Source organism: Amphiura filiformis, chromosome 2 (assembly GCF_039555335.1).
Source record: "Amphiura filiformis chromosome 2, Afil_fr2py, whole genome shotgun sequence".
NCBI classification, from domain to species: Eukaryota; Metazoa; Echinodermata; class Ophiuroidea; order Amphilepidida; family Amphiuridae; genus Amphiura; species Amphiura filiformis.
In genome coordinates, this window is record NC_092629.1 from 6,999,880 (window position 1) to 7,071,968 (window position 72,089).

The window sequence follows — 72,089 nt, forward strand, 5'->3', positions numbered from 1 at the left end:
TGATCACACCACATATGGTCTACATGCATCAGCTAGTCCAAAGGTAGGCTAGTGGTAAATGTCACCAATCCAAAATGTCACAAGTGCGTATACCCTAACCCTAATCCCGACTTTTGGACTAGCGACCCTTTTTATTTTTTGACTATTTTTTACGGACTAGCAAATATTAGGATTAGTGGCAAGTCCCCACATATATTACATAGTATTCTAGTATTTTATTTGGTCAAAACACAATGAACAAGTAAATGAAATGTGAGTAACTAAAAACCATGAAGCTACCCAAACTGTGTAAAACATTACACTAATAAACAAAGAGCCTTTAAAGACCATGAGACTGTTCCATTGCATATAGGCGATATCTGTCGCCCATTGAGAGGAGAATAGTTTTTATTTTTGTTTGCCTGTGGCCTTGACAATTTTACTTTCCCAAGCCTGCTAAAATATAATCGATAAGCCAAAAAATTAAGGTACCAGTTATGTTCACCCCCGTATATCCTCAACAAAGACAGATATTGTCATAATTGGAACCAGCAGCCAATAGCTGCATCTTTTAGCTTGAATGTAAGACCTCATTTGTTGACATTGTTCTAGAAATAAAAACATGAAGATCCAAAAACCCAAGGAAGATACAAATTTAAAAGTTGAATTTGGTCTCCCTTCCATGCCCCAATGATTTGTACACAAAGCATTCACAAGCTAGAGAACTAGTGCCGTGCTTTCATTGATTAGCATGTTTAAACTAGCGTTGTGATTTCACTAGGTTTTAGATCACAGTTTCTTTAATTCTCAACCAACTTCAAAGAATAAGGTCTTAAATCAGAGCTAAAGAGTACAGGTAGTGGCTGCATGTTTTAATTATGACATAATTGTCTTTATTTAGGATATACAGGGGTAAACACAACTGTTACCTTAATTCTTTGGCTTACATGTAATGTAGTGCAGAATTTTCTGTACAAATCTTGAAAGCCATGATTTGCATATTTGCCATGATTCTGACAAGATGTCACAAGAAAGTTTTAAAATAAAATATTTTGATATTAATCCGCGATGTTATAAGGCCTGCCGATTACGAGCTTATTTCATGTACTGGCAATCATCAGGTCATGTGGTATTGCATCATCCTCCTGATAGTTGTCAGTACATAAAATAAGTACACTGTATGAGTGCATGGCTCTTAACATTATGTCACTTAAAGCCATATTATAACATTTGATGAGGAGTACGCCCTCACCAGGCCTTGCCGTCTAGATTTTAAAGGCGAGTGGTCCATCGCTCGCTAGCATGATGCTAGGCGAGTAGTCGAATCACTCAAGTATATGTAGTGGTCGAATCACTCTCTCTAAGACTGAAAGATCATTCATACCGATATGAAATACTTACGGGTGTTTTATAACCTCTTTCGTTTTCAGTAATTAAGGCTAATTTATTAAAATACCGTATAGGCTACCGAATGAATAAATTGAAGTGCTGAAACTTGAATGTAAAATGGTGATTTGCAGCGAGCGATATTTAGTGTCTATGGCGAGTGTAAAATCGCTCGCTAGAAATTGAGTTTGGGCGAGCGGTGGCGAGCGAGAGCGATCGCTCGCCTCAAACGGCAAGGCCTGCCTCACTGATTTTTTAAAATTCATTTTTTACACGACTATATTGTACTTTATTAAACCAATAGGCCTATACCCTGCAAAAATCAAGACTCTAGGTGCTGTAGTTTTGTCAAAATCCGAGATTTTGAATAAAACACAGGAACCGGCGTTTTATTATTATGATGGAATTATTAGTCGAACGCATACACGATGTTCATAACACACAGTACGTACACGGCGTGCGGGACGGTGATCTACACAACAAAGGGTCGTACCATAACGTGACCGAAAGAGAGGTACGTATTGGCGACATGTGCGCTGGTAGTAAATTCCAATTTTCTTTGCTTTGCCGTAGTTGTTCAGCTCAAAAATAAAAGGGGATATATCTGACAGTAAAAACTAACATTTTATGGCAAAGAAATGCTAATCTATTTTGTATGAAAATGTTATAATATGGCTTTAAGTCAGTAAGATACACTCAATGCTGACTTCATATTAATTCATGGCATTATTACCTTCGTTGAAGTCTTACAAAGTGTCACAAAATATGGACCAGTGTAACATTAACATTTTACAATTACATGACAATTGATGAGGACCTGTAGATTTCAAACCCAAAGGTCCGGATTTGCCATTATATTGGCCATGTATCTGTATGTTGTCATGATTAGGCCATCTTAATTTACTAGTTCGTCTCAAAGCCCTCAGGCACATTAGTAAAATCGCCCTCATTTTGCGTGTTATTCATTTTTTTCCGCCGTTTTTTTGCACATCCAACATACACAAATCTCACGTCTGACATCACCTGACGTGAAAAAAAACTTGACCTAAATTGTAAATCGCAATAAAATTCTTCATCTTGACCACAGTGAAACCTCCTTGAGAGATGAAAAGGTGGTCTATTCTTGTCAAAAAGCTCGTCCTAGATAAAAAAAGAGTAAAAAAAACCTCTAAAAAATCGCATTCCGCATTAGGCTTTTAACTTGGGAAAGGCTTTGGGACAAACTTATTATAAATTAAGATGGCCTTATCAGCCAATGAGCTTGATTGTTTATCATTTCTGCATTCACAATTGTATACATGCTCCACGCACACCCCAAAACTCTGAAACAATTAGAAAATGTAGGTGGGTCAAAACATGGCAGTTATTGTGTACAAAAATGACCTTCCAGATTTTTTAACCATGTATAGCTGCTTTTGTGCTTTTAAAAAGTGATCCCTCATCCATTTATCTCAGATGTAAAATAGTGATTTTATGTGACAAGAACAGTAAAACTTCTTAAATTTTTTCAGAGATATTTTCAGTATTATCTTTAATAATAAAGGCCTCTAACAAATGCCATGTTTTTATGTGATGGGTCACATGCAAAGATATCAGACCCAAAGAGTACCAAATCACAATTACCATGTGTATAATGTTTTGGTACATCCACCATTTTGGTTTGTCGCTAATGGAGGGCAAATAGTGTACCTCCAGTATTAATCAGCTGAAGCCTGAAATGGAATGATAATTGGCGTCTGTGAATGTTACAAAGGGTTGCACATGCAGCACTTAGCACACATTTTTGACACAACCCATTTGATGCAGAATGCAAACAACACTCTTTGAATCAAAGTTTGCTAGGTACATAGGAAAATAATCTGATGGTACATTAGTTTGCCCTCCATGAGCGACACACAAACATGGCAGAGTCTGGACTCTTTTATCCAGTAAAACAAAACGTTTTAAAGAAAATTTTTGAAAACCAGATGCAAAACATTTTAACATAATGTTATTAAAGAGTTTATAAATTATTTTGTAATAACATTTTGACAACATTTTTAAATTGTGTTGTGTTTTTTTCATGTATAACATTTTTTAAAGTGTTTTGATATACCCCGAATATTTAATGTCATTGAAAATTTTTTGAACAAAACCAAATTATAACATTTTAAGAACGTTTTTGTGTTTGCTGGGTAGTCTACCTCATTGTCAAATATAGAAAACAAACAACTACAGTATTTGGTAGAGAAGAACAGCAGTTGTTTACATTTTGAGAGCGTGAAGAGCATAAATATGGAAGTGGGGTTCTGATTAGCTGAAACAATCATAGCAACAGACCGATGATCTGATTGGCCGAATATGCGTCAAAACGATGGTCAGCAGTGCAGCACAGATCGGCACCCTTGAAGGAAACACAAAGCTCCGCGTATGTCGCTCATCAACAGTGCACTCGCGTCAATCTGAGCAAGGGACTGCTATTCGTCTCTGAAACCAAGTTTAGTTCAAGTCTACCGTAACCTGTCAATCAAACTCAAAATCAAACTCTGAGATGGTTTGTTTACGATTTGATGTTTGAAATTTCAGAATGCTGTGAAAAATAGTATGCTCTATGGTTAGTTTTGCACCTTTAGACGCAGTCTCAAAAGACAAGTCTTATTAGATAGGAAACTTTCTTTCCCAAAGTACAATGTCAACAATGCCTAGAAAAGTTGCTTCAAAACATCGTAAGATCAACATTTTCTGCAATTTCTATTCTATGATAAAGGCATCACTGCTGGACCAGATGAATAGGTTTGTGTGGTTTAAATTTGAATTTTTACAGTTTTTAAAATGCAATATTTCTATGTAAATATCAGTCGATAAACAAAATGAATCTGATCCATAGATAGTGCAAAGTATCCCCTAAAAGGTTGTCCTGTCGACTGACTAGGTACCACACTGGGGCAGTTGCAAAAATAAATCTTTTCAATTCGTCCATTGCACGGTTTTGCCATATGTGAGGAGAGCCTTGATCTGGCAGTTTACATGAATTGGAATTGAACCAGTCGTATAATATTGTATGAAGTTACATAATTCTTGCTTTTATATCTATTGTCAGTTTGAGACTCTCCTTGCATATGGTGGAACTGTGCAAATATAATTCAATGGGATTTGTAAGCTCAAGTAGCAGTTGACACCCTGGTGATAACATTCTTGCAATGGATTCTGGGAAGGTCTTAAATCCTCCTTTGTAGTTGACTGCACAAATCCTTCAATAAGCTGTGGCACACATAATAGTCCCAAGTTTCTTCATGTGATGTGTTGCTATCACAGGTATAAACTGGCTGCAAACACAATGTCTCTTTTGATCTTTGTGATCCCTGTGAAAATAACAAGAACAAAAAATATCAGAATAAGTTCAAATTGCAACTAGAACATACACATTCAGAGTAAACTTGGTATAATTTTCCTAGTGCTATGATTTTATCAAATGCACCACATAAATCCCACACTTTCAAATTCAAAGTCCATGCCTTTTCAATTGCCTAATTACTAGACAAATAGATGTCAGAATACTTAAGCCATATTGTAGTATTTCCATAAGAAATAGATTAATTATATTTCTTTCACAAAAATGATATATGAGCTATAAAACATGTGTTACTCTGTAACGGAGGTCATTTATGACCATCACATACACCATATGTGACACGATCAAGGGAAATGAGTCGGATGTCGCTAATATTGATTTTGAGATATTGGCAAAGAAAGTGTTAAAATTCCTTTGTTTTATACTGTTTTCTGCAATTGATAAATTGATGTAACTTCGCAAAAACAAGTTGTATCAACATGGGGTTTTCAGTTTCTGAAAGCTCTAAATGAGCTCTTTAAAAGTTATTTTCAACCAGGGTCAACATGTGACTCATTCTCCTTGATCATGTCACATATGCACACAGCATTATGAACATTGTGTATACATTAACTAATATTTTGATTGTATGAATTAAACGTCCTATCAAAACATTTTATTAAAAACCTGAAATTTGCAAATTTTGACAATTATTCAGGTCATCCTCCTCATTGCTGTAAAATCACAATCTTTTATTGAGCCACCTGTTATGTCATAAGGAGAAATTCACTCCCTAGTTTACAGAATAACAATAGTAAATAAAAAATAATAATTTGGATTTATATAGTGGCTTTTTCCAGATCTCTGAGAACTCAAGAGTGCTGTAATTTCGCTGCCATGGTGAAACGTCACAATTAGCAACCAGGCTGTTTGCAGCTGAACCCGGCGCAAACCTAAACTCACATAGATTTTAATATCCACCAATTAACTGTGCAACTTCCGAAATTCCATTGAGTGAAGAGAGCTTTTGAAACCAAACAATTAATTACAGATTTTTGAAAACAGGAGGAAACCGAAGATCCTGGAGAAAACCTGTGAGAGTGAGCATGGATCAGGATAAACCAAGTGCGCATACAGTCATTGGGCATGGCTGGGATTTGAACACAGGAACATCAGTGGAGCAAGACAAGGGAACAAGCAATTTTTTGACAGCTTTACTCTGGGACTTGTATTACATCATTGCACCAATGTTTGGCTCTGACCACCACTTGTTGAGCTGGCCTTGCTTTGAATTTTGTTCTCTCTCTGTGTCTGTCTATCTGTCTCTCTCACTCTATCTTTCACACACATTTTACAGTGTTTGAAGTGTCACTTTTTTTGGAAAAAATTTTCATGATTTTTCGCATGACTTATGCCAATTATTTGTGGAATATCCCTGGCCATAATAAAAATTCCATTATCTGCAATTTTCAATGACTTTCGCATGAATTTTGGTGACTCTATAATACCTTATAATTTCTAACTCTGTATATTTGCCAATAGCCCATGCAGCATGACTCTTTAATACCTACCGTCAGCATATTTATTTTCCAACTCTGTATTGCCAATAGCCCGTGCAGCGTGACACATTTCTCTCATCAGCTCCTCTAGTCTTCTAAATGTCCGAATGATGCTCCCTATGCAACGCAAAAATATCATCAAATGTTTAAATAAATGTTTGTCATTTAATATGCACTTCACCTGCAGCAAGGTAACAATTTTTTCCAGTGCTGAGATACATCAGCATTTGGCATTTAGATCATAATTATCTGCGTACAGATCCCTATTACAACTGGGTGGGGTGAGGCAAGTGAGGTGACGCCAAAAAAAAGTTTGTTTGTCCATAGAGGCTTATGAAACAGTTGGGTCGGTAGGTCGGATTTTTTTTTTTTTTTTTTACATGGGGGGGGTAAACAAGTTTTTCAATCAAGATTCATGCAAATGTAATTGTTTTCAATGAGTTACAAGTATTTCCTGGTGTTCCTCTTTAAAATCCGTATTTGGTAAAATATTAACTCGTTACATATTACCCAACAAAATAAATGGGGGTGAATCAAGCAAGTTTGCAAAAAGTCCAGCTTCATCTTACCTTCAAATATATCAGTCATCTTAATTATCTGTGAGAAGGATGCCCCTTTAGCCCAAGCAAACACAACATCCATCAGTTCTGGTTTAAATGAGCCTACATAATCTTCTTCATCAAGCTCCATCTTGGCTTCGGTACTCACTTTGGCTATTCTCCTGGCAGAATCCTACAACAAAATGCACCAATATGAGATGAAATTTACATGACCAGGGGTCCATTTCACTAAACTTTTAACCCTTCATAATTTAAGTAACCGTTTGTAAACTTACGAATACCCAATACTAGACATAACTTTACGAAGGGTCCTTGTAGTAAATCCCTATTACTTATGAAAGGTACCATTCGTAAGAATGTTTAGTGAATTGGAACTTAGAACTCATCATAAATTACGAATGATTTCAAGACTTACGAAGCTTCGTAATGTTAAGTGAAATGAACCCTGGGTGATAATATTAAATGATGAAGGGAGCAAAGTATTTACAAAGCCATCTTCACTGATCCCCTCTACTGTTGCTTCCAGGGTTGTATCGTAATATGGATATGGTACTCGGCCACACAACTGCACCTTTTCATGGCCCTGATATCTGATCAGCTGCCAAATTGGGATCACTGTCCTTCATATGAATGAACGAGTAGAGCACTGAACTCAGAGGTTATTGGTTCAAATCCCGCTTCAGCCAATGAGTATTTGTATTGGCAACACTGACCAAAGGTGACAAGATAACAACTCTATGAGATTGGCATTTAAAATTCTTTGTCACCGAGTAAGTAAAGAAAAAGTTGAACAAGGAAAAAAAAGAGGGTTGTCTCAGGAGATATGCATTTATTTTCTTTCTTTTTGATGTATTAGAGGTGGTTTTTCCTAGTTATCAAAACAAAAAATGGCTGGCCCACAAATACAATAAAAAAGAAATTGCACAAATTGCCAGCAACTAACCTGCATTTGTCTGAGTGGTCCAGCTAATTCTTCCCTTAATCTTGGCTGTGTTTTAGTCTTTTCCTCAAACACAAAACAACTAAGAAGGGCTACACACTGTTCAGCATTCAGACTGTTGAAGACTCCATTGAACATCATCTCTGTTAGCAGCAGCTCATCCGCACTAAAAATAAAATCAAAAAAAAAAAAAAGATAGTAATTACATGCAGTTTACCATTTTTATAACCAACCATTTAATTAAAGTAACACAAAAAAGTGAAAATTAGAGCAAAATTTCGGCACATACTCAAGATTGTGAATGCTATCACTAATCTGTGATCTTTGTGACTCGATTGTCAGAAAACATACCGAAAATGCACGTTTTTGGCTCTTTTTCAAGAAATTAGTAATGATTAGGATTGAGCTATGTTTCATATAGCAGAACTTGATATTTTTTTATTCCCAAAAATTACTGCTGTATTTTTCTGGAATGGGGAGTAGTTCTCTAGTCTCTGTGGTTTCTTGATCCCTTCTGCTTGTGACATCCTCATCTCCTGCATTCTTTGCATGGCAATAATAGCAGTTCATATATACCTTGTTTATTTTAAGAAACTGTTAAAAACCTTTTCAGAAATTCTGAAATAAAAAAAAAATTCTGGATTTTCCAAACTAGGGTCGGTATTCTTTTGGGATTAGGGTCTGTTGGGAAAGGACAAGCAAACAATATAGTTTTTGCCTTATTAAGTACAACTTCCCCATGAAATCACCCCTTTACCCCATAGCATTGTCTGTGGGTATTGTACCTTGCAAATTGTACCTGCCCTCAGGCATAATACTGAATAATACTGGTATTGGGACTTTCCACCCTTGATCATGATTATTGAAGCTAAACCAGGCATGACACTTGTACACCGTAACCTGTCTTGTTGAACCAAGCTACTTGCCTGCTGTAGTAAGTGCATATGATTGACCAGTGGTGTAGCCAAGGGAAGCTGCAGGATCACCCCCCAACCTATAAAATTTGTTGAGGGATAAAATGGGGACGGCAAAGTGTAAAGTGTCATTAAAATGACTAAAAGTGGGCCAAAAAATGGGACAACAATTTGGATTTGCCCCTCCACAGTAAAAGACTGGCTGCGCCCCAGTGGTCGACACTGAAACTTTAGCAAGGTAACTAACTCTCTTGCATACACGTTTGGACAATTATTCTCAGACACTTTGCTTATGATCAGGATTGTAATTACTTATTTGGGTATTATCCAGTTGACTACACACACTATAGACACAAATGCAATATTATTAACAGCTAAATCATTGTGAAATTTGAAAACTTGAAACTGGAATTCCCCTTGAAAACACTGCTTTGCAATTCACTATTATCGGTGATCAGTGAACCTCGCAAATTGTATCTGGTGCGTGCAAGGGCCAGATATTGAGACTTTCCACCACCGCCAGTGATTATATTAAAGCTACAGGCAACTCATAAACAATCTATCTTCTACTGTATCAGGAACTGCATGCTTGAATAACACCATTTATTTTTCACCATCAATTCTAAACTGGTATTACAAGAGTATAGACCATTATAGAAGTGGTGACTGCATTGGATCAGTGCTAAGAAGATAAAAAAACACACCTTTTGAAGGTCAAAGTTTCTACACAAACTGGAATTGGAGTTGAAAGGCTGGCAAGACTAAGAAGGACATTGCTGTTGTATGCTACAATAAGCCACTACATTTGAGGAGGAAGTGCTATTTTGCAGACTATTATCATAAATTATACTCCACTAAATTTGAGGAGGAAATACTATTTTGCACACTTTACGGTGGAACTAGCTGTTATTGTGAAATTTCTGCTACTATACTATACTTAATTTGAGGAGGAAGTATGATTTTGTATACGGTGGAACTGTTATTGTGGAATTCAGTTGAATGTTTTGAGAGAAAAGATCATCAATTAACAAGAAGGAGATCTTGTTTTTCATTGACCTCATAATTTGAGAGGTGATGAACTAGCAGCCAGTTTGAGGGGATTTCATAGTTTGTTTATTCAATTTGTTTTTACTGAAATTGTGGATATTTACTTTGAATTTTTGCTGCAACATACAATCGCATTGGAGTGAACAGACCACCTTAGGAAAAAGGCATTGCATGAATGTTAAGATAGAACTTTAAGCACAAATAAAACTTTGCAATGGTAGGAAAGGAAAATAGGCTCTGATTAACACTACTACATTGAACTCAACACAAATTTTGAAACAGTCCAAATTCATCTTGTTTGTGATTCTGACAGAATTAATTCATGATGGCACACAGATTGTTCTCATATCTTCTCCTGTTCTCTATTGTGCTGCTGGGTATCAATTTAGAAGTGACTGAGGCCGATTATGCTGTAAGATGTCAAAATCAACATTTCATTCTTTCGCGGAATGATACACTCGCATTTCAGTTGTATCAGAATGAAACATGCAATTTTGTGGTGTCTTCCTCTTATAACCATGGAATTACGGTGAATGTTCTTTCATTGTCCTCTTTTTCCATTTTTGACTACTTTATCCTGGAAGAATCGGGAGCAGAATGCTTGAATCAATCTTTTGGTTGGATTGGATCTACAATAGCAGAACCATGCGCCATACTTTTTAATTGCAGTACAGTTCATATCAACATGAGAGTGTCGACTATTTTGGAAATACAGGAGAGCAGTAACATTGTATCATCAAACAACTTTGAATATACCAAATGGATTGGTACATTCAACCATCGTACATTTGAGAACATCACTCAGTTGCAACAGTGTAAAAATTTTCATATTGTTGATGAGATTTATCAAATGCTATATTATGAAATTCCCTATATCAGTCTACAAGATTTACACCCATCTCTCAAGATAACATTAGAAGGTGATCCATACTTCAAACCTGATGAGCTTCCTGGATTTGATCTTGACCTTCCAAATGATGTACTTTTAGCTGAATTCCCTGCATGTCCTGTTGACTGCTTCTGTACCCTACGCTTCCAGACATTTTTTATTGACTGTCCAGATACGTATGTTAGCAAGAACATTCTTTTATTAGTAAGCGGAACTCTGGCTTCGATTCTCGCAAACTCAACTGCAATAGACCTCTCTGACAGACAACTCTCGCACATTGAACATCAATCCTTCCTCAATCTATCAGATGTTATCATTTTATTGTTGAGCCAGAACAGGATGGTTACAATCGGACATGGCATTTTTGAAGGTTTAGAAAACATTCATACACTGGACATGTCTTTCAACCAAATCTCAAGAATAGAAGCTGGTTCGTTTTCACATTTGTACTCATTAAAACGGTTACTGTTAAATGTAAATCAGCTAAAGTATATTTCACATAGTTGGTTAGATGGTTTAGTCAATGTACAGGTACTGTATTTAGGTGGAAATACTATTAAGGAAGTAGAACCAGATATATTTTCACAGATGCAAATGTTAAAGATCTTGTCTTTTCCTGATTGCTATTTATCTCAATTGCGAAACCTTCCAAATGAACTGTTGTTGTTGGATATTGCATCAAATATTTTCCCAAACTTTCCCACAAATCTGCCAAAGAATTTAACCCATTTATCCTTAGATAACAACTATCTCTCCTTTCAGAACCAAATAATACTGTATGATAAATCTACACTGATATCACTAGTTCTATCACACAATAATTTATCCGTCATTCCAAATGACTTATTCAGTCGTATTTATACTTTAAAACGTCTTTACTTGAATTCTAATACTTTGGAGAAATTACAAACAGACCTTTTTTATATGTTAACGAAGTTAGAGATATTAGCTCTATTTAGCAACAGTATCGACTCACTACAATCAGGTATATTCAGAGATCTTCATCAATTGCAAGTGCTTTACCTGTATAACAACAAGCTCAATGTGATACAAAGTGACCTTTTCAATAATTTGACAAAGCTAGAGAAATTAAATCTGCATGAAAATAGCATTGAATCATTACCATCAGGTGTATTCAGAAATCTTCATCAATTGAGAGAGCTTTACCTGTATGACAACAAACTCAATGTGATACAAAGTGACCTTTTCAATAGTTTGACAAAGTTAGAGATATTAGGTCTAAATGAAAATAGCATTGCATCATTACCATCAGGTGTATTCAGAGATCTTCATGAATTACGAGAGCTTTACCTGTATGTGAACAAACTCAATGTGATACAAAGTGACCTTTTTAATAGTTTGACAAAGCTAGGGAAATTAAGTCTGCATGAAAATAACATTGAATCATTACCATCAGGTGTATTCAGAGACATTCGTCAACTGCAAAACCTTGGGCTGAATGACAACAAACTCAATGTGATACCAAGTGACCTTTTCAGTAGTTTGACAAATCTAGAGAAATTAAGTCTGCATGGAAATGACATTGAATCATTACCATCAGGTGTATTCAAAGATCTTCAATTGCTAAAGCTTTACCTGTATAGAAACAAACTCAATGTGATACAAAGTGACCTTTTTAATAGTTTGACAAAGCTAGAGATATTAGGGCTGAATGAAAATAAAATTGAATCATTACCATCAGGCATATATGACAACAAACTCAATGTGATACAAAGTGACCTTTTCAATAGTTTGACAAAGTTAGAGATATTAAGTCTGAATACCAATGAAATTGAATCATTGCCTTCTGCTCTTTTCCAAGACCTCAAAAGATTAAAAGGACTCCATCTCTATGATAACAGGTTGACTGAAATACCAAAAGATGTTTTCAATGGAATGCCTTTGCAGATATTAACTATCCAGTCAAACAAACTGGTTCGACTTTTTCCATATCAGTTTGCAAATTTGACAGACTTGAGAGTTCTGGACGTTTCAAACAATGAATTGGATCAAATTCACAATAAAGCACTGTCTGGTTTGAGTAACTTGAAATATCTACACCTTGAACACAATAATCTAACTCAAATATCAAAAAACTCTTTTATGGGATTGAGCCTGCAAAACAATTGTTATATCAGAGTAGACAACCCAGCCACATGCTGTTTTCTTGAAATGGTAAGTCAGTCTCAATGTGTTCCAAGAAATGAGAAATCTCCTTATTTAACATGTAAGCAGCTCCTCCCATCTACAGCAGTTAAATACTGTACATGGATTTTTGGCTTTGGCGCTTTGTTTGCTAACATTCGGGTCTTCATTTGGGGATGTGAAAAAATAAAGTCTGAAAAACAAGTGAAACAAGTTGTTTTCATTACCAATTTAGCTCTGGCAGACTTACTTATGGGTGTGTATTTGTTAGTTATTGCATCTGTTGATCAATACTATAGTGAGTATTTTCCTTCATTCGCTAAACATTGGAGAAAGAGCGTATTTTGCAAATTTGCAGGGTTTCTATCAGTCTTATCAAGTGAAGCATCCCTTCTCTTTCTAACCCTTATAGCTGTAGATAGACTTGAGGGATTTCGAAAAAGCATTATAAAACCAAAGCTATTTGGGAAAAAGACACAAGTACTTCTGACAACATTTGCATGGGTTACTGCTCTTGCTTTAAGCATTGTGACTATTTTCTTACAAGATGATAAATTGTATCAATTTTCAGATGTGTGTATAGGGTTACCACTGGCTAAAACTAAAATATATAAAGGAAAATATGAAAACATTAAAATATCATACAACTTTGACAGGTCAGATGATTATCTTCCCTTACAAATATTTACCAAAATTGGCACAAAACAAGAAAACTATTTCTCAATTGGACTTTTCCTTGGGCTTAACTTTCTGCTGTCTTTGTTAATTGCAATATGTTACGTACTCCTATTTGTGTACATTTGTAAATCACGATTTGCCTTGCTACAAACTGATTTGAAAATGTCTATTAAAATGGGTGCTATCGCATTGACTGACCTCATGTGCTGGCTTCCTATTGTCATCTTGGGTATTCTAGCACAGACTGGAGTAAAGGAACTTCCCCCTGAATGGTTTCCATGGATCACAGCATTTACTTTACCAATTAATTCTGTACTAAATCCATTTCTGTATGCTACTGTAGATCGTGTATCAAATCATTTTGTAGATCGGTTACGACCAAATTGTTACAACGAAATGGAGACAATGCTGTAGTCCATTTCATTATTGTAGAAATGGAAATTTTTGTGCCACATTTATTTGTGTGGTTTTCGCATTCCAAGAAACTACAATAAGAATATGCAAAAATGTTCTTTGATGTATTATGGTATATGTCAGTAAGATTTGTCAAAATCACACAAAAATGACCACTTTTACAGTATTTCATATTCTTTTATCAGTAAACTTTTCCAAAACATTACAGGTTATATATTCTATAAATATATCCTGCTATATATTCTATAAATGGTAAGAACGGAAAATAAGATTTGTAACACAGCTATATATATACCGTAAAGATTTACCTAATGGCGCTATGGGCTCATTTAACATAAGTGGAATTTTAGATACAACCTAAAAGTGCCCTCCCGTAAAATTCCCACCAGCAAATAAGGGCATGGAACCTTATTATTCTTGTTGGGATTCTTGAAGAGGGAACACTCTATTTGCACATAAAATTTACCCCAATGCAAAGGAGCCCAAGTGCGCCATTAGGCAAATCTTTACGGTATACATATAAAGATAAATCAAGTGGTACACAAATTATAAGACAAGATGAAATCTTGGAGAATTAGGTGATTTATGTAATTTTTAAAGGATTCTTTGTCTTCAGCTTGGTTTTTACCATTAAAAGACAGAAACTTGTATAAAAAAATAATGTGTTAAAATGTATTCAAAAATTGTTTTAAGGGGGTACTACACCCATTGCATTTTTTTGTTGCATTTTTTTGCATTTTGTGAAGAAATGAGAAAAAGAAATTGGACAAAGTGGTATGCAAAATGAAGGGGCAAATCTTCTCGCTCAATTGGTGGCATCAGTATCAATGACGCCAGCGTACATGCTTCTAATGGTATAAGCCAAAAAGTGGTACATCATTGATGTTTTAAATTCACTTCATTTTGGAAAGCTTACTATCAACGGATTTCGTTAAGGTTAAATACAATTGGTTTTCAAGGCTTGATTCCAGAGGGGCGTAAGTTAATAATGGAAACAGCCATGCAGAAAAGAATGAACTCACGCGTTCAATAGTATATCAATCTGAACGGACAAACCGCGGCTCGTGAGTCATCCTATATGTTGCAGGGATAGGGAAGGGCGACCATGATAGGACCATATGGGCTGATGGGGGTGATTGTGGGCAGCCGCTTTTCGGCAATTTTCCTTTGGATTTTCTAAATTTTCAATTTTAAAATTATCCTGGATGATATCTGTCGTGAAATAAATCAATGCTTCTATAGGCTATAATAGGCCTAGTATGCCTATTTATACCCTGATTATGCAATATATAGGCCTACAACAATAGTAACCGAACCAACAACCAATATTTTGTTAATCTAATTTGTAAAATATATTCATAGGCCGCTACTATTAGACTAGTACCGTATAGCCTAAAAATTCCTGAATTATATAATGAAAAAAAAGCGGGTAAAAACAATCAATCGCTGCAGTCAGAAAGAAAGAAACGAACAAGAAAAAAGAAAAAAAGTGAGAGAAAAATAAAATAAAAACTGAGATGGAATGGACCACATAGGGACTCGAACACGTACCAAAGTTTTCCAGCTCAAAACTATAGTATTATAAAGTCGGACGTGAGTTTGGCGCGCTAACCGACTGAGCTACTGAGTGACCTCTGAAATCGATTGATCTCAAACTGACTATTATGGAATAGTGCATACCAGGCTCTTATGATAAACAATCTCATCACCGCTGTAAATGTCGGAGGTATCGATGGCGAAAAACCTCGATTTTTGCAAAAGTAGCTTAAATTTGGAGTGAAATTCAAATGGTAAAGGAATCAACATACTTTTGAGAAATAATGTAGGCAGTTAGAAATCAAAATTAACGTTGCACAATCCAGAGATCGATAATGTAACATAACAGTGTTTTGTGGTACAAGATTCTCAAAATTGTTCCCAAAACGGGCTAATAAAATTTAATCGGTACTGTATTTGGTTCTTCCCCATGGCAACATTATTTCTTTGGTCGATTTGTAGTACAATGCAAAAAGGAGAAAACAATCACTCGGGCGTGGTTTTATACGGAGCGAATATTTGAAAAAAACTGCATGGAACGTGTTTTTGATCTTGTGAACATGGAGCGTAAAAATGATTTAAACGAAGGATTTTCAAACGGATTCTAAAATTTGTATAAACACACAAAAATAATGTTAACATACATCCATGCACCAACATTTGACTCACTGCGATATTTGATTGCTGAGAAAACGCGTTTTAGAGAACAACTTTATACGCCTTTTATATCGCTTTTTTATACGCTTTCTTCGTGTAACCTTAAAATTTTGGATATGTGTTGCTAACACATTAGGGAAATAATGTTGATATGTAAAATGGGAATAAGTGGTCCCTGATTTCTTTTATGACTTCATGAACTTGGTGCTCCACAACTATCAAAAAACGAACCAGTTAAAATGCTTCTATTTTTTCAATGTTGAGCTATATTTTGTATTTTGAACTTGCGACACTATGTCACTGAAACTTAATTAAGCCATAGGTAACAGGTTACCACAACCACACTACAGCAATGTTGAAAAAAGATTGTATTTTTGTCACCTATACCACCATATTAGGTAGTTTTCCGTAAGCTTCATTTTTGTGATTTTGGTAACTATTTTATATTTTATTTGCCCAATCCATCTCAACTAGGCAATCTAAATTGTACTCACCATTTACATCCCAAGGTATTTTAGTATATCCACCTCACACATTTCCATTATATATCCAGTAACAGACAAAATATCAAAATTGATGCCTCATTATGACATGTATGATATCACAGACTATCACATGTATTCAAAATTGATGCCTGAATTTGACCTGAACCAATTGACCTATAACCTGACCTTTGATGACCTTATAGCCTTTTTTAATCTCTTTTCCTAACAGCACATTATAGAAGATACATACATGGTGTAGTATTAAATTGTCTATGTGGAAGAGATTAGGCCAAAGAAATTTATTCAGTGTTATAATCAGTGAGTACATTTCTATAGATAGTATAACAAAGGATTTTAATGTATTCTATTCATGTATTCTACTTGGACATGTTCAATAGAATAAATTATGGTTTGTTATGAAACACACATCTCAGTTACCAGGATACAGTAAACAAAAAAATATATAGGGCTAAAATGATTTTCTAAAATGGTTTAAAACCACTTTGTATGTAGAGATATTGTATAAGTTCAGGACATGAGATGATGAACATATTTATATACTTTATAAATTTGCAACAAAAAAAAGAAGATGGGTACTGATGAAAATCAGGGTATTATATCGCCTTAAGCATGATGCATACAAAATTCATGTTGATGATTATGATTATATATAATGACATGAATTTAATATACAGATAAGGAAAAACAAATAAATTATAGAAAACAAAAATTAATAGACGAATGGGAAATAGTTATTTTTTCTGATATCTGATACAACTGTAATATTTTGTTGCTTAACATTTACTCAAAACCTGCCAAGAAATTGGTAAATTTTCAGTGATGCAAAATCCTGCATTATAACAAAATTTCAACCAAACTTGTGGGCTTGGGCCAAAATTTAGAAGTTGCATCATAATAGTCTACTTTTTTATGCAAATATGAACATGATTTTAACCAGGTTTGGTACTATGCCCAGATTAATATGCTAATAATGTCATAACATAATTTATACACCAGTATTTAAATATATATTTCTTTTGAAACAAAAAATTAATTGTGATGCAGCATATCAAAACAGGGGACTTTGTGTCAAAGTGCTCTTCACGCTATAGAATAAAATAGACAGAAAAAATAAAGAAAATAATAAGAATTTGGAATGATTTTTCACATATAAAATGTGAATGCCTTGATGTAAATTTCTGCATTTTGATGTGCTGCATTACAATTAAACACAATCTCTGGCCATAATTAATAGGTGAATTTTGGACTTCAAATGGCTAAATTACAGCAAATTTTTGGTCAATTATGTCCTTTGCGTCATGAGCGCCTTACATGTGCAGGCACTGTAATGCACTTAGCAGAAACACGCTCAGTACATGATCATTTCTCGGATGTGAATCTGTGTGCGGTGTAGACACTCTCTATTATGGAAGCGCATCTCGTGAGATCACATTGATGCGGATTCGTCTCTCGAGTGACTAAAAGGCAACATTATAGCTAATGACAGCAACTGCTTATGTAGCGCGAGTCCACACTTAGATAGTAAAAACTTAAACAGATCAATGGCATGTATGGTGACAAAAATCAAACCTATGTATCCACAGTGGGATAGTAAAAACTTGGATTTGTCGATGATTATGCCCACACAACGTCATCATCCCTATATCTTCGTGTATGCGTCTTATTGTTAAATTACCTGCTGATTTCACACGCCACCCTTCCTTTGATCTCTATGACATCAGCTGCTGTTGCATATCCCAGTCTCCTGATCACTCGTTTTCGACATTTGAGTTCCTCCATCTGTATCACAGTCCTGGCTTTCTTTAGCTCTCGCTTCGCCTCCTTCACTTCTTTGGCTATCTGCACAACACAAAGTAAAAAATTCAATGTAAATTTCTTTTTTTTAGAAAGCCACAGTTTTATACAGAGCGATTACATACAAACATTGCGCTTACAGAATGTTACTGACCAAATTGGCCCAAGACATACATTAAGCACCATTCAGTGACGCAGCTCTACACAGGTGGAGAACCTTAGTCAGCCTGCATATAGAATAACCATTGCAGCCATGGATCAGTTCACCAAGTTTCATCTGGGTAGACAATTTAGCAGTAAGTTCCTTTCAAGCTGCAATCAGCGAAAAATATAGTTGGCACACTTGCTCAAAACAATTCAAATGCATGTCATACCAATAGTATGAAGGCGAGTGATTCAGGTCTGTCATGAATTTCAAGTAGAGACTCTGTCCTGTATCCCACCCTTCCCCACTCCCCATCTTTCAATGTTAGAGGATCCCATGGACATGTTAACAACATGCCTTTTTCAAACATTGAATTGGGGGAGCGGGGCACAGATTCACCAAAAGACATTCAAAGTGTGCCAACATTTTCCATGATTGTAGCTTAATTTTAACATGAGAACAGAAATATGACAGTGCAGGGGCTCTACACAACATGTAGCAGCACCTTACTGATAGAGCTAACTGGACTGACATTATATTATCCACAATTAGAATGTACAACTAAAGTTTGTTTGGCTTATAAGGCGGAAACAATAAGACTCATAACGATGTGTATTGATATAGAATGGCATGCATGCAGTTGGGCGTGCATGCCATTGCACACCCATTGGCTTGAGTGACCACACTTATAAAATTGTATATCATGCAGATTGGCTGTTTACCTGTGCTTTTTTCTCATATAGACTGTACAATGTGTCCAACTCCTTGTCCTTATACAGAGGATGTGAAAACATACGCTCTTCAAAAGCTTCTACTTAGTCATAGCCCTATTTGCATAGTGCTAGTCTTACCTGTGCCTTTTTCTCATACAAGCTGTATAATGTGTCCAACTCCTTGTCCTTATGTAGAGGATGTGAAAACATACGCTCTTCAAAAGCTTCTACTTTCTGAAAACAAATCAGTAAGTAACATAATCAATATGCTGTCATTGTACAACATGTATTAGTAAAGTGTATGTGATACAAATTATCCCATAACTGTAAAGTTGCATACTAATGGGATGTTTTTACTGAAAATGATAATGTAGGGCAGAGGATTGCCAAACTGCATTGAACGACATAATCATGGCAAACTCAATAAAAAGGTATAGTTTGTACTATCTGCAACCTGTGGTTATTGTGATTAGAGCTGAGAATGTCAGAGGTAGAGTAACAATCCTCAAAGGCCCAATTTCAAAATACTCGCATTTTTTGTCAAAATGGACTCACATCATTCATCTTGTCGTAAGAATTAAAAACAGGGGACCAAGATTTAATTATAATGATCCAAATATATACTTTGATCAGCTCGTAATCGGCGGGAATTGTTTAGCTTTTACCACTACGCCGAAAAGTAGGCCCATGTTTAAAGTGATATAGTTGACTTGTCTGGTCTATATTGTGCATGTTAAATAAAGTAGACAACGTAGAGGGCTTGAATTAATAATTTGTGATACTTGTGGCTAAATGTCAGAAGACAATTCTTGAAATAAAATATATTGATATTAATCCGCGATGTTATAAGGCCCGCCGATTACGAGCTGATCAAATTATGGGTCAAATTTGCAAAAAACTGAAATGGCTCATTGAGTGTATGAATCATTTACGACATGTCAACCTGCTGCCCTAGGCTGCCTAGGGCCACATGTGACTAAAAAGGTAATTTTTGTGTGGCCTGTGACACAATCTAGAAATGAAAAATGTTTTAATGATATTTATTTTGTCTATTGTAAGTTTTTTGAACAATTATACCCCAGCTTTTAGCCTGTTATTGTAGAATGTACCCATTGTATAAAACCACAATTTTTCCCCGCCCATTTTATAACAGACTGTGTCGTAATCAGATGCTTTCGCCTATATCTAAACCATATGCTGCCCACATTTTGATAAAGAATATTTTTTGGCTCGATGGGAAGAAAAGGTTGCTCATCCCTGATTTATAGAATGTTCAGAACACATTAAGCCAATTGACCTCAGTAATGATCAACTGTCTGATACACACATTCGGAATACAGGCGCTGGAATCAGATAGTTATTTTCTTTTAGCTCAAAATTAAAAGGACACATACGTATCTCTCTGAAAATATATAGCAAAATTAACATTTTGGGGGAAAAAGGAAAAAAAAACAACTTTTTTTTTCAGAAATATTACAATATTCTGCTCCTAATTTGACCACCAACTTACCTCCACCAGTTTTTTGAGATCATGATCCTTAATACCCATATCTTCTATGGGATCTAGTAATGGTATGCCATCAGGAAATCTCCTCAGCACCTCCTATAAGCAACAAATAATATATCACAAATTACTCAAGTGTGTACAGGTATAACACATATGAGGGTCATTCAACAAGGTTAAATTGAGATCATGATCCTTAATACCCATATCTTCTATGGGATCTAGTAATGGTATACCATCAGGAAATCTCCTTAGCACCTCCAGTAGGGTGTGGCGAAAAGCAATTTTTTTTTTTCGGATCGACTTGAAACTCTCTGAGAATTTTACTGGGGTACATAATACTATTGTGCTGAAATATCAATAAGATCGGAGCATGTTTCGCCCAGGCAGTAGATTTTCACAAAATCCCTACTGATTTGCTATTTCTTACAAAAGTTGATGTGTTTTCACAACAGAAATTTCCTGTATGTTGATACAGCAAACATAATATTTCTCTGTACTATAGTAGAAATTTCAATTGAATGAACACAGCTGCCAACAGCATGACGGTTGTCTACGTGCACTGTGTGATGAATGCCCATGTGTGCATAACTGAAGTGAATCCAAAAATGCCAAATTATTCATGATTGGTTGGTATTTTCATTATTGTATCCATGGATTTGCGTAGTATTCTGAAATATGTGACATACGATCGCTGTCACATCGCATACAGCTGTAGGCAACTGTGTTCATTCCAATTAACTTTTTATATTATATAGACTAAGTTACCTTGATAGATTTTCCAACACTTTGCCTGTTATCTTGAGGGCGTAGATCCTTTGGCATATATAACCTGACACTGCTCATATGAGTAATGAGATGTAACATAACCGGCACCACCTATAACAATTACAGGGAAAAAACCTCGCATTATAATTTATAGAAATTTCATGGTTCCTCAGAGGGATAGCATGTCCCCTGAGCAATGTGACTTGGGTCAGACATCAAAAATGCTGCAAGTTGCTCCCACACGTTTTGTGTGAAAAATTCAATTAACTTCAATGTTGCATAACAAAAATCCTTAACCATAAGACTCAGGGATGATTTGAAGTCACCTCCACTTGAGATTGAGTCTGGTATTTATTCCTAGCTAATTAAGTAAAAAGAGACGCATGTAGCAGCCGACAAGTGCATCATTTTGATATTGATGTACACATTTTCTGTGGCAGGCCTAGCAGCCTCCATCACAGCATTCTTAATGGTCTCTTGTGAACAGTCAAGCAACAACAAATTCCAACTGCAATAGCTGCCAGCCCTTATGAAAATGGCAAGCATTTTTGCAAGCTTGCAAAGTAGTTGCGCATGCTTGCATATACAAGGTTGCACAAACAAGGTGTCATATTTTAGAAGTATACATAATAGAATGCAGAAATTGTCATCTGTCTACAAGGCAGCTATTGCAGATAGTACCTTCTTGCCTAAACCCTTGACATTTACAACAGGCTATCCCTGGCTCTCAAGGTAACTCACCACTATTTCTCCTTTCTCGTTTTCAGTTGCAGGCCTAGCAGCCTCTGTTACAGCATTCTTAATGCTCTCTTGTGAACAGTTAAGTAGCACCTCTGCAATGTAGAGCGGTGAGTCGTCTTTGGGTGTCCTCATCTCCTGGTTAGCTTTCTTGCGGAAGTTGACTACTGCACCCCACCCAAAATCGTCATCGCCATTTTTAACCTATTTCAAGATGGAAACAATTATCATAATTACGTTATGTATTTTTAAATACACTTCTTTGCTGCTCACAGCGTCAACAACAAAAATCCGCCTCCCTGCTCATGGCTCAAGCCCATGGCAACCTCTTGGATATGCCAGTGAGAGGAAAACAATTACTACCAATTACTACAATTACTTTATAAACCTTTCAAATGATTAATCCTAAAAAGTTTTTAAACTTGTCACCTTTACTGCACATCCAAGATGGCTGCTCATGCCATGACGGCCATCATGGATGCACTGGAAAGGGAATATTCAGAACCAATTCAAAATTGCAAAGTGCACAGCCCTGTAATAAATCTGCCATTGGATTGTTACACCAAAATATTATAGCTCTTGTATCTAACCCTAAGCCCAATATCGAACAATAATTTGTGTCTTTGAACTTAAGCATTACATTATCGGCACAATGCACTACATTCTGCCAACAAGGGCTTAGGAAAACTGCAACTGCTGCATCTGTCACAACACAAAAAAACACATGCCAGCACATCATTTTCATGATCACTGCAATAGAGCTTTGACAAAGTGTGCCCAGTGTTTCTAGAACTTATTTCCAAGATTGTGTCTTTGTATTCAGTCAATATGACAATAAAAGAGCTCTACAGATAAATGACACTGTTCACCATTTATGAACAAAGTCAATATTTGACTGTTTTTTACCCGGGGTGGGGCACTGAACTTAAATTTCAGTAGGGGTGTGCGGTACCAAGCGTTGAACTTTGGGAACTGAAAACCGATTTTCAGGCAACATAGCGGCTTCTGAATTGAAATTTCAACATATTTTTGGGGTCTTATGAACTAAAATTGAGCCAAATTATAGGCTGTGGTACTAAGAAATTCCAAATGTTTCCAAATGTGAGCTAAAGAGCAACAATCGTGGGCATTTCATTTTCTCAAATTAAGGTTTAATAACTTGAGCATAATCCCCAAACATAGGTCTTCAGAACTGCAGGAGAACCTGAACAGGGGTTCTTTGACCACTGCACAGACCCATACCACCTTTACATATGAGTGCCTGAAAAAGGGTCTTTGACCACTGCACAGACCCATACCACCTTTACATATGAGTGTCCCTTCCAGTATTTTTATGTTTTGATTTCTTACCTTTACTAGCCTACCAGGCTGCATGAATGGTAGACAGTACTTGGGTTTCACCATAAAAGCCTGGATTTCTTTAGCCAATTTGTTGAGCTGTTGTCGTATCTTGTAGTACGCTTCCACTCTGTCCTCTTGGGGGATCTCCATCTTATTGTAATCTTCTTCACATTGTTTGAGCTCTACAAAATCAATCAATTACACAAAGTCAATCAATTACACAATGAATCAAAATCTACTATTTCTACTCTTCATACAAAACCTTTTTACATAACAATATGCCTAAATTGAAAAGTGCCTACTTGACTAGAGGGTCAAAACCACTAAAAACGAGCAATTCAGACTTCCAAAAATGGGAAAAATAAAATGTTATTCTAGTCATGTTTACATATATAAAATCAGAGATAACATTTCGAATTCTGACCCAGACAAATATGAACATGTAATATTGTGAACTTTTTTAATTATGGCACTTACAAGTAACCTAGCAAAATTTACTGCTGCAACGTACGTTACTATGGTTTTTAAGACTCAGCAATGTTTTTGTCAGTGAGGGAAGCGCATTACTAATGATCAGTTTTCACTATTTGAAATGGATGTTTAAACAGTGCTTCCTTCAACCCAAAAGACTTATTTTACCCTTACCATTGGTATCCTATGACATTTACAAGTAAACTAGCGAAATTTACTGCTGTAACATACGTTACAACTGGTTTGTTAAATTCAGCAGTGTTTTTGTCAGGGAGGAAAGCGCATTACTAATGATCGGTTTTCACTATTTGAAATGGATGTTTGAACTTGCTTCTTGACGCTGTACCTAAAAGACTTATTTCACCCTTACCATTGGCATCCTGGAATGAGTGTGAATTTGAATACAGGAGATGTGGAATATGTAATCTAATATCCATCTTACATAATTTAGATTATTATCTGGTACTTTAGAGAATATTATGGAACTATTGGATCAAAAAGTTTCTTGTTTAATGTGTTTGACATATACCAACAAATAATTTCCATAACGGTTCCTCATATTGCATTGTGTCACTGTTAAGAATGGTAACGTATGTTACGTAACGTATGTTACAAATCGTTTACATACTCATAGAACTCAAAAAATTAAAATGTTATACATTGCTAACCGTGCGAGGGGGGCGCTAGATGAACTAAAGATGACATGCAGACGGTGTCTGATGTGATTTTCTTATATTTCATTATGATCGTATAAATACTGGTAACGGATGTTTCAGTAACGGATGTTTCATTTAAACTTCTAAAATTTCCACATGTTCTGTTAATGATAGCAGTGCAACAAAATTATTTCACTTTTATCAGGGTATCACGTGCTAATGTTTACTACCTACCAGGTGTATATTCTACCGTTTGATTTTCAGATAAATGGTAATGTAGGTTATACGGTCATAGATTATGGTACTTTGTATTGCTTTTCACTAAAACCGATACCCACATTACATTTTTAGTCATAAATTTAATTTCCACGCTATTAATTTGACATTATAAAGGCAAAACATGATACCTAAATTGATAAAAACGTTATTAAGGGTTAGATAACATGTCAATGTAACGTAGGTTACACGGAGTATTGCGACAAATTTCAATTGTAACTAAATCATCTTTTACAATTTAGGGATGGTTGTTTCCTTTTTTCCTTGTACGAATACACTATAAATTACATTTTAATACTATTTCAGGGCATATTCATTGCGTTCCTTTTAAACACATTACACAAATATGTGAAGTTCGTGATTTGCGAGTTTTGACCGCTCAGCCAACTTCCATGATCATTACTTTATATTACGATCCACATTGGTACAATATATTAAGTTGAATGGTTGCGACAGGATTTTTGCCGAATTGCTCGTTTTTAGTGGTTTTGACCCTAGAGTTCTCATTGGGTTTTTGGACATTTTGGCTAAAAGTAGAGACAAAAGAACATTTTGAAACAAGCAAACTAAATGACTACTCCAAGTACTTGTGTATTTCTTATTTTCTTAACCTTGAAAATCTGCTTTTATTGTGGAATTGGACTTCATGTCTTTTAGTGCAAAACTTCTCATGATCCATGTATAGCCCCTTTTCAAATATTTGACACTACCTTAATCTATGGTTAATTTGCATACTCATACCAATCAATGTCATTTGGGCTATTCCAATTGAAATCCATACACCCCTACGGAAGACATGACCTTAATCTCCCACACAGGGGGTGTAAATTTCAAATGGGGTTACCTGAAAAGGTGACTCCATTTGAAATCTACACTACTGTGTGGGAGATTAATGTCTTCCATACAGAGTGCATGGATTTCAACTGAAATAGTCCAATTTTGAAGTATTATATATAAGACTTCCTTACTTTCAAACAGTTTTGGAATGGCAGCATAATTTTGGAACTGATAGAATGACTTCTCCAACATGTACTCTGGGTTGATTCCTTCTACACGTAGCAGATTGAGCACCATGTTATACGTCAGATGAAAGGCACTATTCAACGCATCTGGTTGACCCTACAAATAGACAGAATATAATACAATTAATCTGATGAGTACTATCAGCTGATTGGCTACAAGAAGACTATCATGATTTATTGAGCCAATCAGCAACATGGTAAGAATGGTGGTAGGGCTGAAGAGGATTGAGCTTAAGAGACCTTGTGTATAAAAATCAAAGATGTGGTGGCAGACTTCAAAAAATCGATTTTCTTTATACATTGCACATGGTTAGACATTGAGTCAACATGTATAATTTTGGTTAAAATTTTAACTCTTCATCTATGGTTACCATGGTAACGGCCAAAATATGAATTGACCCAATTTTCACTATTTTTACCCCTTTCACAACTGGAAAAATGCTTAAATATTAGGTCATATTTCTGTATGAAGAACTTGAATTAAAATAATCTTCTCCCATACAATGAAGTATCCATCCTTGTCCTTTCCAAAAATGAAGTAAACATAACAATTAATTATTTCAATATGGTAGATACCATTTTGTAAAATAGGGGTGTTTTTTATTAATTTAATTATGAAAAAAATGATCTTTTTAAAAATGACGTAACCTCCAAAGTGGTGCTTTTTTTAAATTATTTTTTTGCAGGGTAGGTAGATAAGGTATTGGTCTACCTATATATAGAAAAAAAAAAGTTCTGGTAATTGTTTTACTGGAGAGCAGTGGTGCCAGAAACTTTGAACTTTTTAGGATTGTTGACATTATAAGGTAGTGTGGAAAAATAGGGATTTTCAGCATTTACTTTCACTGAAAATCCTGATTAGGGTTGATAATGTACCAAAATAAATTGGCATCAATACACCGTAAAGTGAGACACAATTTGATTATATTTTAATGACGGTGTTGCCAGAAAAAAACGTCTCTCAGTGAAGCTGTTGCTCATCTTGTTATTACCTATCATACAGCTATGCTGAAAAACGGCCAAATAGATCAGGTTTAAAATGAGCTAGGTCCCACACATGAAAGGAGAAACTGAGGAACAAGAATGTATAAGGTAAAAATCTTGTATCCCGAAAACTTTCCTGTGAGGGCGCTTTTTTTCAAAATGGCTGCCAAAATCCAATGAAAAGCAATTGCTCTTAAAATAGGCGGATAAAAGATAGAATTTGTTAGATCATGGATTTGTTTTTATGAAAGTAATGTATAAATAAGTCGCTATATCAATAAGAAGGTACCAGGAGGTCACAGTTGGGGACGCTTTTCAAAATGGCCGCCAAAATTCAAAGAAAAGCATTATACGGTTACCATAGTCAATTATGAGGTATAATTGACCAGATTTTGGTTTAAGTATTGATGGCAGTAATGTAACGCTAAATTAAGATTTCAATAGGTAGCTACCAGGAGGTCACAGTTGAGGGCGCTTTTCAAAATGGCTGCCAAATCCAATGAAAAGCTTATATATATGGTACACCTAAAAGAGGCATAATTGATCTGAATTTGGATTAATATTGATCTAAGTACAGTATAATCAGCCACAAAGCCTCAGATAATGTTATTGAAAAAAATATTTGAAACATTGAAATAGTTTATACGAGTGGATATTCATACGTAGTGGTAGATAAAATGATTAAAGAGTTTAACTTCAACACTACACTATTTTTCGCTCACCTGGAACGTTTTCACTAGTTCGACTAGCGTCTTCAGCAGATGGTGATGCTGTGATGGTATCTTGTCTACGATCTGATGTCTACAACCTTGTCTACAACCTACTGATGCCCAGGGGGGGCGCCGCTACATCGTAACACCCTATGACGTCATTCTGTCAATCATATGACGTCATCAGTGAAGGTTATCCCGATCGTAGACAAGATACCATCACAGCATCACCATCTGCTGAAGACGCTTAGTCGAACTAGTGAAAACGCTCCAGGTGAGCGAAAAATAGTGTAGTGTTGAAGTTAAACTCTTTAATCATTGAAATAGTTGTCTTTGATGTAATCGTAGTCTTCAATCATTGCCACCTCTAAGTTATCGTTTTGAGGGTGCAAAAGAACGAGTCACCAAGTCAAGATGACCACTAAAATGTCCACAGGAATAATTTATGTTCATGAAGGGCAACATATTAACTAAATATACTGCGCCAAGAAAGTATCCTGACCCCAGGGGGCCACTCAACTTTGGAAGCGACGGTATGTGCCTGTCAACCCTCTAATACCCGATGACCCCTTTTTTTTAAAGTCATACCCGATGACCCCCCCTTTTTTAAAAGCCATACCCGATGACCCCCTTTTTTAGTTATGGCTACCCAATGACCCCCCTTTTGGTTGTGGCTACCCAATGCCCCCCCTTTTTTTCTAGGAGAACATCATCACAATTATTTCAAAACTTAACCATATTGGGGTAAATTGTTTTTTGTAATAGATGCACTATCTAATCCTGCACATTATGACACCACATTGAATCCAATGTGACCTCAAGAAGAAAAGTAACAAGCAATTGAATAGAATTGAATTGTCCAGTTTTAAAAGTGACAAATTGGCCTAACGATGTGCAAAAAGATTCCAACAAGCGCAACAAAGAGACTACACAGTTTCTTCAATTCAGCTTTATTTTAAAGCAATATTTATTTCAGTTTTTACTTCTCTGTACTTTTCATAACTTGTATTTTTGTCAGCTCTTTTGTTTCAGTTTTCTTTTAAATCAAAGGCACACACAAATTAGCCATTTACCACTCTCAAACCAGATGTCTAGTCCGTGTTGTTTTGAATAGGCCAGTGTGTCACTTTTTAACTTTGCTTCTTGAAGTTACAGCAGAGGCAACTGGCATTATTGCATGTGCCGTTGACCCGATGGCTTTAGTCAGGACATTTACACCTACCAGTCATGTATGAGGATTTCGCTTTTGCTAGTAGGCCTATATGTAAGACAATTGATCATTGTTGCATTTTCCTTGACATAAAGCATCAAGTATGTTGAGAGAAAAACAAGAGGTATGACAATAATGACATCCAAAGTTATCGCCAGGTATTATCACAGTTGTCTTGTGATTTTAACAGTTTCTTTACCAACATCGAGAACAAAGCAGTCTATTGGTGTCAAAGAAGGAAAAGGTTTTAGCAGACTCAAAGTGCAGCTATCTTCTTTTCAGAGAATGCAACGTTTTCACAAAAGAAGATATATATGACCTATATGCCGCTTTGATTTCAGATAGGCTAGATAATTTAGAATAATTTTCTTAATGTAGTGATATCGATGTGAGTGATCTCGAAGATAAACACACAATAAAAGAATTCAGTGAAACCAAGAAGAGTATGAAGTAAATATCCTGCCCTTTGTCAATACATAGGGACAATTCTCTGGTGGTCATTTTGGAGATTTGGTGATCTAATTAGCCATCTTGACTCGCTATATAGCACTTTGTAGCTCGCTATATAGCACTCTGATACACTTGCTTAGAGGTGACAATGATCAAAGACAACTATTGAATGATTCATCAAAGACAACTATTACATTCTCTTATCAAAGACAACTTTCTTTCTTAACACTTTTATCTGCCGCTCTTTTTGGTGGCCATTTTGAAAGGCAGCCTCAACTGTGATCCCCGGTATCTTCCTATTATTACTTTGACTTAATTTTACTGTACTGGGATCAATATTGATTCAAGATCTGGTCAATTATACCTCTTTTTAAGTGACTATTTGAAGTTTAACGGTGTACTATGTTGGTCCGACATTTTGAAAAGTGCCCTCAGCTGTGACCTCCTCGCACCTTCCTATTAATATCTTGACGTATATTTACATTACTGCTATCAATGCTTAACCAAAATCTGGTCAATCATACAGTGACGTAGCACCAGTTATCATATGGGAGGGGACACCAACAAATATGGGCGGCAGTCCGTTTTTTGGGATTCTAAAAATTCAGATCGATTGGGGGCCATGTAACCCCGTGCCCCTATGACGTTACGCCACTGCAATCATACCTCATAAGTGACTATTTTAACCATAAGGCCTATATATGCTTTTCATTGTATTTTGGCGGCCATTTTGAAAAGCGTTCCCAACTGTGACATGTTGGTACCATTCTTTATATTAATACCTTGACATAGTTATACATTACTTTCATCAATACAAATCCGAAATCTAGTCACTTTTATCTTTTATGCGACCTTTTTAAACATATAGTAGCTTTACATTGGATTTTGGCAGCCATTTTGAATAAAGCGCCCTCACAGGAAGTTCTCATGATACATGGTTTTTATTTTTACCTCATAAATTCTTGTTGCTCATGAAAAACTGGTCCAGAAAAACTATGTGAGAATGTTTCCTTTCATGTGTGGTAACATTTTTAACCTGGTCTAACTCTTATTTTATGGAAAAATACCTATCTTTATGGCAACACTGTTTGTCTATATTAAAATTACCAAAACTTTTTTTTATTTATTTGGGTAGAGTACTATCTAGTCCAGCCACACTGAAAAATATAACATATAAAAAACACCACTTTGGGGGTTACAGCTCATTGAATATTGCTATATTTCAGAAAGTCAAAAATTACGAAAAACACCCCTATGTGAAACAATGGAATATCCCAAGTAGGACATACTGTTTGTTAAAACAACTGTATTTTTAGAAAGCTTAGATGTTGCCAATTATGTCGTGGAACTCTCAAGGTTTACCTCTTTTTTTCCTTTATATGGTGAATCCTGAAACTTGTTATTTTTTTAGCCTTGTAAAAGTGCCGAAATAGTCTAAAACCGGTGTTTTGGCCGTTGCTATGGTAACGAAGGTGCAGTGATGAAATAATTTTGATTTTTGTAGACTTTGACCAAAGTTGCATCCTGATATAAAGTAAGAAGAAATTCCATTTTTTGAAGTCTGCCAACTATTTTTGATTTTCTTTGATTGGTACGCAATACTACTCTTAAATGTCTGTAAGCTGTATCTTAATTGGTTACTCAAATGAATATATCATATAATAAACTAATCACAAATGCTGTAAGAAATGCAATAACATAGAACGACTTCTCCAGCAGCACAAATGTATGGTGCTTTCTTGGATCACTCATTTTTTTACAAAGAAGGTAGGGGTCAAGAAATCAAAAGATGTCTGGCCATGGCAAGACCATTCTGCTATTGCTATTTTGATTGGTTACTCAGACGATTATATCATGTTATTAACCAATCAGGGGCACTGTAAGAACACCTTACCTGTAATATATTCTTGCCTACACCAGGACTCATCTTCTCATCAATCATGAGGATAACAATACCTCTGTCATCCAGACCACGCCTACCAGCACGTCCACTCATCTGAATATACTCACCAGAGGTAATCTGTTGCATCAACAAAGATGAAAAAAATAAAAGATGAGCAAAATTTACAAATTTCCCAAAACAGCTTTTACTATTTTGCTTTACATAAGGTGGTTAACAAACCCTTTTCTGCTTTATATACAAACTACAGTAGCACAGGCTACAACACTAACACTTACACTACTGAATTTAGCCCCAATTTGTGGTATAAGAGTTTCCCAATTCAAATCACTGCTATTAAGAGGACTTGTCCAGGAAAATAGACTTATTTTTCAAATGTGTGGCAAAACGCAAAATGACCAATTTTCTTCATATTGTGTCAATCAATGATACTTTAGGGTGATGTATCAAAAATAACATTTATAGTGACACCAGCTTCTTGTTGCCATGGAAACGGCTAATTGTTCTTTTCCCCTTAAATTGAGTGATTTTGGCAAAATTATGTGTAAAATTTTCTGTCAATTTGATATCATTCTGGAAAAAAGTTAGAGCGGGTTCATTAAAGTTGGTGAGGGTAGAATTTAGGTCAAGGTCTTGTCTGTGTTTCAGGACCTAAATGGGAACTGAGGGCCTTTTGATTTGGGAGATACCACTTTTTCTAAGAGGGGTGTTTTTTATTATTCTGAAAAGTACATAAAACCTGTATGGTTGAAACGGTTGTAAGTATCATGCCAACGCTTCTAATTCATCAAACTTTTGTTTCCTGTAAGATTAAAGTATGCTTTAAGAATTTATAGAAAAAATGGTTTGGGGAAATCATCTGTATGCTCATAGTATTTCTAGAAATTTCCCTATTTTTACAATCTCTTATTTGTCTATTTTGCCTTCATTTGTAATATTAGCATTGGGAAAATTAAAATTATTGGATATTGTAAGCCTAATGTATTGCAAATATAAATACGAGATTACAGAAATATCAAAATGCTGAAAATACAGTGTTTCTATAGTATTTTGGTTTTAATCATTCATTTTTAGTTCAAGAAAAATTAGTTCAGGGATAATCTTACTAGTAGAGAACAATTTTGCATAACAAAGTATTTTGGTAGCATTTGACAATTTATAAAATATTAATGAATAACAATTTCTCCAAAAAAGCAGTGTTTCTATTTTAAAAAATTGGAAAATTGCATTTTAAGTGTTTTATATTATTATTATTATTATTATTATTATTATTGTTATTGTTGTTGTTGTTGTTGTTGTTGTTGTTGTTGTTGTTGTTCTTGTTCTTGTTGTTAGTGTTATTATTATTATTATTATTATTATTATTATTATTATTATTATTAATTCATTAAATGAATTCGGGAGAAAAAAATCATTTTAATTTACCAAAAGAAATAATGTAATCCCCTAATTTTTGATACCATTATATTTGGTACCAATGTATAGCTATGGGTCTCCTCTACCCAGTAATACCAAAATAAGTACAAATATTGCTATGATGTCATAATGTGAGGGTAGGAAAAATTGATTTTGGGCTAGAAATTCTGCACAAATTTCATTTTCAGTGAATATGCTCCTCATTATAAAAGGAAAAGACACACTATTCGCGAAATGAAAATCATTGATTTTACTGTACAAACCAATGGGTGCCTCACCAATCCCCTCTATAGTCATCTTTGATGATCGATTCTACCCGGTTCTACCGGGTAAGAACATTTTATCACTAAAATGAGCGCAAAGGATGGATCTACTACTAGCTTAGGTCGTTTGGGCGCAGGCACATGTGTTTTTTATGACGGATAAAAATGTTAGGAGAGGGGTTGTTTTTCGTAGTTCTAGCTATAGGGTTAAAGCGGTTTTTAGTCGATAAACGGTCACAAACTAAAGGTAGATAATTGGTATTTAATGCAAATCTAAATAGATGGTCAAAATATTGAAAATGTGCACATTTTCAGAATTCACCATATAAATTTAATAGGGCTAATGTCACAGAGCACTCAAACCTTGAGTGTTTTACTCAAAACATTTTATATTTCAAGAACATCATACTAACAAAAGTTTTATGAACATTCGGTAGCCTACCCTTGAAGGGAGCACACCATTAAATCAATTTGTGTAACCCTAATGAGTTCCGGTAAAATACAAAAACTTTTTGAGGTATTTGGGCTGCCCTTTAGACAAATAATCAGAGAGAGTAGCAAATTATATCTCAAATAAAGTGTAAAGCCTATGCATGAATTTGAGTCGCCAAAAAAGTCGCATTTTTATAATTATCGAGAAAATAGGTCCGCGAAATAGTCTTGAGAGCATATCAAAAACAGTGAGGGCACTGTTTAGTGCCTCGTACCTGGAAAACGAGGTGGAACTTCAGGCTACCCATACATTGAATCATATGTTAAACTTTCATCGATTTGCAATCGACTGGTTGTCATAAAATATCTCAAAAGGTGCCCAAAAGGCCTCAAAACCAGCAAAGAAGATCGGAATTTTTACACATATTTCAAGGGGGGATTAAGCCTATGAGAAACTGATATAGAACTTTTAACTGTAGATATTGTAAATACAATCCAAATATTATTATAATAATGTCAATTTTAGTTGTATGCAGCTATTCATGACAAGTCAATATCAAAGTACGGTTTATTATTAGTTCATCATGAACACCATCAGTGTTGCAAGCATGCGTTTAACTTTTTACAGATGTAGTAAATTTTTGGCCAAAATGGCAACACTTACATGCGGAATGGCAACTCTGCTATTTAAAAAAAAATATAAATACATTATACAAAGTACACTAAACTATTGTACACGATAATAGTTCAATTTTATACAAGTATTATATGCGAGAATCAGATTTATGATGCACCTAAATCCATTTACAAAATTGAAAGTATGCAACATTTTCTGGCAACACCCGTTTACCACATGATTTTCCCCAAACTTATTTCTTCCTTTTTCAATGTAACAATGTCCCATCAAGTCAACCCTAAAATGACAAATCAAATGAAGCGTTACCATACGGGGTATGAAGCCCAGAAGTTAGGTCTAAATGGGAATATTCGAAATTATCAAAAACACCCCTATTTAAAATAATTGGTATAGCCCAATTCTGAACCCATTCTAATTTGTTATGCAATATATTTGCTACTAAGCCTTCCATCTATATTGGAAAAATTATAAGAACATATTGAGAAATTTTATGTGTGAGGTACAGTTACTCTAATAAAAGGGTATTTTACTGCTCGAAAGTGTGACAATTGGTTAAATTGGCTAATAATGGAAAAATGTCCGTTACTATGGCAACAAGATATAAATTGTCAAAATAAAACCACCAGTGTTTATATGAGACAAAGGCCTCTTACCACTCAACTTATAAGGAAAATCTATTTTTGGCCGTTGCCACCGAAAAGTCGAATTTCCTGGACAAGTCCTCTTAATAGCTCATTTGCTCCCAACATTTTGCAAGTACATGTCTTACAAACAAACTTACAATCACATACTACTACAGACAAGCCTGTGCTGTACGATGTGAATTCGCACATTTTCATATATGCGATAGAGCGTTGGGTGTCTTCGTGTTTTTATCGCGTAAGAGTGAATTACTGTAAAAATATGAGGTATCTGCATCACCTGTCGCTCTACATGAGCTAATGAGTCAAGATGGAAAAGAGCACTGATGTTATTATCTATAGGCCTTCAGTTCAATACCCACCCTCTATCCTCTTCTCATCCATCATTAGCTCAGTTAGTAGAGCATCAGTCCTGTGATCCGAAGGTCCCAGGTTTAAATCCTGGATGGTTAGTGAATTTTTTTCACTGGCTGTCATTTATGTATGCAGATACTTGTGTTAAAAACCGTTCTCATTTAATTTTTACTTTATTTCTCCAAACAGTAATCATGTTATCTTTTTTTCTTAAAATTTTTTTACAACATACCCATCTGAAGTCTTTGCCATCAAACTTCCTAGCATTTGTGAATACCACTGTCCTGGCCGGCATATTGAGCCCCATAGCAAATGTCTCTGTAGCAAAGAGTGCCTTCAATAAGCCTTCTGAGAACAAGATCTCTATTGTCTCCTTCAAGATTGGTAGTAGACCTGAGTGATGGATGCCAATACCACGCTTGAGGAGAGGAAGAACATCTTCCACCTGTAAAGTGAAACATGTCATACAAAAATGCAATCGTTATTGGGACCCTGATGCTATACAAGGGATATACTTTTGCATTAACCTAAATCCATAGTGACCGTGACGGATGTTAAGCTCTCAAAATAATTGCGCAAGATATAGTGACGCATAACTTTGGCAATCTATTACATATGTGAGATGTACGATTTTACTAAATTTTAACATTTTGAAAATATCTTTCAAGGATCTACTTTTAATAGACATATGAATTGCTGAACATTAATGGCAAATTTATAATACATGCCCAATACAATTTATATACTCAACATTTTGTGATAAACGTCCGTCACTATGTAATGCACTCTGGTTTTGACATCCGTCACTATGTAATGCACCCGACAAAATGACAGTTTTCTGTAGTTTTTGGTCATCAATATCAACTGAAAGGTAATTAGGAAGCATGGAACGTACCTGGTGATATCAGCATCACTTCTGCTGCACAAAAAATTGTTCTTTGCTCAAAAAGTTCAAAATTTACTAAGAAATGAAGGGATTTGTTACAAAATAACTTTCATTGCAATATCTTCATAATAAGATTGTGAAGTGCATGGCATGAGCAAAAATTATTAAACATGCTACAAAGCACATGAAAAGCTAGCATAAATTGCTGCTTATGCGAACAAGCGCAAATGCCCACCCATAACTACACTACAAGATACCTATAGGGGGCCGCCTGCACATGTACACTATCGCTAAGGTACTTGGCTGGTACTGTGCAGTACTAGGGGAGTACCAGTGTAGTACCAGTGCAGTACCACTGCTGGTTGGTCCTGTGCAGTAGCAGCATTGGAACTGTAGAGACACTCTGCATGTACCAGTCAGGTACCATGGTGATGGTGTACCTGTGCAGGTGGCCCCAATAGGAATCTTGTAATGTACACTCACATACCTGTGGTAACTGCTTGTCTTCATCACACAGACAATCTATAGCGTTATTAAACACCTCTGCCACTAGATTCTTTTCTTCATTAGTGTTAAAGTCTAGCTTTGACAGATTCATGGCGTAGGCCTCGCATTCCTTCTTACTGAAGCTGAAGATGATGACTGGTTGAAAGTTGCGCTCCATGATCATTTTGACGATCTTGAAAATGTTGGACTGACCTGAAAATGGAGCATATTTAAAATTTGTGTCACAAATGAAAATAGCTCTATCTGCAATAGCTGCTCTATAGACATTTGACAATTCATGCATTCTATATTGTACATATCTAAAATATGACACCTGGCAGCTAGTGCAGATAGTGCTTATTTATGAAGACTATGTCATGTGCCTGAGCACAATGAGCGTGCCCGATAGGGCTTTTGTCAACAATATGAACCAATTGTCGACAAAACACTTGTCATTAAAATTGTTAGAGATAAGCTTAACATCACCATTAATATTTCCCATGAAATAACTGCATCAGTTTTCTATTTTCATTCGCAAGTGGTGCAGATTATCTTTCCATTACTTTCACAATATTCCGTTGCTGTGTATGAGCTACCATTACGCTTAATTTGTAAAAGGAATTCTGCATTAAAAATATATATACCGTGCTTACTCTAATCAGGGTGTGAGTCAGCACATAATTTTCTTAGTCACTAACCAAGAAAGTCGCCCCTATGAGGGCGCTAGTTTATACCCTACCTTTTGTTCCTCCTCTTCTTCCTTTCTGGTCTCCTTTGGCTGCATCGCCTGCATCTCTTAACACTGACATGGCAGCGTTGAAATTATCCTGACGGAAGTCACTCTGTCCAGGGAAATAATAAGAATAGGAAAGTGTGTTAATTTCATTCAAACAATACATTCTAGATCTGAGAGTAGATACAGGCTGTATCAAAATGATTGGTACCCATCAATGTTGATGTTTATTGAAAAGCCTGCCTCTTAACAGGGGCAAAGGGGAGGGAATAATTTTGCCATTTGCATCATTTGGGATTAAATTGTGTTTTAAAAAAGAATAAATAGGAGGGGAAAAGGAATTTTCAAGTGGAAATCAAAACCAAAAAAATCTGAACTCTTACACCCCTGTTAAATAATACAGTGCCTAGAGGTGTTTGAGAGTCTGAGTCTGTTCCCTTTGAACCATTAGTCCTTAAATGCAATGGTTCAGTGTTCAGACTGAACAATCTAGGAAAGAGTTTGATGTTTGTAGGGAAGACATAATATAACTTTGTTACTCTAAAGTAACAGTTTACATCTGTTTACCCGAAAGACCTTAAAAATACACAGTATGTGCATAGCAGTTTCATCTGTCGCACTTCATGAAACGATCGGCCCTCATTATTGGGTGATGCTGAGACTAGTCTGTAGTAGTATGTGATTGTATGGCTTTCAAATGAAATAACCTACTGTGAGTGCAGTCTTTATAGTATCCTTACATTTTCATCAACTACCAGGTGAAGTCCATCGCCACCGGCTGGAAATATGTAATGTTGCAAGGGGACTGGTCTGTAGTCTGTGTATACAACATGGCAGGGCTGCAAAAGAAACACATCAAAAACCTATTACCATATTCATTCATACCATAACTAACCCAAACGATAACAGACCATATAAAACCATATTGCACAAAGCAACTGTAAGTCCAAGCATCCCACTTGATTTGATTGCATAATCATCTGAGTCAATAGTCAGTCCAAGTCAACCCTCATAGGTTGCTATCCCTGGTCTTGTCGACAGCACTTGAGGGGTCAGCTTCTTAAACAAATGACAAGCATCTTTTCTCTTCACCTTCATTCTATCTTCCTTCTTTCTTTCCTTTCCCCAAAAATAGAAAGGGAATTAGGGTTAAGTGCCTAAGTAGGTCAATTTGGTGGGTGCTTATTTTTTTCCTTCCATCATGAACCTTCACTACACCATTAGGGCTTGTCATTAGGGTGCTACCAAATGATAGGAATATTTCATTATCATTTTCATGGAAAATGGTATGAAGAAATACAATATAGAGGTCAAAATTGCTACACAACTCGTTTCTTGACATGAAAATGTATGAATCTTTTTAAGATAGATCCATTATTAGGCATATGTAGTGGAGAGTTTTTGTATCCTGAATGACCATAACTTTACATGGAAGTAATAAGCTTAAGGGTAGACGAGGTGTTGTTGGTCGAAGCAACCAAAAAAAATCGATTTTCATTCTCTAGATCAATAAATTATTGACAAATAACACCTTGATGTTTTGCAAAAGTTCATTCTACAAATTATATAATTTGAAAACTTGCTTAATTTATTGTTGTTAATGAGTTATGTACATTTTACAAAAGTGTTGTTGTTTCAGCCCTCTTTACAACATAACTCAAGAACCACAGGACCTACAAAATTATTTCTGTTATATTTGAATTCTTCTACACGCTCGCAAGGAAATGAGCAATGCAATTTTTGCCAAAGCTCATTACCATTCGCAAGATGTTGTGAACTACCAAATCGCAACACTTTAAAATAGTGTATTACCTTAATGAAATTAATTAGTGAAAATTATAGTGAATTTGTTATAGTTTCATTATAGTTTTGTCACGCAAGTCCAAGGTCCATTTACACAAATCATTGTAAATTCCATATTTTTTATTTATTTTATCCCATGAAGTCAAGAACTTACAAAGGCAACTAGGCACCTGTCACAAGTCTTAGGCCAATTCACACAAGTTATTGTGAATTCCATATTGGTTTGATGTAGTCTTGTCACAAGTCTTACCTGTTTGTGTAGATGACATATCCATTCAGCAAACTGTTTAGCATTAGGAATAGTAGCTGATAGGAACACATAATGTACATTATCTGGTAGCAGGATGATGGTCTCTTCCCAGACCACACCTCGACCTGGAACAAGACACACAAACATTGTAAAATGTAACAAGGTTTGGGTGCAAGCCAATGAAATGGTGGTGCAGCGGTACGGACTCTGAATTGCAATCGGTGGGTTGCGGGTTCGAGCCCTGGTGGTGCCATCATGTTGTGCACTTGGGCAAGGTGCTTTACCTTACTTGCCTCTATATATTGTCCATTGAGCACCGCCCAAAGGTATGAGCATGCCTTGGGCATTGTATGGCAGCTGACATATTCTAACGACAGCTGAATAAATGTTAAGTGCTGTATAAATACCTTTTTAATTTTTAATTTTAAGCCAAAAATTATCACGTCAATATCCCAAACATTTGTCAAATAAAGTACATGTTTTACAACGTTTAAGAATTAACTGAATAAGGGCCTTGCAACCTCATTATAATATGGAGAAATAATTTGCCTGAAAACCAACCTCCTGCATGCATGTCTTTTTTAAGAATTATTCTTGTTTCATGTGATGTGGTATAATGTCCCAGGCATAATGTAGCAAATTGTCACAGACTGTAGACCGTGCAGTGCCCACAATTGAATGCTTAAATGGACACTGAAAGATATGGCAATCTAAAACTCCACTATTCCCCACACAGGTCAGTCTTTTTTGCTTGTTTAGAATATTTACCTGTGTATAATATTTTCATATTACCCTTTTTGATGAGAGTGTATTTTAAGTGTGCATCGCATATTTTCTGCGTCTAAAGGCACTCGTCTCCGATTGGCTGCTGAGGCGATCTGCTGTTATTGAGTGGAAATTTATGAATGAACTTTGCGCCATATGCGTTTTTAGTTCCGACTTTGCAAAATCACAGTAGTATACGCTCGTCAAATGTTTACAGCAAAATATTATAGTAACTAGTCCCTACAATTAATAAACTAAACACTGCATTGCCATGTCAAGAGGGATAAATCGTAATTCTTTATGCTTGTGTATAAAAAATTCCATGCAAATCCAAAAGGGATGCAAACTGACATAATCTTTCAGTTGCTTTCACATTTCAGAAAAAGCAAATAAATTTAATGTTTTTAGTATTTTTTTTAGATTTATCAACTATTTTTACTAACTTACATTTGTCTCGCATGTAGTGAATCTCATCAAATACGACCCAGGCTACCTCTCGCATGATCTCAGATCCCCGATACAGCATACTACGTAAAATCTGAAAGTAAAAAGATGCAAAATCAATAACTTGACTTGATTTTTTATCATGTTAAACAATTTGTTGCTCAGCACAAGTAAAATGAGGCACATTGAGGGAAACATTAAAATTTGAGATGGTCATAATTATTATTGCAATGATTAATGGCTATTTTGATGCCAAAATCAACATCATGCGACATTCCTATTAAAAATGAATTTTTGATTGAAAATTATTTGTTCTGATCACACTGAATACACATTATCAAGTACGGGGCATTTAAAGTTCCTTAATTGTCAAGTAATAAATGGAAAGATCCCATCACATCATATTCTCTTTGACACTAATTCTTGTACTTGTTCGTATGTGTTGCTAGACCTAAAATTGTGGAACAAAACTTATCATCTAAGAAAAAATGAAAGACTTCAGGATGCGCGTAGGACTGCATTTGGTGGGAAATAGTTCAACTTTATTTTCTCTATAGCTTTTAAAGTGACACAAACAAGCATACGAAATATACATTTTTAGAAATGAAATCATAAAGGAATTCATCTGTATGCTAGAAAATTGGGGAAAAATACAAAACATGATTTTTCAACCCAAAATTTTAGTTGACCATAACTAGCTAATTTCCAAATAATACATATTAAATATTATCCAAAACAAAAAGTCTGAAGCTAAAAATTGCTAAGAGATATAAAATTATTTCGATTGGTTACTCGGATGATTATATCATGTAATTAAACCAATCAGTGACTATGTAAGAAATATAGTATGCCCATTGGGTAAAATTACCTCTGTTGTCATAACCAAGCAACTAGCAGACGGGTTGATGGTCACATCTCCTGTCATCAGACCAACATCTTGGAATTCCTCATATAATTGTCTGTATTTCTGGTTGCTGAGGGCTTTGATTGGTGTGTAGTGTAGATGACTCGTTGTTTGTCTCAGAATGACATGGCAATGGCATATCTATACAAAAAGATAATAATGCATATCATGGAATGCAAGATAGGCCTATCTGCAAGAGCTGTCAGTTGTCATATGTGTACAATATAGAATGCATAAATGGGCGACCGTTGAAGATTTTCCCTGCCTATGTCTATAGGGCAGCTATTGCAGATAGGCCTTTCTTGCACCATATATCAAATTAATTAAATAGTGATATAATTGGATTAAAACTTCTCACCATACAACATGAATGATAGCCAGAGAAAAATAATTACACTTTTTACCCCTCCAGGATTTGACCCTGGGACCTTTGGCTTGCCAGTCCAGTGCTCTACCACCTGAGCTAATGGAATAGTGGAAAATATGAGGTAACAATATGGCATGAAACAATATCATAACTATGTCGCACACCAAATTACTCAAATTTATATTTTGCAGGGACGTGCCACCAAAAGTCTGGAAATGGACACATCTTTACACCAATTTCCTGCCGAAAATAGAACTACAGTCCAACCTCTCTTATCCGGCCATGATGGGACCAAGCATGGGCCGGATAAGTGAAAAATCAGGATAGGTGAATTACATGTAATTCTGCATTGAATGTCTCAAGTGCTAACATTGAGACAGCAAAAGGTTACTCAAAATGGGGTAATAACACTGAAATATGGTATTTGAGTTATATACATGTATGCCACATAGTTATGTCCTTCTAAATGCTTCAGTGCATGAAATCAAGTTCTCAAAACATGAAAAACATGTTTTTCTATGAAGATCACATATCCGGATAACAGAGATCCATATAAAAGAGGTCTGGATAAAAGAGGTTGGACTGTAATTTCTTTATAACCAAAAACTTGTAATAACCTGTATCACTTACTCGGCACATACAGTTTTGCCAGCAGATGTGTGGGCAGACACCAAAACAGACTGGTTATTTTCTAAACACTTGAGGGCCTCCTTCTGGAAAGGATCCAAGATAAATGGGTATTCCTGAAAATCAAAGAGAAATAAATGCAACATTAGAGCGGTCACATCAATAGACTAACAAAATAATTCAGAGTAACATTTTGAATTATCTGAGACTATCTGAGAGGTATTTTCTCAGATACATTGGCAGAGTCATAATAATTGATGGCAATGGTCAAGCCTAGAAATCTGTGGCAGTGCTGGCAAATCCATTTGGATTCTCGCAAGAGAATTTTGTGAAAATCTTTGATTCGCGCAAATCTACATCCCGCTCCCGCTGCACAATGATTGAAAAAGATACTGCCCTAATACAGTGTGATTTGGGCATCCAAGATGGCGACTCTGGCGAGCAAAAGATTGGCACGCAACCGATGGCTGTTTTTGCTTTTAAAATGCCCTCTCAAATCAGTATTATTGTACAAATTATTAATGATAATTAAGTAAATTATACCATAATTCACTATTTTGGGGGTTCAGTTGCTTAAAAATGAAGTATAAATAGTCAGTCAAACCGAGTCAAACTGGGTTCATATTTTTTTCTTTCTGTAAACTGCCAATGCACTACGCGAATCCATATGGATTCGCCCGGTTGATGTTTTACGAGAATCTGAGCCTGATGGTCCAATGAAATAATTCAAGACAAAGCATTATTTCTGAATAATTGATGAAGTTTCACCGTGCTGATGTTTGCAATTGGAAAATGACATAAAATCATGAAGAGCAAGATGCCAAGTTGTCAACATGCCTGAAGCATAAACAAATGTAAGGTTTTATTCATTGCATCATACCAGCAAATTATGATCAGCTTCATGATCAACAACTTTAGAGTCCTCCCAATTGATAGAGGATTTGTAGAAGCCACATGATCGGTGATGGCAGATTTGTGAATGTCTGTGACTCAAAGAAGTCATTTGGATCCGCAGAAAAGGACATGACACTCTAAACAAGGAGACGGGCATACGCACTCAACAATATCTTTAACCAACTCATCACGCCCTCTATGGTGGTTAACTATGTTGCCTACAAAAAGGAAACAGTCAGATGTGATGTGAAGTGTAGTGGTGAAATGTCACTAAAATGTGAGTTAAACATCTATTTTTTTCTTTGGAATTGTTCATGAACAAGTTCCAACATTCCATTTAATGAATTGTTCAAAGATGAAAGAAGTTAGTGGTGATAGACTGACATACCTTGGCCGGTTTGTTTCCTGTGGGCTGTAATGGTTGATACTCATTCTCCTGTGGGATAGCTACCTCATGTACACAACCTTCTATACATTCTACATCAACGGTCTTCACCTGGGGTAAGATGTCTGATAAACTGCAACAAAGAAATAAGATGATCAATGTTAACAAAAATCAGGGTAGAAAACATGGGGAGCTATATAGCAAAGCTAATACCCTATAGATAGTTTTCAGGGCTACAATTAACAATTCACAGTATCATGGTATTATGCATCCCAAAGAAACAAAATTGTGGTGTCATGCATCCCAAAGAAAATAATTTGAGAGTCGCGGAAAAAAATCAAGATGGTGAAAATTATCTTACGATCTTACCATTTTACTGAAAATTTTCTAGGAACACCATCACTCTTAAAATATAGGACTGTCAAAAATACACAAATACTGGAGCTAAAAATGCAACAGTGCCTTGGCCAAGTCAGCATGCTAATTTTTTGCCCATGAAAAAGCATCACTGCATCAAACCCAGGAGCTTCCAGGGGTGCTGCCCTTTGGACCCCAGGGACCCACCACCCCACCTGTTAAGGCTTGTGCTCTGCCCTCACAGAAAATATTCCAAATAGAAGTTCCCAGAAAGGAAATTATTTTCTGCTGCCCTGATTGCCACTAGAGTATGATAGTGTGTGTACATACCATGATCACATTTTTTCAAAACACTCTCAAAATAAATTCATTGTTTCCAGCAAAAACCGCCCCTAAAACAAGACATATTTATACTAACTTTTATCCCCTAAGCATGTTTTGGTCATAGAAATATATCTTTTTTTTCAAAATTTATGAAAAAAAAATAACCTAAATTAGTTAATCAAGTTTCAGCAAGAATCCACAGATTGATTTGATCCAACCGCAATCATATTTTGCGTATTTCAAACTATATACAACTTGAACGCGCATGACCTTGGATACAATACTAACCATTGGATTCACTTCCGCATTACCCATGCACAGTCGCACACGCTGGCGTACATCACACAGAAAAAATTATCACGCTATGTCAGACCAAAACAGTTCTAACTCCAATCATATACTGACCTCTGAATATATTGAGTACAAAAACCATGGACGAAACAGATAGCAGACCATGTACAACCAGTCAAAGTTTCAGCATCACCCGATAATGAGGGCCAATTGTTCCATGAAATGCGAAGGGCAAAACAGCTATGCACTTACCACATATTTTTACGGTCTTCTTTCACGTAAACGTGAAGACATACAGAGCTCTTCCGCAACACTGGCATGATTGTTAGGCACGTCACGATCAAATGATCGGCCCTCATGAATATGCATACAAACTCACAGCATACAATGCATGGGGGCTTTGACTGGTTGTACACGGTCTGTTACTCTTTCGTCCATGACAAAAACTCATATCCCACAATCTGAGGTCAAATTTTTATCCTGTCCCCTATTGGTCATTTGCACCAAGTACCCCTTGGAATCACTGCATACCTGACTACCTCCCTGACTTACTTAGCTTCTTCCTCTGTGAGTGTTAACTTGTTCCTTTTGCTTGAGTAGCTGTAATCTTCTACATCCACTGATGAAGATGCTGCGCTTCTTTTTTCTCCTTTGGTATCGTCATTATCTCTGCAATTCAAAAAAGTGCTTTTTAATGAATAAATTTCATCTTTTGTTGGTGCCATCTTAATAGTGTGCATGTATATATCGATTTAACAATTTACAACATTAAGCCAAAATAAAGATGTTTCAAGTCCCCTCCCGCTTCCTTTTTTGAGGTTTCTTCAATTTTATTTTTATTTTGTGAAATTCAGTTATAACTTTTCAAAAAATATGTCTAGGAAGTAGAGATGCTTTTTATAGCCCTGCTAATATGTACAAGAAACACTTTTTTAAGGTTTTGTGATAGTAAGAGGGGGCCTATCTCTCAGAACAAGAAATAAAAAGAGGCCTCCTCCTTTTTCCAGGCATTATTGTATACACTCAAATAGCTCTAATTATGGGTATTCACACTGATTTTATGATAAAAATAAAAAGCCCCTCTTCCTCCTTTTTTTTCAAAAACCCGGAGGTGAAACGTGTTTTTTATTTTACTTGGCCTTTAAATATTGAACAAATTTGGCTAGATTCTAGGTCTACCATACTGGTGTTATTTCAATGTATTGCAATAGGAATTGAATTGAATTGAATTTTGGCCTTTTTTCATTTCAATTCAGTGAATTGAATCGAAATGTTCATTTCAATGCATTGAATCTAAATGTTTTTATTCTTTCATTTCAATTCAATGCATTGCAAAATGAGAACACAGAGTGGCTTATCTTTAACCCACATTCTCAATCTCTCATGCCAGAGGTTAAAATAAAACAATCCCTAACTAATTATCAAAAGATCGTAAATTTAATTTCTTGAAGCGTGCCGGCGAAACAATTTGTTTACAAGTAACCATCCTTGTTCTGACACCGATTCCATTCATTCTGCACACCACGTGATCACTCAGGTGAACTAGGATTAGACGATCGATTGAGTTAAACCGTGCCTAATGGCGATATTCGCGTCTTGGAAATATTTTTTAGCCACGTTGCAAAATGATCAGAAATACACCATCAAGGCGACTCAATCGGTAAGCATCATTGAAACTAAGCAATATTTAGTATTTCTTCTTTTAATTTCTTGGATAAAATTGTAGTTTACAGTTTTGATTTATACATGTAGTTTGATGATAGTGGATTTAAAAACCAGTCCACTAGTACTAATAGACGTTGTAATTAATAGTTTGACATTTCCGCCGGAGGATAATGTGAATCCATTAAGGTTACACGAAGAAACGTATAAAAAACGTATAAAAGACGTATAAAGTTGTTCTCTAAAACAGAGTTTTCTCAGTAATCAAATATCGCAGCGAGTGAAATTTTGGTGCATTGGATGTAGCTTAGCATTTTTGTGTGTGTTATATACAAATTTTTAGAATAAATTTGAAAATCCTTCGTTAAAAAGCATTTTTACGCACCATGTTCACAAGATCAAAAACACGCTCCATGACGTTTTTTTCAAATGTGCGCCCGTATAAATCCACGCCGAGTGATCGCTTTTCTTCTTTTTCAGATTGTACTACAAATCGATCAAAGAAATAATGTTGCCATGGGGAAGAACCAAATACAGTACCGATTAAATTTTAAAAGCCCGCTTTGGGGGAAAATTTTGGAGAATTTGCTTGATAAAAAGCTGGTTTGTGAAATTATCGATATCTTGATTACGGGACGTTAATTTAGACATCTGAATACCTACATTATTTCTCAACATTCTGCCAATTGCTATTCCATTTGATTTTCACTCCAAATTGAAGCTAGTTTTGCAAAAAACGAGGTTTTCCTCATCGGGTTCGTCCACAATTTCAGCGCCGACATGCGTGTTTATTCTAAGAGCCATTATGCGGACGCAATTGTAATCACGTCATTGCGTCAAATTATAACTATATCCCCTTCAAGGACAATCAATTGTGTAAGCTGATGTGTGGCCGAGCGGATAGAGCGTTGGACTGGGAATCTAATATGATAAATTTTTGTGGGTTCGAGTCCCGTGTGGCTGAAATTTCATTTTTTCCTCATTTCTCATTTTTACTTCTGTTCTTCCCTCTTTTCTTTCTCCTTTTCTTTTTTCATTTCTTTTTTTTCTATCTTTCTTTCTTTCTTTCTTTCTTTTTTATTCACTATTTCTTTATTCTTTCTTGCTCCTTTCTCTTATAGTTTTTGTATATTTGATTGATTCGCTGACTACAGTGATTGATTGTTTTTCACTTTTATTTTCACAATTTGTAGGCCTGCTAAGTCTGTCTTGTTGAATATTCCCAAATTCGATTTACAAATATTTGTGATGTTGCTGTTGATGTTATTTATTTATTTCATCAAAGATATCAAGACTCTATAAATTTAATATCAACACATTTTCTAGACGATGGGCATAGGGGCCAGAGGAACCCGGGCAGAGGAAGTGCCCCAATCGATTTTAAAATTTATAAAAACCTCATGAAAATTGCGGCGAAACGGCTTGTGGCCCCCCGCATCACGAGCTCCGGGCACGAGCTGAGCCAAGTTTCATGTCTTGACCGTGGATCGATATTCTATTATAATTATTAAAGTAGGCTTATACCTCCCGATGCACGCTTGTTCATTTTCTGCATGGCTGTTTCTGTTATGAACTTACGCCTCTGAAATCAAGCGCATGAAAAACCTTTCGCTAAACCTTAAGATGTACCGATCAATTTCACAATTAAAATCTTTCCTTTGTGGGGCGATTTCCATTTCTTGCTATCATTTAAAGCCTGAAAGCATCAATACTAAAGATAGGCTATCAGTCGCTTGTGCAGATTATATGTAGGCGTGTCAACACTCTCACACACAAACAGCTTCATTTATTTCAAATCTGTTTTCAGATTTATGTAATGAAAGGATACCTCTCATTTCACATGAAATTTGGTTCAGATCATAAAGTACCCATAGAACTCATGAAACTTTGGTCCTTTTCTGTATCGCTGTATAGGGTTCACACTACTCCAATGATACTAGTCCTGTCCACATGGAGGGCTATTTGCTCGAGCACCGCGTTTCTCGAGCACAGACTCAGGGAAATTTGCCATCTGAACGTTTTCGAGGATTCCAGTCCTCGAGTTTTCCCCCAAATTTATCCCCTCGAAATTTAGGGACATCATTAGATATCCACGAAAAAAACCAATTCCCAAAATTTCAGTTGATTCCGATTTTGCGTTCGCGAGTTATGCATGATTATGTGTATTACACTGCTCCATAGACAATGCGTTGGAATTCAAATTTCACAATATCTTTGCTAAACGAATTAATCTGCAAGAAATATTTTGTACATAAACATTATGTAGCCAGAGGTTTCCAGTGATATAAAAATCTCAACTTTTTTGAGAAAAGTGGGGGATGAGGCTGTGGATCACGAAATGCCCTTTTAAAAGAAATACATAGAGGCAATTTTATTTTTTTGAGTCATGTCCACTTTTGCTTGGAATTGCCCATATATATAAAACCTATCCTATTATGGACTAGTATGCTGAGAGGAACAATTCGAGACCATTTTGATAACAATCGGAGCAATTTTTCAATCACAGATAGGTCAAACTATACTTTTTCTGAATGCTTGTGACCAGAGGAACACTTTGGTATGGTTTATAACTCAATTTAAACAACTTTGAATTTTTTCCCTGTATAAAGTTTGATGACCTCTATGGCGGCCATATTGGACAAAATATTTTTGGCCCTCCCCCTAGAATTGTTCACCAGACTGAATACTACATCGGAGCCAAATTTCACACTTTTCACAAAAATTTAACAATTTTTTTGCTATGATTCACCATTATGCAGCACTATAATAAATTAATAAATTAGAATTCGGACCATCTCTTCCTCAGACCTCTATGTACATGTAGGACTCTATGGTATCTTTACACGATCGTAGTAAGACTTGGCCGACCACGACGCTTGCGAATTGTCTGTCTTCAACTGCGGTATAGCATGCCATGGTATAGGCAGTTTGTACAGAGTGTCTCATCTCATAGTATAAGATCTCTGGTTTTGATCACCACCATTTCAGGCATGTTGCAAGTTACAAACAGGACACATAATTTCAGGATTATTAGGCCAGCCCATGGGAATTGAAGTAGTAGATTTCCGTCCAGAACTTTTTGAAATCCCACACAGCTTTTTTTCATTATTCATTATTTCTATTCTATTAGGCACAAACGAACTACATGTAATAAGTAAAGGAGCCGGATAGCATGCCAGGAGCCGGATAGCATGCCAGGCACCACAAAGCATGCAAAGTGCATAGCATCGGAATTTTGGTGATCACACTGCTCATTAAATATTTGTGAACCCAATCACGTCACATTCACATGGTCTTAATCGGTAGCTCGGAGTGGTTGGGATTGACCAGGCATGTTTTTATGAATGAAATTGTGACCTTAACAGGGGTCAGGCATTAGCTTATTCTTGTGGTTGTTTTTTTCAAGATGGCTGCTGGCTACCGGCGTTGCCTGGCCTGTCATGCTTGTTGTACTGAACTACACGCCCGGGACTCGCGGTGAACAACCTACACGGGTGAACAACATCATTGCAGACTCATTTTCACGTTTTTTACGACTGTTTTACCAACTTCAAACTTGTTGATTTTATGTTTGAAAGCCATTTTTTTTGTTTCTGGTAAATAATGAAATTTTTTTGTAAATAATGAAAAAATATTTTTGGAGCATGCGGGCGGTGGACGCAAATCTGCTACTTTAATTCCCATGGCCTTACTACAAATTTGAACCATGGTAGATATTATAGAAGGAGGTTCCACTGAAAAATCCTAATCCACTCAATAGGGTTAAGCCGATTACGCTATTCAACGCGAGCTGCACTGATTAAATCCATTCAAGTGATGACTCGCGTTGAATAGCGTAATCGGCTTAACCCTATTGAGTGGATTTAATCAGTGCAGTCCCTCAAACACGGCCTTTGATGTTTATGATCGTTATGCGACAATATCGATCATCTATTTTAAAATTTAATTTAAAATTTAATTTAAACAGACCCCCAGGTGACCCGCATCGAAATGGATGGTATTAGTGCCCTTTACATCGGCCACATGATCTTCGATTGCGTCATTGTTTTTCCGAGTTCAAGTTATTTACTAGCGAAAACCTGATCGAATTCCCTCATTTCCTTCCAAAGTTACGGTGAATTTATGTATTTTTTCTGATCATGATTAGTAATACTGGCTAGTACAAAGAACTTATACGATGTCCTCATTCACAAACTGATACTATCTGTCCAACGTATAAGGTTATTGACATACGATAATGTGCTGAAGGAATATTACACAGGTAAGAATAGGCTCCGTCATTTTTGTGTTATGATCCCTCCCAGTCTCCCAAAACATCAAAAGCGTTGCATGTTTACTTACTTAAGACTGTCCTTTTTCATATAACGCAGACAAAGTAGGGCCAAGCTACCTAGAAATGGTCAAATTTTGGCAAGAAATATCTCTGTGTAATCCTATGTACAATGTAAGTCCCATATGACACATCGTTATCGGCGATCGAGGTTTTTTTTTTCTGAAGTTTGGCTGGTACCCACCAGCGTCATGCATGTGATGTGACACAGCTAAAATAATCGACCGGAAATCGGGGATCATTAAAACGTCAACAACTTTCAAAACACAGAAAGCAGTAAACTTAATGGCGAGCGGTCCAAATTTTGAGCCATACAAGTTTACGTGGTGAACTAAATACTGGCGGGTGTCTGCGGGACTTTTAAACCAGCGGAAATGATTTGGAAAGGTTTTCCAAGACTGGCAATGTTGTTTCTATGATCCGCCAAGCTTGGCCATAAGAAATATTGGCGTTATAAAATTACCGGAAGTAAATTGTTTTCCTTTGTTTATGGTCACGGCCACAATGCTTTGTGGGTAAAAATTACGCCATTCTGCTTAGAAGTCGCGATAACGGTGGTTCATAACCGGCCAAGCTCAATAGATAAGAAGCTTAGCAAATCGATAGTGCACCATTCATACCTGATTGCTCAGTATCGACTCATAACGATCATAGTATGTACAGATTGCTCAGTATCGACTCATAACGATCATAGTACAAAGGGAACTGGGTTTGTGAATTCTCCTTCTATTAATACCTACATCATACTCGGCAGTCCATGCTTTTTAATGCGTGCCGGTTCGAAATTCTGAAAATTGGTAAAAGCGTGGAGCTTTAAACTTTTTGGGTAAAAAGTGTGGAATGGTATAAAGCGTGGGAATAAAATAAAAAGCGTGGGCTTGTTTCAGCTTACAGTATATTTTTATTGAATGTTAAAACAATCATAATTCCAAGAAAAATCGCCAAACCTGCGCAAGATAAAATTCCATTTGATGCAGGCCCAGCGCCTGTTTACGTGAGTCCAGACCAGCACAATATCCTCCCGAAGCCCTTCCGTGATATGCAAATGTCCGATTTTTTTCCATGACGTGTTACGATGTGTGGTAGTTAATTCTTTACATCGATCGTACCTATGAGTGACATCATTAATCATGCATAATTGATTGAGCGAAGAAGGGTAGGATATAAGTCACTGAACACAGCGCACGCGAGATACGAATCAGTTCATGACAAGAACAACATTTGGACGCCAAAAAAGTACAGTTATGCATTAAAATGTTTATTGCACAGTACAGTAGTAGCTTTTCACATAAAATTTGCATTGTTCACATAATGTATCAACTTCATGTCGAGAAAAACATCGGACTTGCACGTGTGAAATAGGTACAGAATTCGGCATACTTGATTTACTTCGAATTGCGTGTGACTTCATCAATGGATACAAAATGTGGTGGGGTCAGGAATTTTCAGTATAAAGGGTGCCTCAGTAAAAAGCGTGGGGGTCAAGAATTTTCAGTATAAAGGGTGCCTCAGTAAAAAAAGTGGGGGTAAAATAAAAACAGGGTGGGGGTCAAACCCCACTGCCGAGTATGTACATGTACCATGTTTGAACCAAAGGTTTCCAGACACATATTTTACAACCAAGGAAGCTTACTTCAAATAAGTTTAGGGCAACAGTGACATGGTACGTGAAATAGTCAGGGAAGAATACCTTGCTGTACATTTGAAATGTAATTTCTAGTCTTTGTACATGGACTTCAAGTCTGCCAATTCTACACACATGACATATGTCCAGCGAGGTCATGTCACACTTCCGGTGTGACATGTCCAGAACTCCCATACATTTTCGTAAGCGACAGACAAATTGCAGAACAGCGTTCCAATTTAAGCTTCCTGTAATATCTATTGCACATAACATACGAAGTCACAAACTTACAAACTTCAATATGAACTTCAAATACACCACACCAGCTGTTAATCATTACCGATCCTTCAGAACGTTTTACTCTTGCAGCTGTTTGATGTAAAATGCGACTTGGCTATCTCCATTTTCCCTATCGAAACGTCAGGCGTTGTTTACAATTTACCGGAAATGTGGGAAATCGTCAGGCCTTCTTCTGGAAATGCGCAAGGCATTGTGGGAAATTGTCAGAGCTGTGCACGTTGTGTAGCCTAAGTTCCTTGGCCCCGATCTCGAAACAATAAACATGGCGGAATAAAATGACCGTGCGTAAGCAGTAAAGGGACTAGTGGATCAAACCTATGTAACTCATCGGTCTGACAAGGTCAGGTCATTACGCATCATCAGAGTTGGTAAATACGTCATATATCTGCTTTACGCCATTGTTGTAGCCGAGAGAGCAAGCGTGAGGTCTGGACACTTTTCGTGTTCTGGACACAAATTTGTCATAAATATATTGGCGATGTCCAGTATTTAAGGGCACTTTTTACATACAGGTACGTTTGCTTGTGATAGGGTAGATTCGATAGCTGTACAAATTGTACAAAATATCAATTTGATAATGACCTCAAATTGTTTACAAAAACATATTTTTCCATACGTCATTGTATCCAGTTGTTCGACGTTTACACATGACACACATCAGTGCCGTACTATTACGCTGACTTTCGTATTCGGCGAGGAGGACGATTTCGCCCTCCTCGTTTGTTTACAAACAGAGAGGTAGACAAATGGGCCTGTCAAAACTGTTCCGCTTGTCCAAATACTCAAGTATCAAAAGGATGGTCCACAATAGATCAGTGATTCACGCAACATGAATAGGGGATTTAAAAAACTGTGAAGTAGGACCATGTGCTTCTATTGTCCAATTTGCCATCAAGATTTCGAATGAAAACAGTTCAGACCCAGAACACGATAATGTCAGAAATTAATAATTTGTTCTGGGTCTGATTATTCGGACTAGACAGTAGACAAACATATAATCATGATAATGAGTAGTGCCGTACTATTACGCTGACTTTCGTATTCAGCGAGGAGGACGATTTCGACCTCCTGGTTTGTTTACAAACAGAGAGGTAGACAAAAAACCGTTCTGCTTGTCCAAACACTCAAGTATCAGAAGGATGGTCCACAATAGCCAGTGCTGTACGGTGCGACTAAATTGGTCGCATTGGCGACTAACATTTTGCCCATGCGACCAAAAGTCAAATTCTTACCGCCAATGGCGACTAAACATTCCACATGTTAGTCGCCAGTGCTAATCAATATTTACCTCACAGACTAAACAAAAAATATACAGTGATGATGAATGATCCATAAAGTATCCATTTAATGCTCATTTTGTACACAAAAATCGACTGACATTCGGGTGAATTGGCACATATTTTTCAAAACACGAGTGTTCAACACTTCCGGTAGGGGTAGTCATTAATATTCATCATTCCCGGGATTCCCTGTGACCCCGCGAGCATGTACTGTTCAGCACGTTCTGCACAATGGCGCTGTGCCTCACTACTGTACCACTGTGACCTGTGCATGTCGTGGTGTTTCACTCACATGCACAATGAATATTCAACACACGTGGCTATACAGGCTGACATCGTGAAGTGTACATGTGCTACACAGTGAGCCAATACAGAGTGTACGGTTGAGTGTTTTGCATGTGAATACATTGAGGTTGTGCTGGTGTATTTATGTTGTGTGATAGGCTGAAAGTTTATCAGGAGTAGGAGTTTAATAATGGCAATGAAGCGGACATTGTTGGATTTTTTGGAGGCAAATCCGGAAGTTTGTGTTGAAACTGATGATGGAAGCAGTGGGGGAAATGCAGATTCTTCTACTCAACCCGCTCAACCTAAACGACGTAAATTCCAACCAACATGGGCCGATGACTTCGATTGGTTGGAGTATGATGAAGCCAAGGACACGATGGGTTGTAAATACTGCCGGGCGTATCCCAAATTAGCAGGCAGAAGTGATTTGGTGTCAGGATCTACATCGTTCAATCAAACGTGAAACTCTAAATAAACATTCTGGAAGTAAACATCATCAACAATGTGTGGATGCCTTTCTTAGACCAACTGTATCTAAATCGGCAGTAGCTGTTGGATTTGTGAAGCAAAATGAAATCACGGAGGAGAAGATTGATTATGAGCTCAATGGCGACCAACTGTTGAAGCTTTTAATAGGTATGCTAGGTGAATTCAAATTTGCCATCAAATTGCATCGTTTTATATATCAAATTAAAGCCCTTGAGTAAACTAAGCCAAAACTGAAAACCTTTTTTTTCATAGCACTTTCCGTAGCAAAGTTACATCTTGTCAAAGATTGACTTTCATCAAAAAGATTCAGCTAGCAAAATTCCCCAAAACGGCATATCGGGGTGTTTCTAGATCTTAGTCTCATGGCGATAGCAGCTTTTTTAATGGAACTGCTATCAAAATCCCTATTAAAATTCCATGTGCGACTTGATTATCACCATAAAAAATCATATATTTGGGTCAAGTGTATATCTGGTTCCATACAGCAATACGCAGTATTGCTGTCTGGTAAGCAGGTACGAATTGAGACGTTGTGAATTGAGACGTCGGAGCCGGTCAAACACAGAGGACTAGCCTACATCCCGTATCCTACTATCACTCAAACAAGCAAATCTCTTCACGAATTCACTCACCTTGCGATCCTACATCATCAGTTGAAACAAACATCTAAGTTTCCAAAAACAACTTTGTCATTCCTCAAAACTACAAGTAACTTCATTAATAAAAATTGAAATCATACTATTACCCGTTATTGAAAATTTTGTTCGATTTATGTGAACCAAAAGAACGCACGAGTCGAGTTCAGTTTACCAAAATGGTAGCTCCTGCCTCCTGGTCACCTCAGATATGACGTCAGTATCAAGCTGCTTATTAAACGGTGGATCGGATTGGTTGAAATCAACGCCACGCTTTTGACCTTACAGGGGTCAGAGATATGCATTCATGTATGAAAACAGCGATGCGGATATAGTATCATCACCGAGAACTGATAATTGCGACATTTTCGATGTTTGTACCGGGAATTTCAGACACGGAGACTCATGGAGATTTCAAAAATTCGTCCAAAGGTAACCAAAGGGTTGGGGATCGCATTCTTAACTATCACTAAATGTTTCGGAATTGAGGTCGGCTAAAAAGTAGACAGTTTCGGGACTGTAATTGGTGTAGATGTCACATTTTGAACAGTGAGCGATAAGTGACCAATTTCATGCTCAGCACAAGTGACTATCTTTACACAGGGTAGGTCAAGTGAAGTATAGAAAACATATTTATGTAGGTTTCCTTCACCCACCTATTCTCGAAAAAATTCAAATTTCTATGTAAATATGCATTGTGTTGGGGCCCGGTCTCAAGCGAATTCGGCTGACTAGTAAATGTGTTAACTAAGGTTTGCCTAGGTTACCTACTTTTAATCGCCAGCAAATGCAAAATATGTGTACATACCGTACCATCCAATAGTATGAATGTACGGTATGCCTATGAATATGCATTCTGGAAAACATTTTTATTTACTTGTGAGCAAAATTGATGGGCGCCTAAATTTATAAAGTTAGGCGCCATTGGCTCCTCAATCAGTTTTTGCACCGTACAGCATGCGGGTCATTCCATGTCAGTTCAACAGATTTTTCAGAAGTTTCCCGCACTACCCTCTCAGAATTTCTTTAAATTTCACTTAAATGTTATACCTATAGCCATTAGGAAAACCCACAAGTTTTAGATCCCTAGCCCTTATCGTTTTCCCGTGGTGCCCGATCAAAAATTGGGGTGGGGGGTCTATTTTTACCATCAAATCTGACTTTTGAAATAAATGGAAGATTTAAAGGGGTCTAATTGGCTAAATTATATTAGATAGAGACTTGGAAATGGCATTATTTATCAATTTGGTAGTTAATTTCATGAAAATGAAAAAAATAAAGGATTGCGTACATGCGTGTGGAATTGCCGCGCCACTGAAATTGCGCAATATTATGCTTGTTGTTTGCCAAAAATGCAAGTTTGACTCCCCATAAAATCCACTTTCTGACAAAATTCATCTATTTAATATTTATGAATGTTAAGATCATGTTTAAATGTCACATCTACAGATTTTTATGAACATCAGTCATTTACTTAATGAACAGCGCCCTCGCAAAGTTGGAAAAAATCATATTTTGTCCGTTTTGGGGGGGTCAAAATCCAATGTGGCCAAACTTAGATTTTTATTTTTATTACTTTATTTTATAGAGAAAAGTGTCTATTGTAATATCCACCATGTCCCAGCAAGGGTATTTGCCTCCTTGATAGCAAACGAAAAGGCCAAAGTTGACAAAAAAATAGCCAATTTTTAGCCTAAAGTTGCCGAATTCAGCAACCTTCACTCAAATTTCGCAAAATATGACTAAGTATTTTGACAAAAATTTTTTTTACTCTTACCAACTTCCATGATGGAATCAGCATCATCTGAAATGCACTCACACAAGTTTCTATGAGACATGTCAGGTGATCCCATTGAAAAAAAATTATACTTGTGAAAGGTTGCCAAATTCGGCAACTTTAGGCTAAAATTCAGTTATTTTTGTGTCACCTTTGGCATTCTTGTTTGATATGAAGGAAGCAAATACCCGCACTGGGACATAAAGGATATTACAGAAGACACTTTTCTCTACAAAATAAAGCAATAAAAATGAAAATCTAAATATGGCTACATTGAATTTTGACCCCTCTAAAAGAGGACAAATTCTGATATTTTCCGACTTTGTGAGGGCGCTGTTCATAAAGTAAACGACCAACGGTCATACAAATCTGTAGAGATGACATTTCAAAACATGATCTTACCATTCATTAATAATAAAAAGATCAATTTTGTCAGAGAATGTGATTTTAGGGGGGTCAAACTTGCATTACTGCACACATCATTCAAAGGTTGCCGAATTCGCAACCTCGCAGTGTATGTGATTTGCAACAAAGTGTCAACTTTGGCCTTTTCGCTTGACATAAAGGAGGCAAATACCGCGCTGGGACATGGTGGATATTATAAAAGATAATTTTCTCTACAAAATAAAGTAATAAAATGAAAATCTAAGATTGGCCACATTGGATTTTGACCTCCCCAAAAGGGAAAAAATAGGATATTTTCCATCTTTGTGAGGGCGCTGTTCATAAAGTAAACGACTAATGTTCATAAAAATCTGTAGATGAGATATTTTAAACATGATCTTAACATTCATAAACATTAAAAAGATGAATTTTGTCAGAAAATGTGATTTTAGGGGGTCAAACTTACATTTTGGCAAACAGCATATGCAATATTGCGCAATTTCAATGACGCGGCAATTCCACACGCATGTGCGCAATGCATTTTTTTTTCATTTTCATGAAATTGACTACCAAATTGATTTATATAGCCATTTTCGAGTCTCTAGCCAATATAATTTAGCCAATTAGACCCATTTAAAACCTCCATTTATTTCAAAAGTCAGATTTAAAGGTAAAAATAGACCCCCCACCCCAATTTTTGATCGGCCCCCACGGGAAAACGATAAGGGCTAGGGATCTAAAACTTGTGAGTTTTTCTAATGGCTATAGGTGTAACATTTGAGTGAAATTTAAAGAAATTCTGAGAGGGTAGTGCGGGAGCCATCTGTTGAATTGACATGGACTGAACATGAATAGGGATTAAAAACAAGCTGTCACGTAGAACCATGTGCTTCTATTGTCCAATTTGCCATCAAGATTTCATATGGAAACAGTTCAGACCCAGAACAGGATCATGTCAGAAATTAATATTTTGTTCTGGGTCTGATTATGGTTATTCGGACTTGATAATGTCGATGAGGTAAGCTTAAAACTAAACTGTTTTTAATCGACTCTCATTAGTTTAATTTAGAATCACCGTTTATCAGCATTTCCTCCCAGTGTTCCTTTGCTCTTGCTGCTTCCTTTCCCCGACGATGTATCAGCCTCGTCGTCAAAAACACTGAATAAATCTCCTCCAAATGTTTCTGCCATTTTCGCTTTTAACATACAAAACATGCATGCATGTGTTTTTGTGTGCAAATTTAATTTGACCTTTGACCTCGTCGATCGTAGACTAACGCCATCAGTCGGTCCAGCTGGCTATCCATTTTTTTTTTAAATTTAGCCAGGGGGAGGGAGGACAGCCTGACAGGGCGTAGGGGAAGGTGGGGCATAACGGACCCCCGGGGCAAAACGGACCCAAGGAAAAATAGGCCTTGGCAATACTGTCGTCTATGCAAATTATATTGAGGAACACAAGTATGGCCACACAGATTTACAACAAAAATTTGATCTGAAACAATCTACTGACATCCGAGCAAGATCGAGTCAAAAAATTACAACCTGTCTGACGTAAGATATGTAGATGTTTAATGTGCTGAAATTTTACTTCATTAATATCGGATTCCCAAATAATTGTGTATTATGTAAACACTAAGGTACTAGCTTTGAGCTGTATGTACTGCATGGGCTATATGCTACAATGTTTTATGCATGCAACCTATTCCTAAAAAATCGGGTATGGGGCAAAACGGAACCCCTAGTGTGGGGCGCACCGGTACAGGGTTCCGTTTTGCCCCGGGTGTTTTGCCCCACAGATGGGTTCCGTTTTGCCCCAGTTGTACATAATACGTCTTCACTCAAGGAAATGTAGGCGTTATCTAGGGGCCTACTCGAGCATGGTAAACACTTCGCTGAAACATAGGCATATTATTAATTAGGCCTACAGATAGAATTAATGATTAAAAGTTAACTTACTCCAGAGATGGGTAGGCCTACTTAATATTTCTTTCTAATCAAATATTGGTCATATATATTATAGGCCTACTAGGTCTATAAGAAGTTAACCACTCACTCCACGGATGGTAGGTCCACTTAATATTGTAACTGAATATAGGCCTAGGCCTACATAAGGGCCTACCGATGGAACTACTGATATAAGTTTTTACACCCAGGGTGCCGTTTTGCCCCATAGGGGGGTTCCGTTTTGCCCCGCATAGTGGGGCAAAACGGATTTATTTTTTTGAAAATATTTCTTCATTTTTATAAAAAACTGTAAGATTCAAGTTATATTGGTTAATGGTATATTAAAGGTAAATACAATCTTCAACTGAACATATAATTTTTACAGTCATATTACTTATGGTGACGTCACAGAGCATCCTTGAAGTTAAGTGTTCCGTTATGCCCCACCTTCCCCTATGAAGGGTTTGAAACTATAGTTTGATCAGCTCGTAATCGGCGGGCCTTATAACATCGCGGATTAATATTAATATATTTTATTTCGAAAAATGTCTTGTGACAACTCGCCAGAAGTATCACAAATTATTATTTAAGTCCTATACTTTGTAGTACTTTATCTAACACGCACAATATAAACCAGACAGGTCAATAATATCACTCTCAACGTGGGTCTACTTTTCAGCGTAGTGATAAAAGCCTAACAATTCCCGCCGATTACGAGCTGATCAAAGTATACAACTCTAATTTTTAGAAATTACAAAAATATTATACGAGTGGTGTTACGAGTCGTAGGGGAGAGCGGGGAGTGTTCGCCCTATATTTTTCTGACCAGCCTAGCGATGCCAATTTTAAGTTAGGGATGACCTGATTAGCCCATGTGAAAGCCCTATGTCTTTAGCTATACGGCCACAATCCCAGAACTGAAGGCCTTACAATAATAACAGGATAGACAAAAAAGTTTTGCAAAGTGGCGAACTTGCCCCATATTGGGGCAGGTTCGCCCATATGGTGGGGTCCCGGGGGGCGGGGCACATTAAAAAATTTTGGTGGGTATGCTCCCCTGGAATTTTGAGATGGTGGGTCTTTGGGAGCTGACGGCGTACCGGTAAAAGGGGGTCTTTCGGAGCTGCGAATCGGGCTGTGAACAAGTAAAATGGGGTCTTTTGGAGCTGCGAAAAGTCAAAATCAAGGGTCTTTCTTGGCTTTTTGGTTGAAAATCGCCTGAATAAACAAGAAATATGAGGAATGAGCAATTTTGGGGTCTTTTAGAGCTGAAATTATCAAAATCAAGGGTCTTTCGGAGCTTTATTTTGGTCAAATATAGGGGGTCTTTCGGAGCTGCGAAACCCAAAAAGGTGGGTCTTTCCGGGGGAGCATACCCGTATGGTCATTTGTGTTGAGTGCCCCCCCCCCGGGGGTGGGGTAAGTTCACCCTAATCACAAAAAAGGTTTAAACATTGCATAACAATAACATATTAAATGCAAACATTTAGCAAGAGTATACAGGGCATTCATTCTCTTCTGGGAAGTCACTAAATTTGTTGCAGGGGTCGGGTCAGGGTAAAATATAGGGGCCCAAAGTGAACTTAAACGTATCATGTTTACAACTTCGGGGAGATTATGGATTAGGACATAAACGGTGGTTTGAGTAATACTGATACCACATAACTTTAAAAAACATGCTTTTCAGTAGTTTTATCTTGTTTAATGGTATAATTACAAATATTTTGCATAACACGCTGATGGGGCAGGTCCGCCCTCCAGTTTGGGGTAAGTCCGCCCGGGGAAGATATAGGGCGAACATGCCCCATCCTCAAAAGGGCGAACGTGCCCTTGTGCACATTTTTGTATTTTCTTCAGGGTATGCAAAATACAAATCGAATAATGAGTTTATAACTGCATTCAATCATTGACAAATCCCATATGTTCCCAATACAGATTTCCAATAAAACCATCTGTGCTTATGTATCAATGATAATACAACATTAAAAATACGTTTTGGTGTAATTTTGTTTTGGCTGCAGTTCGATGAACACGTCCCTATATGTCGCGTAGTTAAACATGAGAAGTTTATAATGACCTATGTCACCTAATTTTGCCATCACCAAATTCCCCGATAGCCGTAGTGCTGAGAAACAAGGGGTGGGCGAACCTGCCCCTAGGGCGAACACTCCCCGCTCTCCCCTACTTGACTCAAGGCCAAAATCACCTTTTACCCGAACTCACACGAATGCACAACACAAATAGGCCTACACTCATTAAGCTAACAAAATCTTAGTCTTTAATTGAAAGCACGTTATGATTGGTATAATAATGACAACAAATAGTGCACATACACAATAATCAAAGCCCCGTTCACTATTTTACTGAATCATCTTGAAAAAAGAGCCAAAAACATGCATTTTTGGCACGTTTTCTGACAATCGAGTCACAAAAATCAAAGACTTGGAACAAGTCTAAGCATTTATGCCGAAATTTTGCTTTAATTTTCACTTTTTTGTGTGTTACTTTGATTAAATCATGGTTGGTTATAAGAATGAAACATGTCTTTTCCAAAAATTAGAATGCATAAAATGCATGAAATTAGTCTTAGTACAAGTTTGGGAGCACGTGTGGCCGAGTGGATAAGACGCCCGACTCATAATACATAGGTTGTGAGTTCGAGCCCCGCCGTCGTGCCAACGTGTTGTGTCCTTGGGCAAGGCACTTTATCCTCATTGCCTACTGGGGGATGGGGTTGGGTTGGATTGGATGTTTGTATAGTTGTTTGTTTCAATGTTGCAATATTGGCGCTGATTAAGCTGCTGTCTGCAAATTGCATTGTGTCTGTTTTGTTGTGTTTAATGTACAATTCTAGCAATTTGACCTGCGGGTCACCATTAGAGTTTGAAATAAAACCTTCCTTTTTTTAAAAGTTTTGTGAGCTTGATTGTCACCGCATACGAAAAAGACCCTAAAAACGCATGTTTTTGGCCCTTATTTCCAAAACATGGTCACATATTAAAATTTGACTTTTATTGCTATAGTTAGGACTACGGACTAACTAAATGATTAGGATTTAGCTAGTTTTCATTTGGCAAAACAGGATAATATTTTGTTAATCCTAAAAAATTAGTTCTGTATTTTTCTGGAATGGGGAGTAGTGTTGTTGATGAAGCTGCTTTTGTTACTGGAAATGGTACTGAGTAGCTATCTACTACATACTAGTGTGGCTATCTACAAGGAATCCATTCATGGTAGATTTATGAAAAATAGCAGTTTTTGAGAAAAGTACCAAAATGGATGTTTTCTTTGTCGTAGTACAAGTCTTGATTGTCACATCATACGAAAAAAAATAACGCCCTAAAACGCTTGTTTTGGGCCCTTATTTCCACATTTAGCAAAACAGGATAGTTTTTTTTAATTCAAAAGAATTAGTACTGTATTTTTCTGGATTAGGGAGTAGTGTTGATGAAGACAACTGGTATTGGTATTGGTATTATGTAGTTGCTATCTACTGCTGATACTAGTGTTGATGAAGTACCGTAAAATGGGGTAACTTTGGGCACTTTTCAGAGTTTTTCAACCACCGCTTCCATACAAAACCAATTATATTTCTAATTAACTCTTTTTTGCGACATTAGGGTCCCATTCTACACCTTGAAGTTAAAAAGATTTTTAATAATTTTGTAAGGGTGCCCTAGGGGTTACAAATAGCCTGACCAAAGTTACCCCGTATTTGGGGCAACTTTGGTCAGAGTATTACCATTCATGAAGGAAAAAAATTAAAAAATTGATCTTCGCTGTATATGGGCGAGTTGTTGTTTTTGTGACATTTGACCCCTTACAAAATTAATCAAGCACACATCCTTGCTCACAAATATCGATATATATTTTTTTCTGAAAGAAATATAAAAAAATGCTCATTTTTGGTCAAAAATCCTGATTTTTTCTGAAATTTCGAGGACATTGGACATGAGTGACTATTATTTCTTCCAAATATATTTCTTAACAAATTGAAACCAAATATGACTAAAAACAATACTGCTGTACGGAAATATGACCATTTAAAAAAATATATTTAACCGACCAAAGTTACCCCGCTGACCGAAGTTACCCCATTTTACGGTAGTATTTATGGCTTGTATCGATTGACAGCATAATAGTGTAGGCCTATTTGCTATCTACTGCTGATACTGGTATTGACACTCCAACATGCTTATATTAGCAATATAAACATGTCACGTTTGTGTGTTAATAATTGTTACGAAACATACCCATATAAACACGCTGTAGTGATGTTAAGTACGGAAATAAACGCGTTGAAGTGTTATCTTCTGCTAATACTAGAGTTGATAAAGCTGTTTTGCTGCTGGTATTGGTATTTATGAAGTATAGCTATATATTGTTGGCGATAGTGTTGATGAAGTAGAAGCTTCATCTTTATTCATCTATTTTTCTGCTTAGCTCTACATTAATGGTATGAAAGAGGGTGGGGTGTTTGTATGTAAGTGTTTTTTATTAGATAAATTATGAAACTTAGGTTATTAGGTTAAGGGGGTGTTTGTTCAGGCCTTTTTGGCCTTCTGAGCATCTCCTCATTCAAATGTGTATGTTTTGCTGTTATTGTATTGTTGTCTTTTGAATGAAATAAAGATGATTGATTGATTGATTGATTGATTGATTGATTGATTGATTGATTGATTGATTGATTGATTGATTGATTGATTGATTGTAGAATTTACTACTGGTATTGATTGACAGAATTCGACTGATATAGTCTGCTGGTTGTTATCTACTGCTGATACGAGTGTTGATGAAGTAGTATTTACTACTGGTATTGGTATTGATTGACAGCATTGGCATATTTAGGGATTAATTGCAAAGTTTAGAATTTATTCTTTATTTTAAAAATATGTGTCAAAAAGGCCTTTGACTCTATTTTTTTTCAAATTCGACCAAAATTTTGGATATTTTAAGGTATAAAACAGTATAAGATCCTAATTCAAACAAGAATTACGCAGTTCGTAATTAAGGTGGACCCCATACAATGGTGTGTAAATAACAAAGGTTTGTTAATTATAATAATATGCAAATAAGCTAATTAATATTCATACATATGCAAATAACATGCCACAAAAGTTTGAAGTTGATCGGTTATTGCGTTTTTAAAAGCTGCAGAGTGGATTAATGAAAATTTAGCCAAAATATGCAAATAAGCTCCTTAATATTCATAAAAAAACCTTTTCCAATTTTGTGTCGTTAGAACATAAATATACAATTTTCATCGCGTTGGAAATTTAGGGCAAGTTGTTGTCATCATTACTTTAAATAATACAATACAAAACTTATCGTAAATTTTCCACGCGTTCAATAAAATGAGTAGATTAATTGAGGCATCGTCAGCACACAGTGCTCCAGGCGCATTGGGGTTTCGAGTCAAGTTGACAGGAAGGTAGTTTTAACTCGAGCATTTAGAAGCGAATTTTGGAGAGAACTAAGCCAATATGTGTTATTTAACCTGCTTTTCTAAAATGAATGGTCATATTAAATTAATTCTTCAGTTGCAAATAGTGGTGGGTTAACCCCCTTACTTTTCTTTTTTGTATTGGGCTATTATATTCAAATGAGCCCTTAAATCCATTTTAGGAGTCATGGAATGTGTTAGTTTTTGAAAACTTAGATATGGGATATGAAAGCCGATATACTGAGGTCACATGAAAAGTTTGCAGAGTGTGATGCTATTGAACATCCGTGTGAAACCTAATTTGATTTTTGATATTTTTTTTTGGGAGGGTGGGTCTTTTTGTAATGATCATGCTTTACAAAAGTGAAAGAGGTATATTGAACCAGGCCCGTCGGAACCGCTACAGCAGGTGCGGCCATATGGACGCACCACTTTTCAGCCTAAAAAATTTAAAGATTAAACAACAACAACAAAGTGGCGACGTCATCACAGTCATATATAATAGGACTGCCGACATCTAGAAACACCACTTACAGTCAGACAACACGGCAACAAGAAGGTAAAATATCGAGCAAAAGTTATCATCGACAGGGCAACACGGCAACAAGGAATCATAAACTTTTCTTTAGTGAAGTTCATGTTTGTTGCCATGTTGCCGAGATTGAGCGATGATTTTTTTCTTTTCTTTTTTTGCGTTGATTGTAGTGTTTGTAGCCTTGTTGCCATATAAACTTTTCTTTAGTGAATTTCGTGTTTGTTGCCGTGTTGCCGAGATTGAGCAATGATTTGTTCTTTTTTTTTTTGGGGGCGTTGATTGTAGTGTTTGTTGCCGTGTTGCTGCGATTGAATAATGCTTAGCGAATTTAGTGTTTGTTGCCTTGTTGCCGTGTTGCCTTGATAGAGGTACAATTTTGAGGTACAATTTGTTTCTCAAATCGTGCATGTTATGTAGATTCATTGCAAAGTGAACAAGGTTCCTCATTGGAACTGAAATATTTCGAGTGAGTACTTCATTCATTTGGATCTGTTACCAGAATTTCATTTAATTAATTGACTTTTGAACGATCCTGATGAATCTCATCAATAGCAACAACAACAACAAATTTGCAAAAGTGCTCTGGCTTTAGTTTTAGGGGGTTTCGACCCCTTCAAACCCTCTCAGGAGGCCCCTGAAAGGCTCTGCCCCTTCATGCCCCGCAGGGGGGTTCACCCCAGACCCCCACTTTCGGCCGCACAACTTTTAAATCGTTCCGATGGGCCTGATACGTACATAGCCTATAACATTTATAAAACTTTCAAATGTAATGGACAACATTTCTTTTAATCTGAAATGATTTGATTACTGCTATACTCAGTGCTGCTTTATGGATGCAAATCATAAGCTTGCAAAGGAGATGGATGGCTGTTATACCCACATGCTAAGAACTGTTCTGAATGTGCATTGGAAGGAACATATACGTCAAATACATGGAGATCTTCTAAAATAAGCCACAAGATCAGGGAAAGAAAAACCCGATTTGCTGGCCACTGTTGCAGAAGTGAGGAGTCCGCATCAAAGTGGTTCATTGGAGGCGGAAACCTGTAGGACCCTCCCTGACGTACATTTATTTATTTATTTATTTATTTATTTATTTATTTCTTATTTAACCTGGGGTGACCAATCAATGCACTGGCACTGTTCTCCCTTGGTTCCCAGTATTGACATACTGAAAGATGACAGTGAACTGGAGGCAGCAGACTTCAGGACAGCAATGGATGACCAGGTGGAAAACCATCACTTGGTTACAGATTATTTTTTGCTTACACTGTACAAATGGCATGAACAACTGTTAACTTGATTTAAGTACAATATATATATAGTTTTAATGTTTCACAAACACTTTTACAGCAATCATGTACGCGCACACGATCCATTCATGTTTAAAGCTTATGACGACGCAATTAATAGTATTAATTGCGGGGATTAATGGTAACTTTTTTTACTTCATACTCGACTCAGTTCAGTTAAGTTCAGTTCATATTAGTTCGGTTGCTTGAGTTTTTAGGCGTAGACTTATATCGCGTATCGGGAGACATACAAAAGCAACATCTGATGTACCGTACATTACGTTTGTCTTTTATACATGTATGAAACCCGACGGACACACGCTTGGGTCCTAATGGATCAAGCACAAGCAAATTCAAGTTTGTGTACATGTAGTAGTTACGGGATTATTATAAAGACAGCTGGTTCGTTTTCAGTTTTATTTCTTTCAAACACGTGAAACTCTGGCGGTATCGCTGTGTGTTCTTCTCCTGTGTCCGTTTCATGAGTAGGTTGCACTCTTTGTGGCATCGATGGCGAGAGCCAAATCGCAATGACGAGCACCACATCCACATAAACGAGTGATACAATTTCTAAAATACCTAAGATAATTACATCTCCCGACAAAGCTTCACTATAATACGTGGCCGCACATCCACCCGTGTATATTGTCTCTCCTGCTTCATCTTCAGAAAGGGACACATTAAAACGAACACACGGTTTATCATCTACTGCACTCGTACAACAACTTTCCGGAACACATCTATTGCCGCATGTATCGGCGTACGGGGTCTCGAACCACTCGGTGTAGTTATCGCTGCCACAACATTTCAGCTCCCGTTGAAGTGCGTCCATCCGAGATTTAGCCGATGATTTCATGTTATAATTATACATTAAGTCAGTCATGTTACTCTTTACTTCAGTATCAATTATATCCGGAAATTTAGGGATGAATGCAGAAACTATACCCAAATATATATATGTAAACATAATGATGCATATATAGACCCCGGTAGCTGTTGATATTTCATAATTTAAAAAGAAGAGCACGGTACTTTTCTGGCACATATGGACCACTAGGCTTATCATTCACTTCCACATGTTTTCTTTCAAAACAGAGAAATCCTATCCAACATAAAAATATGGTAAATCCACAAAGACCGAAAGTAATAACTCCACGTTGGCCATAGTCGGTTAAGTCAGTACCATACTTCAGTATACGCATCGTCACCGCAACTCCACCGGCATAAATACCAACGAGAACCAGTGTAGATAGCAGCAACCACTGGGATTTCCATCTGCCGGCTCGTTTTTTCACCAAATTCTTAAACGATCTGTCTTTTTCCAACGTCATTTTTTCTCTCTGCGAAATGTAATAAGGCTTCAATAGTGACTTCAATTTGAAATGAAGAGATTTATCAAAACTGTTTTCATGTGTCCCAAACTTGAATTATATCTGGTATATGCAGTATATCCGGGATAACTGGTACACGGGTAATCGTGTAGGCTAATTGTTAGTTTTTTTGCGATAAGGTCCTCATAAATGCGAGAGATGTTCATCAGTGGCCGTACTCACGTCACTCGGTCAAAGTCCATATATATACTGGCTGCGTCGAATTCTTTATCGGCAAATAAAACGCCATCTGATTTTGCAAGCATGTAGTGTAGGGCTTATTCCATTTATAATCCATATTTATACCCTGTGGAAGATTTTGGCAATATCTTCTGCAGGGGGAGTATGAATTTAAAATAAAATGAACACATCAAGCAGCTCCATTTGAATTTCATGCACCCTCTGAGAAAGATTCAACTTGAATCTTCTACTGAAAGAGGGTGATTTTCAAAAAGAGTTTGCTAATGTGCTAATTCCATTTGAAATTCATACTCCTCTGGTGCAAGATATTTCCATATTCTTCCACAGGGGGAGGGTGGACTTTAAATGGATTAGGTCAATTTATTACAATGCGGTGTTCAACGTCCAAATTTTGCGATATTTATCCTTTTTAGATGGATCATGACTGTGAAGTGCAATTTTTTTGTGAAAAAGAAAAACACTCTTTGCTATATTTTGTTCCATGATTGTGCGAACCACAGAAACCCTGGTTTTATTTGCGCATAAACAGTGCAAAAAAACAACAAAAAGAAAAACAAAAACAAAAACAGGATAAGTTCTTCTTATTCTCATACGTTCATCAGACAAAGTTGTAATAATATTACACTATACAGTAGTCCCACCAAGCAAAATATAACTTGCATTATGTACTGAGAACACAATCATGGAAAGTCTACATTGATATCGAGCTGGCATGTATGTATTTAAATAATATAAAAACATTATGCACGGAGAACCTGATACTGGAAAGACTACATTGATATCGAGTTTGCATTCAAAGTATGCATTTAAATATAACACACATTATGCACAGAGAACCTGATCCTGGAAAGTCTACATTGATATCGACTTTGCATTCAAAGTATGCATTTAAATATAACAAACATTATGCACGGAGAACCTGATCCTGGAAAGTCTACATTGATATCGAGTTTGCATTCAAAGTATGCATTTAAATATAACAAACATTATGCACGGAGAACCTGATACTGGAAAGACTACATTGATATCGAGTTTGCATTCAAAATATGCATTTAAATATAACACACATTATGCACAGAGAACCTGATCCTGGAAAGTCTACATTGATATCGACTTTGCATTCAAAGTATGCATTTAAATATAACAAACATTATGCACGGAGAACCTGATCCTGGAAAGTCTACATTGATATCGAGTTTGCATTCAAAGTATGCATTTAAATATAACAAACATTATGCACGGAGAACCCGATCCTGGGAAGTCTACATTGATATCGAGTTTGCATTCAAAGTATGCATTTAAATATAACAAACATTATTCACGGAGAGCCCGATCCTGGAAAGTCTACATAGATATCAAGTCTGCATTCAAAGTATGCATTTAAATATAACAAACATTATGCACGGAGAGCCCGATCCTGGAAAGTCTACATAGATATCAAGTCTGCATTCAAAGTATGCATTTAAATATAACAAACATTATGCACGTAAAACCCGATCCTGGAAAGCCGACGATTAATTGAAAATTTTGACCTTTCATATTATTGATAGGCCTATACATTTTTTTCCCAAAAAGACCTATTTTGTTTTTTTGGCGTTTTGGGAAAAAATTTCATATCTTTAATACGAGAGGTCAAAATTTTCAATTGATCGTCGGCTTTTCTTCCCAACTACATACACTTTTCATTAGATTTGTAAAGTTTACTTCGAGGACTGTTAAATATCAAAAATATCATTTTTTAATCATTTGCCATAAAATGCGTATTATATTGTGAATTTCAAAAAATCTAAATTATTTGATATCAGAAGGACATTCTTCGTATTCAGAATGCAATTCGATATGCCTAATGTGCTCTCATGTCCCAAAAAAAAATACTGTCCAAACATCCATACCCTATCCTGTAAGCCACAAGATCAGGGAAAGAATAACCCGGTTTGCTAGCCACTGTTGCAGAAGTGAGGAACCCGCATCAAAACGGTTCATTGGATACCTAAGCATGGGAGGCCGAAACCTGGACATTCTGACAGATGACTGGACTGGAGGCAGCAGACTTCAGGACAGCAAATGGATAACAGAAAGTTGTGGAAAGCCATCACAGTTCGAGGACACCACTTGAATTAAGCAACAAGCAAAGTTGGTTACAGATCATTTTTTGCTTACACTGTACAAATGGCATGAACAACTATAACTTGATTTAAGTAAAATATATAGTTTGAATGTTTTACAAACACTTTTACAGCAATCATGTACGCGCACACGATCCATTCATGTTTAAAGCTTATGACGACGCAATTAATAGTATTAATGGCGGGAATTAATGGTAATTTTTTTACTCCATACTCGACTCAGTCTAGTTCAGTTCATATCAGTTCGGTTGATTGCATTACGTTTCACTTCCTGGAGAGAATTGATCAAACATTGAATTCCCTCCTGAGGTTCGTATCTGTCAATGAGTTGACCAGATCACAAGGATGTCATTATAGCTAGAGGCAGTATATAACACAAATGGGTCAATGAGTTACATAAAAATGACCTTGTGTGGTATTTGGTTCCCAGGAAGTCGAGGTTTGCCTGAGGCAATTTGTGGTTAAATGTTGATCCCTCACTACAAGAGTTATTACCGTTGATTTGGTTGAAAAAGGAGGTGAGACATGATCAAATTTCTCAAGGTAACAAAACGTAATGCGAGTTTTAGGCATAGACTTATATCGCGTATCAGGAGACATACAAAAGCAACATCTGATGTACCGTACATTACGTTTGTCTTTTATACATGTATGAAACCCGACGGACACACGCTTGGGTCCTGATGGATCCAAGCACACTGCAAAATAATAATTCAAGTTTTTGTTACGGGATTATTATGAAGACAGCTGGTTCGTTTTCAGTTTTATTTCTTTCAAACACGTGAAACTCTGGCGGTATCGCTGTGTGTTCTTCCGCTGTGTCTGTTTCATGAGTTAGTTCCCCTCTTTGTGGCATCGATGGCGAGAGCCAAATCGCAATGATGAGCACCACATCCACATAAACAAGTGACACAATTTCTAAAATACCTAAGATAATTAAATCTCCTGACAAAGCTTCACTATACGTGGCCGCACATCCACTCGTATATATTGTCTCCCCTGCTTCATCTTCAGAAAGGGACACATTAAAACGAACACACGGTTCATCATCTACTGCACTCATACAACAACTTTCTGGAACACATCTATTGCCGCATGTATCGGCGTACGGGGTCTCGAACCACTCGGTGTAGTTATCGCTGCCACAGCATTTCAGCTCCCGTTGAAGTGCGTCCATCCGAGATTTAGCCGATGATTTCATGTTATAATTATACATTAAGTCAGTCATGTTACTCTTAACTTCAGTATCAATATCTGGAAATTTAGGGAAATATGCAGAAACTAAACCCAAATACACAAATGTCCACATCATGAGGGCTATATAGACTCCGGTAGCTGTTGATATTTCATAATTTAAACAAGACGAACACGGTACTTTTTCTGATACATATGGACCACGAGGTTCATCATTCACGTCGACATGTTTTCTTTCAAAACAGAGAAACACTATCCACAATACAAATACGGCAAATCCACATATACCGAAACAAACAACTCCACTTTCGCCATAATCGGTCAAGTCAGTACCGTAATTCCATATACGCGTCGTCAACACAACTCCACCGGCATAAATGCCAACAAGAACCAACGTAGAAAATAGCAACCAATGTGATTTCCATCTGCCGACGCGTTTTTTCACCAAATTTTTAAACGATTTGTGTTTTTCCAACGTCATTTTTTTTACCTCTGCGTAGTATAATAGGCTGACTACAATTTGAAATGGAGAGAATATTCACAACTCTTTTCAAGTGTCCAAAACTTGAATTATATCCAGTGTAACCCTATAATATATCCGGGATTCCTGGTATACAGGTAAGCATGCAATTTTTAGGGTTTTTTTTGTTGTTGCGATAAGGGCCTCATAGATGCGAGCCAGAAGATGTTTAATGGATATGCAATATTGATGATCACCGGCATGATTTAGCAAGACAGTACCGTGCCATCATGA

General features: G+C 36.6%; 1 protein-coding gene across 1 annotated transcript; it reads right to left on the minus strand.

The window, feature by feature from the left end:
* Positions 1-342: 342 nt before the first annotated feature.
* LOC140145828 (exosome RNA helicase MTR4-like) lies at positions 343-43,512 on the minus strand. Its single transcript, XM_072167508.1, has 21 exons — positions 43,493-43,512; positions 42,214-42,326; positions 41,181-41,357; positions 40,316-40,406; positions 39,104-39,228; positions 37,791-37,889; positions 37,057-37,159; positions 36,319-36,530; positions 35,178-35,390; positions 31,197-31,322; positions 25,895-26,045; positions 23,533-23,705; positions 22,186-22,386; positions 21,445-21,555; positions 20,683-20,775; positions 19,311-19,406; positions 18,196-18,359; positions 7,738-7,900; positions 6,804-6,966; positions 6,247-6,351; positions 343-4,706 (listed from the first exon to the last, which is right to left on the minus strand). Exons 2-21 carry the CDS (start codon positions 42,220-42,222, stop codon positions 4,654-4,656), a joined length of 2,628 nt encoding a protein of 875 aa, XP_072023609.1. The 5' UTR covers positions 42,223-42,326; positions 43,493-43,512; the 3' UTR covers positions 343-4,653.
* Between the last annotated feature and the right edge of the window lie 28,577 nt (positions 43,513-72,089).

What these genes read in the sequence shown, in the direction of transcription:
- LOC140145828 (XM_072167508.1), bottom strand. An exon ending in ATGGCAAAGACTTCAGATGG is followed by an intron (nt 31,323 to 35,177) that starts GTATGTTGTAAA and finishes TTGATGCAACAG; the next exon opens with ATTACCTCTGGTGAGTATAT. An exon ending in GTGGCGTGTGAAATCAGCAG is followed by an intron (nt 7,901 to 18,195) that starts GTAATTTAACAA and finishes TTTTATTTTTAG; the next exon opens with TGCGGATGAGCTGCTGCTAA.